The 71,586-nt window shown below is 43.2% G+C and overlaps 2 protein-coding genes across 2 annotated transcripts; one reads left to right on the forward strand and one right to left on the reverse strand.

The window, feature by feature from the left end:
• The first annotated feature begins 27,101 nt into the window (after nt 1-27,101).
• Nucleotides 27,102-28,532, forward strand: CHRM4 (cholinergic receptor muscarinic 4). Its single transcript, XM_054972361.1, has one exon. It carries the CDS (start codon nt 27,120-27,122, stop codon nt 28,530-28,532), a length of 1,413 nt encoding a protein of 470 aa, XP_054828336.1. The 5' UTR covers nt 27,102-27,119.
• Nucleotides 28,533-35,008: 6,476 nt separating this feature from the next.
• Nucleotides 35,009-58,246, reverse strand: MDK (midkine). The gene is made up of 5 exons (XM_054969863.1): nt 58,052-58,246; nt 41,250-41,329; nt 40,937-41,098; nt 38,902-39,063; nt 35,009-36,080 (listed from the first exon to the last, which is right to left on the reverse strand). Exons 2-5 carry the CDS (start codon nt 41,326-41,328, stop codon nt 36,055-36,057), a joined length of 429 nt encoding a protein of 142 aa, XP_054825838.1. The 5' UTR covers nt 41,329; nt 58,052-58,246; the 3' UTR covers nt 35,009-36,054.
• Nucleotides 58,247-71,586: the final 13,340 nt, after the last annotated feature.

Below are 71,586 nucleotides of genomic sequence, written 5' to 3' on the forward strand. Positions count from 1 at the left end.
ATTGCTCATTGCTTAACATTGAAGCAAAGCTAAGAAGGAATGGCAGAGTGCCAAAAGAACCTCCAGTCAGCATGCATTAAAACTGCGTAAGCCGTAACTCCACACGCAACCCAAAATTATCAAGTGATGCACCAAACTCTCCATGATTGCTATCTCCGCACAATCACTCTGAGGAGGGTCATACAATCCTTGTAATTGCATGGGGGAAACAGCACAGTTTGTGTACAGAAGAGAGACTAAATGTCCCAGGCAGTGCATCTGCATGATGGGTTAAATACATGGTAGTGCATGTGACGTGGAACTAGCTGGCGAAAGTTAAAATAGACAGCTTTGCTGCACTTGTCCCAGGGAACAGAGATACAAAATGAGGTTATCTTCTCAGAGGCTGTGTTGGATTATATGCAGAAGTAGCTAATTGGCACTATTAAATAGATTTACATTGATTAGGAGTTTATGTAGTACATTTTTATTCCACTCTGCTTTCAAGTGGCTTAGAGTGACATACATAGTTCTCCCCTCCTCCATGTTACCCTTCCAACAACCTTGTGGAGTGGGTTTAGCTGACAGAGTGGTGACCGGCCCAAGGTCACCCAGCAAAGCTCCCATGGCAGAATCTGGGGCCCCCAGATCCAAGTTCAATACTTGAACTGCTATATCTTGAATATAGAACTGTGGCTTGTATGAAAGGTCATTTTTAGTCAGAGCATCTGGAAGGTTTTGGTGCCCAGTAGCACTAGCCCTGATCCTGTGACAGTAATGTGATTGTAGAAGTATAAAGGCGTCTTCCTGCAGTATAGTGAGCAAGGGCAGCGGGATGTTCAGGTACCCCTTGAGGTACCAAAAAAAACCTTTGAAAAACTAGTTTGCTGCTGACTGAAATGAAATAGAAAGAATTAAAAGTTGTTGTGAACTTTTAATGTCATCCTATAGTTCTGAAAATGTATCATCTGCACAAGCTATTTGCTGTTTTTCTATTCTGCTAGGGAACAAGATAATTGGCCTTCAAAAGCTTGCATGGCATGACCTTGGAATTGGCCACAGAAGCTGGACAGATAAAAGATTCCCTCACTTATTTTCTACCATATGTTCAAAAAGAAACCTCAGCAGGTTTTCTCTTAGAAGCTGCACTTGGCCTGGAATTCAGCCACGTAAGATGGGCACATGTGACCTAACACATCCGTTTTAACATCCAGGAGGGCCCAAATATAAGTCAGACCCTGAGACATCAAGCAAAAGTCTTGATTGTATGATATTTCCCTGATGATATTTTTGAAGAGAAGATTATGTGCACGTGTATGGTGGCGAGAGTCAGAGTGTTTTCGTTGTTGGACAGAAAAAAACTGGGTTCAAATTCCCGCTTGGCCATGGGTGACTGTGAGCAAATCATCCATGCATACTTCCCAGAGATTCTCATGTACATCGCAGAGTCATTGTGGGGAAACAGTGGTGGAGGGTGGATGCTGCCCTGAGAATTTTGGAAGAAGGGTAGAATAGAAATGTAACCAAGGGAGCAAGCTCTCACAGTACATTTGCAATATAATGAGTCTCCATCAAGCATTTGGAGGCTCCAGCAAGATGGGAGTTCACCCGACACCTTCTCTAAGCTTGGCCCTGCTTTTGCACGCAATTTTATTGCTTTGTGGATGTTCCTCCCCAGATTCCTTGGGAATGATGGTGATACCAAACCCAAACCAGATACATTTATTTATTTATTTATTTATTTATTTATTTATTTATTTATTTATTTATTTATTTATTTATTTAATGTCATTTATGTTTTCATTATCGCCACATGGATTGTATTGAAATGGTCTGGGCAGTCACATAAAACACATCAGGACTGCTGGAAATCAACTGACTCCTTAAGCCAAACTGCCTTAGACACAAATGCACATAGTACCAATGTTTGGTCCCAGGTTCCCTTGGCTGTGCATTTATCTGTATCTGCATTTATATTCCACTTTCATCCCCAGTTGGGACTCAGTCAAATCGTTCTCCCCCCTCTATTTTCTCACAACAACAACAACCATGTGAGGCTAAGGCTAAGAGTTTGTGATGGACTCAGGGTCACTTAGAAAGCTCCTATGGTAGAAGTGAGGCTTTGAACCCAAATCTCCCAGGGCCCTAGTTCTTATGCCATATTGCCTCCCTGCATTCATGCAAGCAAGCATTATGAGTGTGAACCAGTAACCATGGGAGTTGACACTGAGCACATCAATCCCACAGCTCATGAGAGCTGCAAAAAGCACAACCAAGGACATGGGAATTGGATCTGTATCTGTGATTACCCATTTCACACATGGTATTTTTCACAAACAAAGAGGCAAGGTCAGGATAGCTCTATTGATGAGACATGTACAAATCAGGCTTTAGTTTACTTGAGTCCAGCTGAGGAAGAGTCCTGTGTGTTAACAGGATCACAGCTGTATCAGTATGATGCCATAGTCTTGGCAGTGACGTACTGATCAATTAGGCATAATAGTATCGACTGGTCACACCACTTATTGCTATCACAGCAAGCTAGCTATTGTATTAATTTTTTCTTATTTTCCAGAAACACGTTTGCCACCTAGTGGTCATTAGCATCTAATGCTAGTGAAAGGTTTCTCTCTCTAGGCAAGAAAATGACAAGCGGAAGCAGTTTCCTACAGAAACAGGATCCTGGAGAATCCAGGCACGTCCCAGGGTGTGGGACACATTGGGATAACTAAGGAAGTCCACCAGCCCTGTCTCTGTGCAAAATGGAGGCCCTGCCTTCAAAATTGTGACAGATTTCACAGCGGAGGGCAAGAGTTTTTCCTAGGTGCGAATTGCCAAAGGTCTTTCTTTAAGACCTTTTTGCAATGAAAAGGTATGAGTCTCTTTCAAGCAGCTTATTTTCAAAGGCTTACTTAGACCTTTAAGAAACCTTCTTTTATATCTGCTTCTGATGCAGAAGACTGAAAAAGGCAAAATTGAAAACATGCTGCTCTTGTTGCCAAAGCCAGAATAAGTAACGAAATCTGCGTAATGCCTTTTATTAGGGCCAACTGACATGAAACAAAACACTGTAGAAGCTTTTGAGCTCTTCAAAACTCTTCATCAGGCTAGAAGTTATATGAATTAAAACTTGAAGGAAGAAAACCTAGATTTTCCAAGATCTTAAGACCCTGTCATGCCAACCTTTGATGTCGGATGCATTGCTGGCAGATCCCAGTTTTATTGCTGTAGGTGTTAGATTACAGCGCTTGCATTCTGAGAAGAGGCAAACAAGGGAGGATCATCTCATTCGAAAACATAGTGTCCAATAAAGTCCAAATGTAATTTAAAAACCTAAGCAAGAAGCACAGTTCTCTTTTGTGCCGTTTTTGTTGACCCTAATAAAAGGTATTACATGGATTTCTCTTCTTATTCTCGATTGGTGTGGGCCAATATGGCTATTTACAAATGGTTGCCAGATGATGTCTCAGGTATCAGGGAGTAACAAGCAGATAGGTGCTTGGCTGCAAGTTAGACTGAAACTGAGAGCCAAGCTACAAGTGACTTTTTTCACGTGAAGAACACTTGATTGTTTTCGCAAGTTTTTCTGGGAACTGAAGTCCTAGTGTTCTTCCCCTCTCTGTTAGAATCACCGCCTGAAGAGCTAGAGAAAGCCGCCGGCAGCAGCAGCTTTTTCAAATCGTTCCTCCAGTCACAAGCCTGCTCTCAACGATCTTTGGGGGCGGGCAGCTGCAGCTTTCTCCCTGGGTGTCCTGCTCGGCTTCACCGACATGTCGGCTTTCTCCAGATCAGCTCCCCGGGAGCAAGATACCCAGGGAGAAAGTTGCAGCTGCCCACCCCCAAAGATCATTGAGAGCAGGCTTGTGACTGGAGGAACGATTTGAAAAAGCTGCTGCTGCTGCCACTGGCTTTCTCTGACTTTTCAGGCAGCAATTCTAACAGTGAGGGGAAGGACACTGGGACTTCAGTTCCCAGGAAAACTTGCAAAAATGATCAAGTGTTCTTCACGTGAAAAAAGTCACTTGTAGCTTGGCTCTGATACTGGTGGTGACTGTTACGGAGGGACAGGTTAGGGAGGGGCAAGGGAATAGGTCTGCCCAACACTCCCTGTTGACTGTCCCTTCTGGCTGCCTTGCTCATTTGGCCTCCTCTAGGGGCCAGGCCTATCCTTGTATTGGCCCAGTGTGGTGGAAAGCTCTGTCTGAGCATGCCCTGCAGCCCCCCACATAGCAGTCCTTCTGAAACCCTGTTCTCATTATTACAGTTTTGGGAGTCTAACCTTGTGACCTGAGAGACCATACTATCCATGATTCTTCTGATACATGCAGTTTCATTTTCTGTGAATAAGGCAACGTGCATATTTTCCAGTTTCGCTATACACAAACATGTACCCCCAGATATCTGGGTTTCTGCTCATGCAGACCAAAGCTAGAAAAAGCATATGGTGCCCTATTCATTCATTTAGACATTTATTTATTTGTAGCCCACCTTTCTCACTGAGACTCAAGGTGGATTACACAGTATAAGTCAAAGCAATCAATGAGATAAGCCATCTAATAAACTATGTAATAGGACTGGGATTACAGAAATCTGAAACAAAGCAGTTACCTGAACAATGTGTAAATATTTAACATGATATTAAATAAGCAGTAAATGGTATTACAGAGGTCGAAATACAATGCACTGAGAACAAGACAATAAATGCAGCAATAGATAGCACACACCATACACAGTAGTAAAGTCCTCAGACCGGTTCCCTTCCTTGAAATATCTCCTGAACCATTCTCTTGTAATACAGCCCTATCACCTTTATAGAAATGCCCTCCTGAAAAATTAAGTTTTCTGTAATGTGGGAGCCTTCCTGACTTCCTTGGGCAGATCATTCCACAAGGTGGTGTCCATTACAGAGAACACATAGTGTTAACCTGTTTGCATTTGGGTGCCAGGCTAAACCATTTCTGTCCAATCAGGCTTTTAGCTGAAATTTTATCCCATATCTGAGAAAGGTAGGTTTTTAAAAGATGTAGATAAATAAGATATACATTAAAAAAAATTAAGATATCCTATCCCTTAACCTCAAATTCCAGTCCCAAATATTTAGAATTATCACGGGATCCCACACCCCTTAAATTTGTCGTTCATTTTTAAATTGTTTTAAATCTGTTTCAAGCCTGCTCTCCCCATGAAAACCTCAATATATTTTAAGAGATCAGTTATACGCTGATAGAAAAATAACACTTTCCGAATTACTGCCTGCCTAGATAGCATTTGTCATATCTTCATACAAAACAAATAAATACATACATCGCTGAATTTACTTTCAGGATTTTCTATACCACATGAAAGCACAATTGATTTGCCTTTCAAATTCCTCTGGTATTAGAAGACTTCCTCTGGGACCCTCCATTTTTAGAGGCAGCAAACTTCTAAATACCAGGCTAGGAGGCTTTGTCCTCTGTTCCTTATTTGTTGGTTTTTATTTACTTATTTATTTATGTCATTTATAGTCCACCTTTCTCACTGAGACTCAGGTCAGATTACACAGTGTGAGTTAGTACAATCAGTAGCAAAGACATTTTGATATACATGTAATGGATATATACAGGCAATTTTGCAAGATTTAAAGAAAAAGAGAGAAAGAAAAGAGATTTAACAATGATGGAACAGAGCTGAAGCAAATTAAATGATTGATATATTAAATAACCAGGGATGCCAGACCCCCTGCGGGGGGTCTGCCTAGATCAGGCCCATTTTGGCATGGATCGGGCCTGTTTTGGGCCATTGCAGAGCACAGGACCGCTCTCGTGCTCCACAGCAGCTCAAAATGGGCCCGATCTGTGCCAAAATGGGCCCGATACGAGCCCAATTTGGGCCAAAACTGACGAGTTTGGGGCTGCTGCGGAGGGCAGGAGTGCTCCGCAGTGGCCCCAATCCGAGCCCCTGCAAAGCATGGGCGTGCTCCCAGGGGCCGCGTGCTGACGTCACTTCCCAAAAGTGATGTCATCATGTTTGCAGGACCACTGCATGCACACACCCACCACCACCACCAGAGGTAAGTGCCAGGAGCCAGTCCCTTGCCGGGAGGTTGAGAGTTCCTGGCAACCCTATAAACAACATAGGAACTACCCTGTAGGATCATACTTATAGCAATAGTGGTGAAGTCTGTGGTCCTTCCTTATCTGTTTACTGATGGATCTCTTGTGACCGCTTCCTTACAGTAGGACCACAGTAGAGCTCTTTGATCCTATGTTCCAAAGACATGTAAATCCCAAAGACATGTAAATCCCAGAGAAAGGACATGATTCGAATATCTCATACTTCACATTGCTGATTAAAAGGAGGCCAAGTCAGTCCCTAAGGTTGCCAGCTCCAAGTTGGGAAATTCCTGGAGATCTGGGGGGGTGAAACCTGGAGAAACCTGGAGAAAGTGTGGTTGGGAGATGGAAAGGACCTTGGTGTGGCATAATTCCATAGAGTCCACCCCCAAAAGTAGCCATTTTCTCCAGGTGAACTGATCTCTGTGGCCTGGAGACCAGTTGTAATTCCAGGAGATCCCCAGCCACTATCTGGAGGCTGGCAACCCTATTAGTCCCCCAGTGCCACAACCATCTATGGTAATGAAGAGTCATACTGAAGAGGAAATTTCTTCCCTTGTCTATCAAGCTATCATATCCTCTACATCGTACATGAATAGAAAATGGATCGTTATGAAACCTAGAGAAGGGAACAAAGGAGAATTCAGGCCCTCTTTGCTCAATAAAGCACCAACCCCATCAAGTCTCCTACACAGCCCCTTTCAGATGTAGGTCATGGGTTTAATATGCCTCTTGAATTTGCCTAATGTTTTTTTTAAAGCCATCGAAACCAGTGATCACCACCTCTTTTTGTGACTGCAAACTGTATAGTGCATTGTGTAAAGAAGTACTTTTGCCAGGCCTGAATCTATGGCCCATAAAATTCCACAGATTCTATGAAAGAGAAAGAAAAACCTAGCCCCACGCTATTCATCATAATTGTGTACACCTCCATCCAGTCTCCCACTTCCCTTTTTTCTAAACCCCAAAGCCCCACCCCACTTCAGCTTTTCCTCTTAGGGAAAGGTGCCTTACCATTTTGTTTGCTCTTCTCAGAACTGTTTCTTCCAGCTCTACAATAGCCGTTTTGAGAGGGGCTGGCTACAACTGTGCACACAGTATTCTAAAGGTAATTGCACTGTAGACTTATATAAATGTGTTTTACTAACTGACTCCAGTATACAGTTCCTATGAGTAAATGCTGGCACATGGCCAGGCACTCCTCCCTGTTCTCTCAAGGACTCCTCTCATGTGAGCCGTGCCATAAAACTTCACCAAAATATATCTCCTTGATCCCTCACAGAGACATTACATCTCCGTACTTATTGTGCCTGTCACAAACTGTTGCTTTAAAAACCAATGGAGTGTATTTCTTGTTCAGGTTATGGCTCCCAGTGTACATTCTGTCACATTTATTGACAGTGAAATCGAGTTTTCTTTGAATACGTTCCCCCCCCTCCCCCCACAGGATCTCTGCCCTGTTTTTCCTGGCAGAGAGAGGTGAGGAGTTGAATCAGTAGGTCTAAATATGGGACGCAATCTGTTGATTTGTATGGAGACCACAGAGTCTGTTTTTCTCTCTGCATCTAAAAAGGAAATAAATAATCCAATCAACTCTTTTTGCTGCCTGGGAAGGAGACAGCCTGCCAGCCTCACTCTTTCCAAGCTCTGCTCTTCCTCCAAAGGTCCTGATTTAATAAGCACAGATCAGAAGCTGATCTCTTCTGGGAGGAGATTACATTCATATGGCTTAGAGAAATTAATTGGTTCATCTAATTCATGTCATTCCCATATCTACATGTTTTTCCTACAGACTTATTAGTATTTGTCCTTTTCCTTCCCCTGAGGATTATTCTCCTTGGGCAGATGCTTCCACTTAGCCTGTCTCTGTATTTTCTGCACTTGCCGTCCCTATTTAGAGAATGCTTTTCAGATCTGTTTCAGCCATGCCTTTCCCAGGAAGTCGTCATCATCACGCACTTCAGCATAGCTACTTTTGCAGCCCAGAAGTGCTGAGGCACTTCCAAAAGAAAATAAAGGGGAAATCTGCATGGACTTCCTTCAAAGTACATGGCATCTAAATTAGCTAGTGACAATTCTGATAGCAGGCTAAAATATACATTTCATTTTTTAAAAAAGCATCAGCATCTAAGCATGAATGACACGGATACTTATACTCAGTGTTTTTAAAAAATAAAATACAATTCCTGGGATTCATATATGAAGTTGTGCCAACTTCCACCATTTCTCCCCTCAGGACTTAAGAGAGTCCCCCCCAAAAGTTGCCGGTGCTCGTCATTACCAGTGAGTACCAACAGAGGTACAAACAAAAAGCCCTGCTTATACTTATCTCTGATACAGGTATCCTAGATTAGATTTATATAACGCTTAGAAGGGATATGATTAATAGTTACTGATTTAGAGTCACAGAATCCTAGAATCCTAGAATTGGAAGGGGCCATACAGACCTTCTAGTCCAAGCCCTTGCCCAGTGCAGGAAAAGCCTGAAGCATCCCCGACAAGTATTCACCCGGATGCTCCTTAAAGACTTGAACCCCATCCACGTCCCTAGGCAGCCGATTCCCCTGCTGAGTTACTCTTGACGTGAAGAAGTTTTCCCTAACACCCAGGCAGCACCTTCCCTCCTGTAGTTTAAAACCACTGTTTCGAGTCTTATTTAGGTGGTATCCTAAAATGTACGGGGGCTTTGGGATTGAAATGGAAGGCTGAATATGAGAATTTTAATTTCATTCTCCACTTATTTGGTTGGGATTTTAAAAACTGTGCTAGGGTTATTGCTGGCATGATGTTACACCCGCACTGGGGCATAATTGGGGCTGGAGAGGCTTAGAATGCTGTCGAAGCCTGTCAAATTCTACATCACCGCCAGAATTACTCCAGCATGGCAGCAACATAGCTTGGCACACCAGCTGTAGGGCTTAGTCACCATCCCAAGCCCTCTAGAGATGAAGTTGGGATTGTGCTGTCAGTTCCCGTGCTTTGGATCTGAAGTTGCACCATTAAGTTAATGGTCATTTTGGCTTTGTAGCTGTATTGACGTGGTAGGATTGTTCATGCTGTGTTGAAACCCCTTGGAAGGTGGTGAGGGTACAGACAAACTGTTGGGGCTTATCTTCCAAGAGTATCAAGGCTAGGATCATAATGACAGAGAGGAGAGAAAGGAAAACATTATCTAAATCACAAGGCAAAAGAGAGAGAAATTGAGTTTGTGCCAGCTTGCTGGTCAAAGTGTGTCTGCAAGAGCATCTGCTGAAATCTCCAGAAGAGTGGCAGGGAATATATCTAATTGGCATCTAGGTTTATTACTCCCAATGGCTGTCATTCCCATGAACTTTTTCAAAATAACATTAAGTCAGATCTGCACATTCTCTTTGGCCCTCTTGTTGACATGGAGAAAGTGACAAGACAGACCAGACAGAAGAAAATGGGACAGAGATGCAAAATGGAAGGTGAATGACAGTGATAGGAAACAATGTGGGTCAGTAGAATGTCGGAAAACTGAGTCAAGGAGAAGGCTGAAGAGAGGGAAGAGCAAAGCTGACATGTTTGTGTTCTGTTTCTGCTCCCTGGAACTGTTACTTTTAGTATCTTTACTTGTGATTGTGTTAGCAGTGCAATAGGTGGACAGGCACAGACCCATAGCTTTGTGGAGCATATGGGGACAATGCTCTGCCAGAAATATATCATTCAGGATACAAGAGAAAACAGTCAGCAGTTTAAGTCCCAATTGCCTGGGACAGAATGGAGAAAGGGAAGCTGCAAGATGACTAGAAACAAGCCAGTTAACCACTTCCAGGCTAAATTTATTTTTCCTACTCTGCCACATAACCCTTTCTCCCTAGACTCATTGCTTTGGATCCAGCAAACTTGTTCACTTAATCTTACCTTACTTCTCCTCCTTAATGTAGCCTCAATCACATGACTTTTATTTATGCAGGTGATTCCTGTTTTTGGTGGTCAAAAGGGACCTCCTCCTTCCTTTTTCACCAGTGGGAAAACTTGCTGGATGCAACCCTTTGCTTCTTTCTTGTTTCTGTCCTCTTTCATGTCCACAGTGATAAGTGAGGGTATCAAGCAGAGAATTGGAGTGAGATTTGTATTATTTTGGGATTTCCTCTTCTGTTTGTAGTGGAGAATTCGATGAGGAGTAGATAGGGCAGAAGTTGAGAAAAGAACATCCAGTTTTACTCAGCTTATTTGCAAACCACCTTGCTGTAACCTGCCTGCAGAGGTAGATTGGCCGTTAAGGTCACTAAGAAATGGGCTATAGCCTGGGACTGCTCCATGTGAGACTAGAGACTCCCTTCCTCACCTGGTGCAGGGCTGTTCCATACAAAACAAGACTAGGGCTGCCAACAGACAGGAGAACAATGCTCTGCCCTTTTAACAGAGGCTTAGTATGGGGAAATGGGCAGGTAAAGCTTCTCATGGTATGGAGGTAAATAACATCATCCAGTAAATAACATCTCCTGTTAAGCCTCTATTAAATGGACAGGGCATCCCCCCCTCTCCCCGCTGGACAATTGGCAAGCTTAGATAATACTAGCCTCACCATGCTCAAGTCCATCCCACATAAGACGAGAGACTCCTCAACCTCACATGGTTACTTATTGGCATATAAAAAGCATTCTGCATATACTTAGAGGCATGCTGTTTCACAGAAGTGGCTTGCAATTAGTTATTAAAAACTGGTACCAGCATAAATGAGACTGGGCACTAGTTTTTCTCTTCTTGTCCTCTCTCACATCCCCTCCCTATTCCTAAAGAAAATTCCACTGTAAATAGAGGACTCTCCTCAATAATAGTATAAATCTAATTCAGATTTTCTGCCCATTGCTGGCACTAAAGAAAAAGCAAAAGAGGATGGAGACAAGGGATGAGGGAGTAGCTGTTATGGAAGAGCAAGAAGAGAATCCCCTTGGTCACAGTAAGGAGTGAACACTCAGATCCTTTTTTAAAAAAAAAAAAATTATTGGATGGGTTTACAGACATAAACATAAACATCATTATCATTTTCTACCCCATTGCATTTTCCCCATCCTTCCCCCCCTTTTCTAGTGACTCCCAGCAGTTTTCCATACCCAACTTAAGCTAAAGAATATATCATATAAATTCTTAAAGTCTATAATATATATCTATATTATACATATTAATCTAATCTATTTACTTATCCTAACTATCTATACTTAATATACTACTTATCTTAATTAAAAGTTTAAAAATTATATAAGTATATAATAAGTATATATACTAACTAAATAAAAAAAGATACATATATATGTAATATACTATTCCTTAGGTCTCTATTATCTATATTATAAATGGAATAAAATGAACTTGTCATGGTTAGGTCGTATTGCAGTAATCAAGATGAATGTTCTTCCAAGAATGATGTTTCTACTACAGACAATACCTGTTGTTAAGGATAGTAAACAATTTGAAAAGTGGCAGAGAATGATGTTAAATTTTGTTTGGGCTGGAAAGAAACCCAGAGTTAAAATGAAAGTACTTTATGATGCAAAAGAAAGAGGAGGCCTACAACTACCAAATTTTAAATTATATCATGACGCAGTATGTTTGGACTGGCTAAGGGAATGGTTGTCATTGAAGCATTTGAAGTTATTAGCATTGGAAGGATACAATAAATTATTTGGATGGCATGCATATCTATGGTATGACAAAGTAAAAGCAGACTCTATGTTTTTACATCATTATGTAAGAAGAAGCTTGTTTGGTGTATGGACTAAATACAAGAAATAGATGGAAAAGACTATACCAATGTGGATTATGCCTGCGGAAGTAGTAAATCCAAGAACAGAATATGCAGGGGAAGATTGGTTGTCATATAAAGAGATTCTTGAGATAAAGCAGAATAATTATTTGCTCAAAGGCAATGATGAATTGCCATTCCAATATGGATGGTTTCAATATATGCAGATAAAAGATCTGTATGAGAAAGACAAAAGGAAAAATGGCTTTAGATCACAAAACTCTGAGATTGAGAATTGCTTGCTTCAGGGGGGGGGGAGAAAATAATTTCTAAATATATATATATATATATATATATATATATATATATATATATATATATATATATATATATATATATATATATATATATATATATATATATATATATATATATATATATATATATAAGAAATGGTTTATATATATTGAAATGGTTTACAGAGGAGGAGGTTGTTAAAGTTCAGATGGTTAAATGGGCAATAAATTGTAATAGGGAAATTCAATAGAAGCTTGGGGAAAGGTATGGAAAAATGTAGTTAAAATTTCAGCATGTACCACGGTGCGTGAAAATGTTTATAAAATGATGTATAGATGGTATTTAACACCGAAGAAGTTGGCCAATGGTAATGATCAGATGTCTGATAAATGTTGGAAATGTAAACAGCATGAAGGTTCATTCTATCATATGTGGTGGACTTGTGACAAGGCAAAGCAGTTCTGGGGGGATATAGTAAAAGTTATGTCGGATATTTTACAAAGGAATATAAATAAAACCCCGGAATTGCTGTTATTATGCATGAACCTAGAGGATTTTGATAAAATGGACAGAGTTATGGTGTTTTATATGATTACGGTGGCCAGAATGTGTTATGCACAGTTGTGGAAGACTCAGGAGATACCATCTATGGAAGATTGGATTTTGAAAGTTTTGAATGTGGCAGAAATGGACAAGTTAACAAGGAAACTGAAAGAACAAGAAGAATTGGACTATACATCAAGCTGGGGAAAAATTAAGAAATATATGGAGAAAAAGTGGGACATGAAGGGGAAATTGTGGTCTTTGGATAATTAAAGGGGAGATAGAAACTTACTTAAGGTTAAAAGGGGGTATATCTTATTGTATCCTATTGGATTAGTATAGAGTTATAGTATTATAGTATTAAAAAGTTCAGAATAAGATAGTATATTCATATGGGAAAATATAAGAATGAATAATAAGGTTGTATAGGTTATAGGGAGTGTATACGATATTTCAGTGATGTAACACTCAGATCCTTATTGCAGCTCCACCTCATCCCTCCTTTGGGAGACAATGGAGTGAAAAGCTGTCTGCCTGTCTCCAAGTCTGTCTCAGAAGGAAAAATGCCTCAGGAAACTAAAGACTTATTTTTTTAAAAAAAGAATGCTGAAAATTCAGGGAAGGCACCCCTGAGGGCCTGCTTATGTTCGTCCTGGTACTTCCATTCCTCCTCCAAACCTTCTACTTCTCCTTGAAAAAAATCTAATTCTATAATCAAAAATATATATAATCAAAAATATATATTCCATTTTATAGAAAATGGAATTAAGTAGTAATAATATTAAAACCAGAACACTTACAGTGAGGAAGGCTTATCCAATAGCCACTTTATCAAAACAGCAGTACCCTTCAAAACAACTGAAATATGTCAGATGCTGCTATTCCTTCAGAACAGACACATAGAAATATACAATATCAAGTGGGGAACCCACAAGGACTTGCAGGTGGAAATCTCTCATTTCCCTTCTCCTCTTTCCTCTTTTCCTTCCCTGAAAAAAGCAAGCAGAGACTTGTGTGTCAAGGGGAAACTCTAGATGCAGAGGAGTTAGCCGTGTTAGTCTGTAGTAGCAAAATCAAAAAGAGTCCAGTAGCACCTTTAAGACTAACCAACTTTATTGTAGCATAAGCTTTCGAGAATCACAGTTCTCTTCATCAGATGCATGAAGGGCAAGAAGAAACTGGTCAGATATATAGGTGGGGAGGGGAGGGAGGAGTAGATGCAAACAGTAGCTTCTGATATGGAGATCAGTTTGCTCTGTTAAGGAAGTCAGTTACTTCTGATAATGAGATAACCATTCATAGTCTTTATTCAATCCCAGCCTGACTGAGTCAAATTTACATATGAATTCCAATTCAGCAGCTTCCTGTTGGATTTTTTTAAAAAAGATTTCTGTTGAACTAAGTCCTTGATGGAATGTCCCGGTAGATTGAAGTGTTCTCCCACTGGTTTTTGGATGTTGCCATTTTTAATGTCAGATTTGTGTCCATTTATTCTTTTGCACAGAGGTTGGCTGGTTTGTCCAATGTACAGAGCAGATGGACATTGTTGGCACATGAGGGAATATATCACATTGGAGGATGAGCAGTTGTAAGAGCCAGAGACAGTGTAGTTGACGCCATTGGGTCCTGTAATTGTATTTCCTGGGTAGATATAAGGGCAGAGCTGGCATCTGGGTCTGTTGCAGGGCCTGGTACCTGTGCAGGTGACTCTGCTAGCCAATTCATGATTGTAAGTGAGAAGTCATTTCAGGTTGGGGGGCTGTCTGTAGACAAGGAGATGTCTTCTACCCAGGGCTTCTGAGAGAGAGGCATCATTTTCCAGGATGGGTTGTAGATCACTGATGATACGTTGGATGGGTTTGAGCTGGAAACGCTGTATCTTACCAGAGTGGTGTGAAGCCAGCAGGACATCACAGAAGAACTTCGATGTGGGGAAGAATTCTGTCCCATTATAGTGCTGGCAGCCTGGTCCAAAATCAAGAGATTATTTTCTTTTCAGGCTTGGAAAGAGGGGAGGGGGCTTCAGGTGTATCAACTGACTGGTCAAGGGGGGGAATATTTCAGGATCCTGGGGAAAAGTTCCAAAAAGATGTGGGAGATATCTAGATGGGGAGCAAGGTGTTTGAGGCAATCTTGGTCTGATCAGAGGAGCAGAACTTTGGCAGGCAATTCCAAATAATCTAATCTGAGGTAAGGGAGCCTTGTCTTTGAAAAATGATAATAGAGTAGGTTATTATACCACTTGAAATAAAGGAATACCTCTTGGTAATGAATGTCTCTGATTTGAATTAATCTCTCTCTCTCCTCTGCACCTCACTTTTCCTTCAAGGATCTCAAACTGGTGCCTCCTTTTATTATAAAAACCTTGTTTCTGAGTCTGAGAGATAGTGACTTGCTTTAGGCCATTCAGTAGGAATTTGATTCCAGATCTCATTAACCCAAGTACAGTCTATCTAACATTCTTCTCACAAAATATGAAGTTTCTCCTTGGAATGCTTGTTTCTCTTACACTATTTTCCTTACTGATTTCACAGGGCCCAGTCTAGAATTGTGAAAGGTGATTTGGTTTAAATAGGATATGTGGGAAATGGCTATGGAGTTCCTTCTACCAGCATTCTTTTCCTTATGGTCTGTATCCTTTTCATCTCTATAAATTCCACCCCATCTAAGCTACATGGTTACTGCACTAAGTGGTGCTATGGCTTTGCTTCACTAGCTTCCCCCCCCCCCCCGGCAGACTGCCATGTAGAGTCAAGTTTATCCTTCATTGATTCTGATTATAATTGATGGGCCTTAGATGGCTTGAGGAGAGATGGCTACTGTCCCCAGCTGTGTGTTTCCCATAATGCTGAGATTGTTCTAGGACATTACAATGAAGCAGATTTGGTAGAGCCTCGTGAAAGTGGGATATTGACTGTTTGGAGACCAGGAATTCAATTGTTCTATTAAAAACTGCTATACCTTACAGGGGCCAGATGAAATAATTGGTACCTCCTCAAGGCTGAGAAGCTGACCTAGAAATAGCAGCCACTTCTAGGCAGTGAAGTGACACAGCCTGTCCCATAAATCAAGTGTGGTACAAGTGACAGATCTGAGGGGTTAGGGATTTCCATGAGAAACACACAGCTTGTCCATGTGCGGCAATAGGACACCTTGTTGCCTTTTGTGGCAGTGCCAGAGATCTGTAAACAAGGATTGCAAGCTCCAACGGCTTTAAAGGAGATTAATTGATAGGTGTTAGTTTTAATCAGGGCAACTCTAACTTAATTGAGTTAAGGAATAATGATACCATTGTTTTATTTTTATTTTTCACTCTGTTGGATCTGCAGTAGGAAATTACAATACAAATAAGGACTTTTCTCTTTTAGCAATTTGTTACTTTTTCTATATAAACCTGTACGTTATCTATCTCCCACTTCCTTCAGCATCTCAGCTAACTAGCTATTATTAAAGGTTACATAAACAAATTTAGGTTTAATTGATCAGTTGATCTGTGACCAGGCATATTCAGCTAAAAACTGGCTAACAGTGCAATCATATGCAGCACAACCTAAGCACAAAGACCACAGTGGACTTAGAAGAGCATAACTCTGCTTAGGGTGGCACCGCAAGTGTCTAAAATCATGGTCTCTAATCATCTCCCTGCATTAATGTATAGAGCAGCAGCATCTTTAATCTCATATCCTATGAGATTAAAATGCTCCCATAGTCTGCTTTTTTGGTATGAGTGAAAGATCTCTAAGACCAAGATCCAGGTCCAATATCACTTTAAAGACCAAGGAGTTGACTGACCTAAAGATTAGTGATATGCAAATGGCACTGTGAAATATTTCCTGGCCAAGAGGTAGGTCCAACTCAGAAGTACAGTGTGAGTAATATTCTCCATTCTAAGTTTAAACCAAGACATACATCAAAGACATGACATGTCTGGGGTTCTGAAATTTAGTGGGTGTATCAGAAAGTGAATAATGCTAGGAAAAGAGGAAGACCTAATAACAGATGGCTTGACTCAATAAAAGAAGCCACGTCCTTCAGTTTGCATGATCGGAGCAATTCTGTTAATGATAGGACATTTTGGAGGTCTTTCATTCATACGGTCACCATAGGTCGGAGTCGACTTGATGGCACATAGCACAACACACATCAGAATGGGTTGGTTGGGAATTCTCGAAGAAAATCTGGTCTATGTAAATAGACAAGAAACACAAGAGTTTGGGCCATAATAATTTCATATCCATGCCATGATGGCATTCTGTCATTTATCAGTGCAGGAGTCTATTGTCAAGTAATCCTTGACTGATGCTTTCATGACCTTTTATGGCAGGGAATTTGGGGCCAGATGAGCATCATTACATAGCATCTAAAGACTGGTTGTTAGCACCCTCTCCATTTCTTCCCATTATCTTGGATCCAAAGTTTTTCCCTTTTGAAACCAGTGGTTTCCAGTAAGCAGTAAATGGGACCATCTATGGATACGCACTCTAAATTAAAGGCACTCTAAAAATGGTATGAATGCTAAGTCAACAAAGACTTGAATTTATTTATTTCATTTGTTCATATAAATTTATTTATTTATTTATTTTGTTCATATTCTTTATACTCCACCTTTCTCACTGAGGCTCAAGGTGGATTGCACAGTGTAAGGCAATACAATCAACAGCAGGGACATTCAATGAACAATGTAACAGGGTATGTAAATGCAAAATCGGAAGAGATTTGAAAACAAGCAGAAATCTGATACAGAGCTGCAACAATGAGGAAACGAAGCATAATTAAACATGATGTGACAGGCTGCACTTGAAAGCAGGTTTTCTAAGTGCAGCAATAAGAGAGCTGGGAGGGATGGAAAGAGCTGTGGCTCCCTCCTTATGGAATGGCCTGCCTGATGATGATGATGACGATGATGACGATGACAACAACAATGACAACAACAACATTCGATTTATATACTGCCCTTCAGGACAACTTAATGCCCACTCACAGCAGTTTACAAAGCATGTCATTATTAACTCCACAACAAACACCCTGTGAGGTGGGTGGGGCTGAGAGAGCTCCAGAGAACTGTAACTAGCCCAAGGTCACCCAGCTGGCTACAAGTGGAGGTTAGGAGGGCTCCCACAGGTAGGAGGGATGTACTATAAGGAAATGGTTCAAAGAGATGCATTGGTAAAAGGATAGGGACTATAGATTTTGAGGGTAGATCTATGAAGATTGCATTACAGTAGTCTAGTCTCAATGTTACTGTGGCAAGGATCCAGGTGGCCAAATTGCCCATTTCAAGGTGGGGGGGGGCATCTTCAGGGCTAGAGTTAGTTGTAAGAAGGCATTTTTTGCAGCTGCATTAACTTGCTTCTCTAAAAGCAATGCTGGATCCAGTATAATCCCATGGATCTTAACATAGTCAGCAAGGGTTGACTGAACACCATCAAAAGTGGGGAACACCATGTCCTTCAAGATCTCTGCCTTCCCAACCAGCATCACTTCCATTTTGTCTGAGTTCAGTTTCAGTTTGTTCTCCTTCAGCCATTTGACTACAGCTGTCAGGCAGAGACTCAGTACCTCTATTGCATCACCAGAGGATTTGGATAGTGAGATATCAAGGTGGGTGTCATGTACATATTGATAACATCCAGTTCCAAAGCTACTAACAATTTCTCCTGAAGGCTTTACATAGATGTTGAATAGCATGGGGGATAAGATTGGATCCTCTGGAATCCCACAAGATAATGCCCACACTGAAGATAGCTGGTCTCCACCAGCCTGTTCCACAAGTAATGATTTAAACCAGGCCAAGGCACATCCCCTGATAGCTACTTCTGCCTCCAAATGCCTCAACAAGATCTACTTATAAAAGGCTGCAGGTAGATTCTGGAGGAGCAACAAAAATGCATGGCCTTTGTCTACATCCAGATAGAGGTCATCCATTAAAGCACCAGAGCAGTCTCCGTCCCATTGCACAACCTGAAACCAGACCGAAAGGATTGCAGAGCACAAGAAGACCTGGAGTTGGTCTGCTACTGCTCTCTCAATCACTTTGTCTAGGAAGGGCAGATTGGAGACTGGCTGAAAATTGGCCATGTCTTTTTTGTCTAAAGGTGGTTTTTAAAGTAGTGGATGAATAACCCCTCTTTGAGGGGTTAAAAGAAGATGTCTTGAGTTAGTGACTGATTTACAATAGCTATCAAGGGCTCATTCATGTGGTACTTCAATTATTTTAGTGGCCAAGTTGGGCAAGGATCAGTGTACAAGTAATGACCTTCACAGATGCCAGGTTCCTGTCAATATCCATCATTATAATGGGCTCAAAATGGGCCATAAGCAGACCAGATGATACATTAAGCATTTCTTCTGCCTCACCTGTATTGCAGCTGGTATCCAGATCAGAACGTATTTGTGCTATTTTATCAGCAAAAAGCTTTAAAAAGGTGTCAAATCTAATTGTCTGTTCCTGAGCCAATAAAGGTTCAGATTTAGGAGTCAAAGGGGTCTGCATCCAGTCTTTCATTTCTCTCCAGGTGAATCTGTGACCGCTTTTCATCATGAGCTTGTAGTCCTCAATATGGTAAGGCTTATAGGATGAGACAAGAAGGTTAGCAGAAACTGCTATGGGTATACTGGAGTCTTACGAATGTCAGATTTATGAATTTTCAGGAAAATAAACGGCAGCATGGGTCCCAAGTTTCCTAGGGGTAAAATGTAGATGACTGGGGAAGGCAATGGCAAACCACCCCGTAACAAAAAGTCTGCCAAGAAAATGTCATGATGCGACGTCCCCCCATGGGTCAGTAATGACTCGGTGCTTGTACAGGGGACTACCTTTATACCTAACGGGCAGCATGTAGCCCATGTCTTTTTTAGTGCTTTTCTTGTTCTATGTTGAGAATGCCCTAAAGATCAGATTATCCACCTTAGAAATGTGATCTTTGAGATAGTTAATATCATCACATTGGATGCGAGACTAAGCAAGAAGCCATTCATTCCATTACTTTATGAGTCTACATAGATTTAGCTAAACAGGTAGCAACACCACTGCTTTCTTAGTCCTGCTGGTCTGTTGCTCCAACAGGAAGTGGTCAGTGGTTTCATGGCACTTGCTCATGAGGTTCTAGGAAGTCAGTAATAAAGGAAGATGCTTTCAGAATTAGTGGATTTGGGGTATGTGTGTGCCCATTTAAATTGATTGCATCAATGTCATGGTGGCAAAGCTGGGTGTGCCATTAGTACACATTTGATGGAGAGTTATGGCCAATCCTAAAATTATACTCATCAAAGAGATAAGTATACTTTTTTACAAACACGTTTGTCACATTATACATTTTAGGAGCTTATAGTCTTAGTGAGGATATCTGCATCAGTGATATCATCTTTCTGGAAAATGCCAAGGATTGAGGTATAGAACAACAATGGAAGCAACGGAGTTTCTTCTTTTGACAAGAAGTGATGGTCCCTGTCTAACTGCCATACACATGTCATCACTGCACATCGGCACCTTGGGCTGAATATAGACAACCATTGGCTCAGTGACAGCTTATCATGCTGTGCATGTAGACTCTTGGTATTTGGTTGTCTGTACTGGCTGGCCAAAATGGAAAGAGAGAATCAAACCACTTGTTTGACACCCTGGATTTCTGTTCATAAATGTTTAAGATTTTCCACAGCAGTTGTAAGGACAATACAGATGTGCAGATGACACAAGTGCTTAGTTCTTTCTCAAGTTATCAACCACTATGGGCCTGCTGTGATGTTGGTCTGTACAACAGGAGTGCAAAACAGGAAACACAAGTCCTCAAGACCAGGACCTGAGGGGAATCTGCCTGGGGTCTTGGGGGCAGCCTGGATAGAGGAACAACAGCCAGTACAGCAGCCAGATTATCAAAAGTAGAGATGGGCATGAACAGCAAAACGAACAAAAACAAGCCATGAACAGCCCAATCTGCTGTTTGCGAACAAGCTGTTTGTGAGGCCCCATTCTAAATGAACAGGTGGTCGTTGCAAGCCTCGTTCATTGCTGTTCATCTTGCTGTTCGTAAAGCCAGACAGTCTGGCACCTGCAATCAATTCCCTTGGCAACTTAGGAAGGGATTGTCTGAACTCTGTCTGAACTCCTGCTGTTGCCCTGGAAACCACAAACTAAGCCCAATTTAGCTTGATAGGCAGGTCTTCCTTTCAAGTGTGGAGCTCCAAATTTGTTACAAGAGAGCAAGGGCCGGGGGGAGGGGGGCTCCCAGCTCTGGCTTTGCAGACAGTGGAGAGACAGTTGCTGTTAGTATTTTGATAGAGAGTGCATTGGAGCGTGAATTTCCTTTGTGTGTAGTTGGATAGGGATCTACCCCTTCAGGTTCCAGGGCTGCTGCCAGGCTCTGGGCCAAGCTATTTATTATTGGTACCTTTCCTGCTGCCTGCTCAGGTAGGGTTTCTGGGAGTGGTGCAGTAGGGATCTTGACCAAACTTGGATGATGGCTGGAGGAGAGCCTGCTGGCCCCCATGAACATCCAACCATGAACATGTTCGTGAACAGGCCATGCTTGTAAGTATTCGTGAGTCCCTGTTCATGGATGGCAATGAACAACAAACATCATGTTTGTGGGTTTTTTTCTGTTTGTGCCCATCTCTAATCAAAACTGACTGTTGCCCTGCCCCTGATGAGGAGGTTTGTCTAGGCTTACCAGGTCAGGGGAAACTAGCTGCCTAAGTAGAATGTGTCACCCTGGAGCACATCATAGTCTTGGGAGCTTTTTATATTGCAGCCTTGGATAGTTTATTACAATGGGCAGCAGACCAGAGAGCTACAGGGTCCAAGCTCTGGTAGCTCTTGATTTAGCCAAGAAAACAAAATGTAATGACTACCCCAGGAGGAATATTGTTCAGGATTATTATCTCAGACAGCTGTATAAAGTTTGGCCTATGACCATGCTGATCATGAGACAGAGCATGGAGTACGTATGATGGGAACTATCTCTTGGCACCATCAAGGTGATGCCACAGGGAGGCAGGGAGGGGGGGGTCATAATAAACATATACCTAGGAAACTGTCTTGCCTACCTTTACCTATGCTTAGCTAACAAAAGATCAGGCCAATATGCAGTTCCCAATGCAAATTACTCTTGGTTAGAATTTACAACTCAGACAGAATGTAAGGTTTATAAGGAAGTGGTTCACCACCTTTGCAGATATTATAATCCGCCAGTGAGTAAATATGTCTTCCTCCAGGCATAGCCAGAATGTGGGTTGAAGACAGCAAGTGATGGTATCAGCAAATGATCCACTTCCTCATAAATCTTTTGGTATCTTATGCCTGCGAGAAAGAAGTATGAATGATTCTGAGGCAAAAGGGAATAGGAGTAGAGTAGAAAGCCTCAGCTGCTACTCTATAAAAAGACCCCAAATGGAGATTTCAAGAACCGCCTCCTTTATTGCAGTGTCAGTTCAAGATGCCCTTCTCTTTCTTTCAGTTGCTGCTGTAGCAATTTGCAGTGTAGCCAAGGGAAAGAGAACATCTAACTCTCTAAAGTAATTCAGGCCTCCAAAAGCTGGATCTCAGGAGTGCTGCACTTCACTAAGAAGGTAGCTAGTTATTTCATACAGAGTAAATGAAGGTAGTCTGGAGTACAGATAGATTTCCTTGACCTTTCCCATGCAGGTTCAATCATCAGGATTGCCAAGTGGCCTGGAGAAAACTGACCTGTCCCTTTAACAGAAGCTTTATATGAGGAAATGGGCAGCTGAAGTTTTTCATGGCATGGAGGTAAATAACATCACCTGTTAAATAACAGCCCTTGAAGCCTCTTTGAAAGGGATGGGACAGGATATTTTCTGCAGGCCATTTACCAAACCAGATGAAGGTTTACCTGCATCTGATGAAGAGAACTGTGGTTCTTGAAAGCTTATGTTACAATAAAGTTGGTTAGTCTTAAAGGTGCTACTGTACTCTTTACTATTTGCCAACTCTATCAATCATATCTTCACTTCAATGTTACCTCCTTTTCTCTCTTCATTTGATAGCTCCAGGATCCTCCATTGCCCCTTTCCCTTTACTGGCTCACCTACTCAATTACATCTCAGTTGTTTCAAGGCACCTCTGATACAACTTGACATCTGTGATTGTTCTTTTGTTTTTGCCAGGGCTTATTTGCTTTTTGTTGATGCACAATATGCAGATGTTCAACAGGTAATGTTATTCAACAAGTAATTCACTGCATCTCTATCCTGAGACAGCTTCTCCTGTTGAATTTTTGTCATGTAGCTGTTAAAGGCAAAACTTTCCACCTTCTTCTAGAAGTCTGATCAGAAAGCCTTCACCGGATAGTTCTCTTTGCAGAAACAGACTTGTGTTTTTAGGAAGGCAACCCATAGATTGCAAATGGATTTTAAAAAAAAGAATCTTAAATCAGAATTGTAATTAAAGCTATAATCCTAAACATACTTATTTCTATGTAAATGTAAATTGAAATTTCTATGTAAATCTTATTGAAATTCATGTACCTTGCTTCAGAAACACCATGAACCATAGAGGTGTTTCTGCTTGGGAAGGTTTAATACATGAGACAGAACTTGCTCCCCAGGATCTGCTTTGCTCAGATTTTAAGCCCCTACTCCCATGTTGCTTTGCTAGCTGGCAATGGTACTGGAGAAACTATGTCTTTCCTAATAATAGCACTTTAACAACTCCTACATTAGAAAATAAAGCCCTAAAACGGCAAGATGTGAAAAATCTGTCCTCAAGAATAAGCATGAATATTCAGACTGAGCCCCAAACTCATGAGGGCTAGGAACTTCCTTTTTAAAAAAATCATTTTCAAAGTGTATATAACTACTGATACTAAGCAACAAGGATTAGGACGGCAGGAAACAACTAAATGAGAACAGCACAGGAGGACCTTCCCTTTTAAGAAAATACACATAAATTCCTCTATAAAGCTCATATTCCTGATTTCTACTATTTGTTTTCTAAACCAGACATAACAGATAGCAAGCACAGTCCACCGCCATCCTTCAAAGAGCTGGAGAAAGAGTTCAAAGGGCTCTGCAGAAGCAGATGAGACTCTTGCAGAGGTTCTAGAGTCAGATTTCAACAGCACAATAATAGGGACGTCCAGCAGAGGGCAGGCTCCCCTAAGCAAGCCCCTGAAGCGTGCCTAGGCTGAGAGGTCCGCTTCCTGGGCCCTTTCCCCGGCAGAACCTTGGTGGTTTTCCCTGGAGCTTTGAGCATCTGCATGTTCTCATAAATAACTGAAAACAAAACTGAGAGCTACTCCAGAGGTTGCTTCAGTCTATCACACAAACTGCTGCCACAAATAGCTTCTGCAGAAAGTGCTGCAGAGATTTGGGGACAGCAATAGTACAGCAAAAAATTCAGACATTTGTGAAGGGTAACAGTTGCCTGGGCAAATGTAGGGGCTTAAAGAGACACAGCTGTTCTGGCTGAACTGACAGTCCCCGGTGGGATGAAAAAGATGGAAGCTTATCTAGTTTGCTTCTGAACATAAACATTTTCTGCCTTTACTTATTGCTGGATTTGGGAGACTGAAGAGGACAAGTTTCAGTGGGAAATGGAAGTGCCTGGCACTGTTCACAAATGACTGGACCTCATTATTTTTATATGCAGGAAGCAAGAATCAGTATGGCATAATGGTTAGAGTTAGGAGCCCCATGGCACAGAGTGGTAAGTTGTAGTACTGCAGCCCAAGCTCTGCTCTGAGTTCAATCCTGGCAGAAGCCAGGTTCAGGTAGCCAGCTCAAGGTGGACTCAGCTTTCCATCCTTCTGAGGTCAGTAAAATGTGTACCGTTTCCTGGGGGTAAAGTATAGATGACTGGGGAAGGCAATGGCAAACCACCCCATAACAAAAAGTCTGCCAAGAAAATGTTGTGATACAACATCCCCCCATGGGCCAGGAAATGACTCAGAGTATGGGACTGGGATCTGGGAAACATGGTTCAGGTCCCCACTTGCCATGAAGCTCACTGGCTATTCTCAAGCCAGTGATGCTTTTCCAGAGTACTACCTCACAGGGTTGTTGTGAGAATAAACTAGAGGATGGGGGGGGAATCTTGTATGCTGCCTTAAGAGTTGCAGGCTATGTTTCCCTGGTGCTTTGGTGTATCATGTGAGCACTTGTTAGGGCTACTTCATACAACCAACAGATGAATTACTTGGACTGCAGTATGCTAGATCGGGGATCACATGACTTACTTCTTCCCCATGAATACAGTTCCCTGCATATGGAAAAATTGCATACCGGGGTGAAAGTTAGCACTCTTTTCTCTGGTAGCTGGGTTTCTATATGCAAGGAGTTTTATTACTGGGAAGATTGTCCCCAGTCAGCAATGCTACAGTCCTGGAATAGTTGCCCTACCTTGTTGGCTGCTTGTATGATCTAGGCCATAGTTGGAGAGTCCCACCTTCTGCTTCCTGAATGGTGCCTGTATGTTTCCTCCCCTGGATGGTGGCCTAAGGGTGAGGTCTACCCTTTCTGCTGCCACCAGACATGGAGTGTATTTGGACCAAGAAAATATTCAAGGGCGCCACCTTTTGCCTCATTCAGGACCCTGGACAGTAGTCAACATTGACTTAGCCTGAGATGGAAGACCAACACCTTCCTTGCTCTCCCATGGCAACTGAATTGTGAGTTTCTCTGACATATGCTGAGAACATAAAAAGAAAATGTAGCAACAACTGATTCCAAATAAAAGCAATGATTTGTTTGCATTTTTTTTAAATATGGAAAAGATGATGAGGTTAGCATAAGTGCAGATCTAATTAGAAGTAAAATAGAACTCAGACAAAATCTACAAAGACAAAAAAAAACCCAGAGGCATAAATAAACCAGTTAACTGGACGCATTCCCCAGCAATCTAAGATACCACCGATTCAGTCCTCCTCACTCCTCCAATGGTGGACAGGAACAGAACAAAGGGGGTCTTTTTTTATATAAAAACTGGTGGTCATCAACCCAATGTCTGAATTGCCACAGAAAACTGGGACTGATAGCCCACACCTGTTCAGGTGGTGGATTCATGGGCCAATTATGAGGTGTGGAAGAAGCTGTTCACAGGTTGTTTTGCTAGCTGGTATAGTTATTGCATACAACTGGATGTGTCAGATTTTGAAGCATCTTCGTCTCTTTTCCATGGATGTGATATCTTCCTCCCATACTGTGTTTTCCAGCCAGCTGGCAGCACCCTGGAGTTTTGGCCACAAAGACAAACCAGTCCATCTTAGTTACAAAGAAAGGTGTAACTGGCCTATCAGCACATCACTGGGCAGACAGCAATGGAGAGTGCATGTGTGATTCAGTTTGTGAAAACAGCCTGAGATGCAGAGTTAATCCCCCATCCTGCACCGCGGCCTCAGTCTGACCAGGCTAGATTATCTTCCCAAATCCTGCTGCTTGTGTCTGCAGAGGTGAGGTTACAACCAAAGACAGGGCTGTTTCAGTGGTGGCACGTCACATTCGGTTTTTGTTTTGTCTTCCCCCTTCTGTACCATGGATGGACTGCTGTTACTACTTCTGATTTTAAATACAGTTTTAAATTTGGATTTTAGTTCTGCTTTTTAAATTTTAGGATCCATTACTGGTTTCAATGTCTTTTGCTGCTTGGTATTCTGATTTTTTTTATTGCTTTATGTTTTGCATACTGCATTTTTATTTTTGTTTTATTGTGATTTCTTGTTGCTAGCCTAGGAACCAGTTCTCTGGTTGAAGGGTGGGAATATAAATGTTTTTAATAAACTAACAAACAGATTATGGAAATTACATGAATGGCATGACATTGAAAATGCAAAAAAGTTGCAACTTTCCATCTCAAGCAGACTTAGCTCTTACTGCTGAATCATGGAACAACCGTAGAGTCAATTTGCTCCACGTGGCACACACACAACAATCCAGTGGAGGGGCTTGTTCTGCACAAAAACAGGAGTGGTTGCTTCATGCCATCTAATCCGTTTGATAGCTACTGAATGTTCACAGCATAAAATTCATCTCAAGGATTTAAAATGTGTCCTTTAAGCACATCCTCATATGTCAGTATGATGTTATATTAAATAAAGTGGGTAAGAATTGCTGGGTTCAATCAGTCATGATCGTTGGTTGTGAGAAGGCCTAGCCTACTTGTAGGATTCTCAGCCTAGCCTACTTGTAGGATTCTAGTGAAGACAAACTGGAGGAAGTACTAAGTACATCACCCTGACCTGTCTACAGAAAAAAGAAATGTGATGAAGCACAATTTGGTGATGTATCAGATCCCCTCAAAAAAACATTTCTGCCAAAATCAAAGATGACTTATAAGGAGAAAGTGCCTAGAAACGTATCCCATTGTAATGCTGGTTTATGGGAAGCTGCACAAAGGGAATGTATTTGTGAATGAACTTCATCTCTACAGTGCAGTGTTAATTCTTGAGCACTGCGAATGATATATTTTCTCCCATTTCCTCTTTCCCCTCTCCTTTTCTGCAGGCTCTACATGTAATCTCACTTCTGAGATATTGCTGATAAAGATGGACAACCTCACCAACGGCAACACCACTGAGAATGTCACTACCAAGTATAAGACTGTGGAAATGGTATTCATCGCCACAGTGACTGGATCACTTAGCCTTGTCACTGTGGTAGGGAATATCTTGGTCATGCTGTCCATCAAGGTGAACCGCCAACTCCAGACTGTTAACAACTACTTCCTCTTTAGCTTGGCTTGTGCTGACCTGATCATTGGTGTCTTCTCCATGAATCTCTATACGGTATACATTATCAAGGGTTATTGGCCACTTGGAGCAGTAGTGTGTGACCTATGGCTGGCTTTAGACTACGTGGTGAGTAATGCCTCTGTCATGAATTTACTCATCATCAGCTTTGACCGCTACTTCTGTGTAACCAAGCCACTAACTTACCCAGCTAGAAGGACCACCAAAATGGCAGGGCTGATGATTGCTGTTGCTTGGATATTATCCTTTCTCCTTTGGGCCCCTGCCATTTTGTTTTGGCAGTTCATTGTTGGAAAGAGGACAGTTGAAGAAGGTTATTGTTACATCCAGTTCCTCTCCAACCCCGCTGTGACTTTTGGCACAGCCATTGCAGCTTTTTACCTCCCTGTGGTCATCATGACCGTGCTGTACATCCATATCTCACTGGCAAGCCGGAGCCGTGTGAGAAGACACAAGCCTGAGAGTAAGAAGGAGAAGAGGTCCAAGCCAATCAGTTTTCTGAAGAGCCCTCTGGTCAAGCAGAATAACAACAACTCTCCCAAAAAATCAGTGGAGGTGAAGGAGGAAGTGAAAAATGGGAAAGTGGAGGAGCAACCCTTACAGCCATCAGAGACTACTGGGCATCAAGAAGAGAAAGAGACCTCCAATGAATCCAGCACAGTAAGCATCACCCAGACCAACAAGGAGAAGCAGGCACTGGACATTTCTACAGCTGATCAAGGGCAGAGCCCTGCCCACCCACGTGTTAACCCAGCATCCAAGTGGTCCAAAATTAAGATTGTCACTAAGCAAACTGGCACTGAATGCATCACTGCCATTGAGATTGTTGCAGACAAAGAAGCCAGTTCCACCCCAATTACCTTGTCAAACAGCCGTCCAGCCAACGTTGCCAGGAAATTTGCCAGCATTGCCAGGAGTCAAGTGAGGAAGAAGCGCCAAATGGCAGCCCGAGAGAAGAAAGTCACCAGAACCATCTTTGCTATCTTGCTAGCCTTTATCCTGACATGGACACCATACAACGTGATGGTCCTCATTAATACCTTCTGTGATTACTGTGTCCCTGGAACAGTCTGGTCCATTGGGTACTGGTTGTGCTACGTCAACAGTACTATCAACCCAGCTTGCTATGCTCTTTGCAATGCCACATTCAAAAAAACATTTAAGCATCTTCTCATGTGTCAGTACAGGAACATTGGCACAGCAAGATAGTTTGGAATTGAGGTACTGCTTGGCAGATCTGTTGTGGAGACTTATTCTTTTGTTCCCCAGTCAGACAAATGTACTGTTGTAACTGTACAACAGTTCTAGAAGGAGTTCTTCATTCAGTGCAAAATTAAAAGAGGTGCAGCACAGCACCTTTTAATCATTCTTGGCCTGCAAACCTTTGCTAATCAAGAAATATCCCTTCTACATACATGAGTCTGCCTGTGCTTCTCCAGAAAAGGAAGGAGAAGGAAAGTTAGGCACTGGACACTCCAAGAAGGTGGACAGATACTATCAGTCCTACTCAGTTGGTTGAACATGTGCTAATCTCTGGATAAACCCTACAAAATTCCCTGCTGTTGGTTATGCCAGTGTGTTAGACGGGCAATCTCTATACAAGAAAATAGGATGTGCCTGACACTTCCTCTTTTCCCTGGATGCCTTGCTGGCGTTGCTTGTGTGTGTGAATGTGTGCATGAGTGAGTGAATGTGGAGGTTCAGGAGTGCTAATTAATTCATAAACAATGGATATGAAGACCCAAAGGGACTGTCTCAGCACCAGTTTCCAAGCAGCTGGAATCTATACGGGACACAGAACAGGTGAACATCCAATGTATAAACATGTATTTTATATACTGCAGTACTTTATCCAACTGAGTTTCCACTATCCTGGGTGAAAGGGATAGCTTCCCCTCAGGAACTTATTCTGTAACCAGAAGAACCTGTTTTCTTAGATGATTTTGCCTTGATTTCTCATAGCAGGCAGTTGGACCAGTTGGACAGTTGTACAGAAAGACTAATTTCCAGGTTAAAGGTATGACATGTAATGTCATTCTGAAAACAAAAGATATAAATATCACACACACAGGGAGAGTAAGCACTACAATGTTTTTGACAACATGCCCAGGGAAATGTTTCTAGAAAGATATTTGCCTCGACTTCAAGAGCAATTACTCTGAAGGTGGCCAGAAATATTCATGACAGTGCAAAATTCCTGCACTGAGGAATCTCTCAAAGGGGTGCAATCTCGTCGGCATGACAAGAATTCTCCTTAAGTTGTTTTTTTAAAATGCATCATGCCATATGTCCTCATAGCTCCAAATATTGCATAAGGAATAATTTGTTTACTTATTGGATTTCTAACAGCAAGGGCTGGGGGAGGGGAATGAGAGATTTGCCCCATCTTTGCTGCTCCAAGTGCCTGATGGCGCGTCACGCGGATGGCCACTGAGCTTTGTAAATGACCATTACCTTCTGCCGAGTCAGTGTTGTCATGGGGTCTTCTGCATGTGGACTCCAGTGTAAGTGTACAGCATAAATCCCAGAATATTCATGTACAACCAAGGTCCAAGCCAATTCAACTCAACTGTTGCTCAGTTTCTCCAGATGCTACCAGCACCTCCCAGCTTTTTTAGGTACAGCGGTACAAATCCATCAATGGACTGGCATAGACTGGGCTGGTGCAAGGTGGCACCGGTGTGCACGTCTTCGTCTCATGGTGAATGATTCTGGGTTTGAGAGATGCAACTGGTGGAGGGCCGCTGCTTCATTCTGCTGGGGAGGCAGCCATGCTGACACTGCCTTTAGAATAATTTGCATAATGTTGCCCAAAATGCCTTGCAGGTTTTTTTTACTTGTTACAACTACAATTACAATGGGACCCACTTAAACCAATAAAGTAAATGAGCTAAATGAGCGAGGCCTTTTGGTCATTATTCAGCCGATTGCAGATGCCTTCCTCTTACATCAACCCTTTGCAATTATTTTAGGAATATGGTGGTTTAATCTAACATCTAAAACTTTTGTATAGCTTTGAGTCTGATGCGAAACCTGAGCTGCCTTAGCATCCAATGATTATAATTCAAGACGTTTTGAATTAAGGATAGAAAATAGAATGAGCATAAACACTGCTGCACTTCTGACATGCTGCAGAATAAAGCAATATGCAAAATAAATTCATGGCAGGTAGGTCAAGGAAGAGGTACTGGTTGAAGGATATTTACTCAGATATGATGGATATTTATTTCAGGGTTCTGCTCCAGTTAAGCAAAATTCTGATTTTGGCTGGCCTCTGAGCAGTGTAATGAAAACTGGTATTAATCTTGTATTTGGCATTTTGCCACATAATGACAACTGCCTTCTGGCTCAGCCAATTAATTTTGTTTCCTGGTGACCTCGACAGATGAAGTAAACAAGGCAATAATAAAGCCCCAAAGTTTTTGTGCAGTAACCTGAAGACCAGAAGACACATTAGACATACATTTTAAAAGCACACACTATAGATAATGTAAAGTATGAAATCAACAAACAATGTGTTTGCAGGCGACTGTATCATACAGTACGCTTGTCCTGCAACTACAGGCATTTGCTGCTGAGCAATGAATAAAGTGGTTTCTCTGAGCAAACTTGGGCTGCTGCAAGAATGAAACTCTTACTTGACAGAAGCAAGGAGATCATGCCATATACAAAAAAGCCAGTGTGATATGCTTAGACTATTGGACTATGATTGCAGGGGTGCAAATGTGACACACTTATGAAAAATTCCAAACGCCACGTCTCACTGTCACATATCCCTGTCTAAACTATGTTCCCATTTACTCACGCCTCACACTATGTATGCAAGCAGACTGTGACTTTCTAGACGTGACACCAAGAAGATAAATGAGGCTGCAATGCAGCAAGAATGAACAATTAGGAGGGCTTATTGCATAGGCGCCCCAGTGATGAGATCATAGGAAAGGATTTAATAATATGGATTGTATTGTAGACAGAGAACATGTATGGAAAGTTCCTAGCACTGAGGGGGTTCAAAGCCAGTGTAGTTTACTTATTCTCTTTTACTGTGTTAATATAGCACAACCATTGGTTTTTATAAGATGATACTAATGCAAAATGAAATGTGTGAAGCTAGTTGAACCATTCATCTATCAAGGTCAGTAATTGTATATGACTGGCAGCAGCTCTCTAGGATCTTAGGTCTTTTATATTACCTACTATCTGGTGCATTTTAATTGAAGGTGCCAGCTGAACCTTCTGCATGCAAAGCAGATGCTCTACCACTGAGCCACCTCCCCACGATGAACTAATATGGTGAATTTGCCCAAGTGGGGTATGTGTGGCCCAAACAAACCTTGAACTAGCAACCATTGTGAACGGCAGGCTCAGGCTGCTCATAACCTTTTGTTTCACTGGAGACCATGAAGCTGTTTATATTAATTGCGGGCAGAACACTTTGCAAGACTGGCCCAGCATGCTGTGCTTGGTCATCTCCTGGAATCAGGAGGCTCCCTAGGCAAAAGGAAACGGATGTCTTGTTTTAACCAGTTAAAGAAACTGGGCTGGCTGATGGCCCCATCTTCTTCCTTTGCTTCAGGAGCAATGTTTTGTTGGGTGCTTTGCTTGTGACACTGCTTTAAGGTAGCAAAGGCCTCAAACAGCTATTCTGGTAACAGAGAGTTCTGCAGATCAAACACACAAAATTCAGCTAGCTGGGGTTGCCCTGCGGGCCTCATATTTGACATGTCTCTCTTAGCCCTTGAGTCTGCTTCCAATCATCCTGCAGCATTTCTAGTCCTCCTGAGCTGGCCTGGGAGCAATTATGCTGTATTAACTGAGAAATTTTAGGGAGCAAGAGAGTCTAGAGCAAGGATATTGCTCCTACAAGGGGAGTGGTGCAGTGGAGAGGAAGGAGGGACAGGTGAAGTATCATGCAGCTATCCCTGCAGAAATACAAAGGTCTCTTCTGGCAATAGATACTGGGCAGCATACGTGCACTCACAACCACATGGAGGCCACTATGCTGGCCTCAGCAAAATCTCCAGCTAAACCTACCCCAGCTGCTTTAGCTGAGGGGTGAGACTTGGGATTGACAGCTGAGATTCTCAAACTAGGTCACTTGACCTTTGTGGAGGAGGGGGAGCCTAATGAAGGCAGAGATGCAAAGGCAGAAGTCTGAAGAAACTGAACACCTTGTCTTTGCAGAATGCCCCTTGTGATAGAGAGGACCATAGCCACAGTAAATTGAAGGGGAGGCTGTGAGCCGGAGAAAAGCTGAGCCAATTGTAGCCACAATCTGTTTGGAAGTTCTTTTGAGTTTCCCCCCTTGCAACAAATGTGCAAAAGCACATGGGTACCTATTCATTTCAATGGCCCTTGTGTTGGAGACACCCTCAAAGATTGTGTTGAGCTCAAGTTCAAACATGTGACGGGTGTATTCAGTAGCCAGAATACCATATCATGTCTAAATGGTATCATTCAAGGAAGGTGGCCAAAAGCAAGAGATTTATAGTAGACCACTGACTATTTATTGGCAATGAAGAATAACATTTTGAGTGCCTATCAGGTGCTTTTTTTGCGTGCCAAAACAGCTGCAGAAAACAATGTGATGAGGTATCAGTCTATAGTTACTAGCTTCATTTAAGGCAATATATTGCATTTTATTGGTGTTTTTAAACATGAATTACTTTATGCATCTATTACAGTTTTTATATTTATATTCCAGTGCTTCTGTGAGGGAAAAGTAGGTGGCATATTTTAGAAATTGTGTAATTATACAAGATGGGAAATGCTTCATTAAGTATTTGTTACCTCAGTATTCTCTCTGAATCACAACAGATAGTATCTCACTGTGATTCCTCCTGCAATAGCTGTTCAGGCTGGAACAAATATTAGGGTTTTTTTTTTGAGAATCCATAAAATCCATTAAATTCCAATGTTTTATATGGGAGTCCCCATTTCCCCCCAGACTTGACTTGTGGGGATTCCATTTCACAAAAAAACACTATTTCAGTGCCTTCTTGTCCATGTATGGACTGACAAAGATTGACTCAAGGCTACCATCCTTCAAAATAGTCCCTTGTCTCTGCACTTCCTGTTCAGTTAGCGTTCCAGAGCCCTACATCCTTGAATAGACTCTTAATCAGTTCCAGGGGAGGTTTTAATGACCACTTTTCTCATTTGCTGCAAAGCAATTTCTTGTTAATTTTATTTCATCATTAAATTGCAGTTGTAAAATCACCAAAATTAATCGAAAAAAACTATTTCTTGTTGATTTTTATATGATAATTGCACAGATGTTAAATATGTTAAAATAATGAGCAATCACCTTGCAGTCAAAGATAAAGGCAGATAAAAGTACACACACACACACGGAACTGGTTAAGAATCCATTCAGGATTGTTGAGCAATTAAATATGAAGAAACAGCAGCTGTATGCTGCTAGGAAAGTAGGATCTTTGGTGAATGGGACTCTTTCAAGTTGACATAATTCTCGGATCTTCTCTGTAGAGGCAGTTATTACCAAATGTTTACAAGAACATATTAACTGTGGGAGCACTGTTGCAATTCTATTTGTAGCTTATTACAGAAAAGGAATACAAAAACATGGTAATGTGGAAGCAGTCCTGGCTCTGCCTTAGTGAGCCCTTCTGCATGGCTAGCCTTTTCAGAAGTGTCTTCAGGCAGCTTATGGGAAGCAAATTATTCCAGCTACCTTGTGGTAGAAACTAATTCTACAACCCATTACAATTCTATTTTAGAGAAGGGGCTGCAACTAACACAGCCCCTGATACCTTAGCCCCCATTTTGTCCTTTTCTTGGCCTGAGCAAGAGATCCTCTACCTGAGGAGACAAAAGAATCTCAAAGGTAAGTTCCACACAAGACATTTTCACTGTCAGGCCAGTTGACTCAGATATATGGAGCTTGAGAACATTTTATTCCAGTACTTTTGGTAGCCAAAACTTATATTTATGCTCAGCTCATGAGGTTATTTCAAATACCCCCATGTCTACTGTATCTCACTCCAGTGTCCCAAAACATACACTAGAGAAATCTGAATGGAAAGTATGCTCTCTGCCCTCCCATCAATGTCCCTCAGCTTTCTTTTAGTCTCATACCAAGGGTTGTCAGTTTTGAAGGGCTGATCCCCTTTCCTTTCCCTCACCTATAAATTCTTTCACTCCCACAGTAACACTGGATCCAGTGAACCTCAACCATCATAGCAATAGCTGTCACCCTCCTACAGCGAGTACCAGGGCCCGTTAAGGCCAGGCAGGCGGTGGCCTCAGGCGCGGGGTGCCGGAGGGAGCGCTGGAGGAGGCGCGGGGGGGGGGAGCGCACACCACAGAGCTGCAGCCTCCTATCCCTCCCGCCCCGCACTGCTGCCGCCGCCAGCACACGCCCCCAGCCAGGCACAGCCGCAGCGGGCAGGCATCTGCGGCGGGACAGGCAACCGAGCAGGAGAGCTCAGAGGCCACCTGCGCACCGTCAGAGCTGCCCGCCACAGCGATCGGGCCGGTGGCGGCGCATGTGCTCCCATGACGTCATGTGTGACATCATCACGCAGGCACGCACACGCAGGGGGGGGCACCCAGCTGGCCAGCCATGAGCGCCAAAAACTCTTGCGCCACCCCTGGCGAGTACTCCTGTAGGTGAACCTATAGCCTTTGAAGCACCTGCCACAGAAATGGGACACGAAAGAGGGTTATTTTTGTAAAAACATTTTTATTGGAAAAGGGGGGGGATGTAAAAAGCAGAGAGGGCTTCCCCAGCACCAATAAAGTAGGGAAAGGCCGCAGCGTCCCAGCAAAAATAAAGATAAGAAGGGACAGAAAGAATGAGGACATAATGACTGGAAGAAAAAACAATGCTCATTAACTCTGGAGAAGATTCCTGGATGTGGAAGGGGACGGAAGGCACGTTCTGCTGACAAAAGACAAATCAAACATGGCTTACAGAGGATCTCTCTCCCTCTCCATCTCCCTCTCCCTCTCCCTCTCACACACACACACACACTCCCCCCTCCCCAAATGGGGAGCCTTCAACAGCATGTGATACCAACACACACACACACACACTGGAGAGAGAGCAAGGAAAAAGGAACCACACACATGCACTCACACAAAGCACTATGGGTAGCAGGCACAGATTTAGCTCCCTGTAAATCTGAGGGGACCAAAATGAAAGAAGCCAAAATCTTCCTACTGCACCTTAGTAAGGAGGCAGAGCAGATTTGGGGCTCTGCAACCCCCTCCTCCCCACTGAAATTCCATGAAGCTGTCCCCTTGACTAGCTTAATTTGTCTGTGGCAAGGCAAAATTGCATGGGAAAGTTGGCATCATTGCCAAGCTTGCAAGAGATGTGGCAAAAGGCTACTTGGCTTTGATAAAGGATCCTAAATGGGAATCCACAGCCTAGCTCAGCCCAACCCATCTCAACATGCATCCTACTGAATTTTGGAGTGGGGGGCCAGAGCAAAGAACACTGGGGTGCATATGCATATACAAGAGGGAGAAGGAAGCAGTTAAAGGGGAATGCAAACAGCACCTCCTTCAGGACAGGCTTGCTCTCTACAAAACTAGTGTTTAGAAATGGTATCTCGATTAAGGTCAAAGCTGTGGAGGAAGAACAGCAGTGGGATTTGGCAAAGCATCGCCGAGCTGGGAGGGACCACGCTGCAGCTCTGAGTGGTGTGTGTCCAAGTGGATCCAGGCATCATGCTCTGACGATGGTGGGGTTGTGTCCATCATTCTAGTCTTTCCCCTTTCCTTTCCTGGCTGTTGGAAACAATAATGGAAGACAAATGTTAGTGTGATCTATGGAGGCACCCATAGTTGAAGGGCCAATGCCAGCCTGACACCCGCCGGTAGTCAAACACACCAGCTGACCTTGAGTCTCTTGACTCACAGGTTAGATGTATTAGCATATAAACCAACTACCATAAGCAAATCCAGACAGGGACAGGCTGGAATATTATTCTTGTTGCTTTTTCATTTTGCCCTGCTTAAACATAGTACCTGCCTTTCAGGTGAAACCGATATTTGCTGACAGACCACCTGCTTCTTCCCACATATGCCATTTTAAGTGTGTTAGAAACACACATGAAACTGCCTTATACCAAGTCAGGACACAGGCCTATCCAGGTCAGTGCTGTCTACTCCAACCGGCAGCAGCACTCCAGGGCTTCAGGGACAGGACTTTCACACCAACTGCAGTCTGACCCTATTAACTGGAGAGGCTGAGGACTGAAACTGGGACCTTCGGCAGGCGGGGGGGGGGAGCATTTGATCTGCCACTGAGCCATGGCCCCTTCCCAAACCAAGCAGACCTTGGTTATACTGTGCAACACTCACTGGGATTTTGACTGCTCTTCTAAGTCCATTGAACACCTTGGACTTTATACAGTTGTAAACTTAAAAAAAAACCCAGATTAACGGATAACTTTAATAACAATATTACATTAATCTCTCTTTTTTAAAAGAAAAAAAGGATGATCTTGAATCTGAAATAGATCTTTGTTCCCTGTATACACCCCTACTTAGCAAGCAGAAGATCTCAGTTCTATTCTCTGGCATCTGCAGTTAAAGGACTGCAGATAGCAGATGTTAGCAAAGATCTTTCTTGGCCTGAGGTCCTGGACAGCTACTGCCAGTCAGTGAACATAATACTGAACTATAAGGACCAATGCTCAGATTTAGCATAAGGCAGTATTTTATGTTCATTCTGATCCTCACAATTTTCAGATTTACTCACATGTGTAAGAATGCAAGATCTCAACAGGGACCTGCTACCATCTTACTTCCCCTCTGCCAGTCCAGACAGAGGGAAGGGGCTTGAGTTATTCTGATGGGGATTTGGCCATGTTGGACTCTTTTTATTTTTATTTATCATGCCATTGTCTGGCTTCCGTGGTCTGTAATCATGCCATTGTCTGGCTTCCATTTGAGCCAACTTTATTTTATTCTTGTAAAAACCTATGACAATGTGTAAGTATAAACAAATATTCTAAGTTAATGAGACTTCTCTCATTCTCCATACCCTATTGTGTTGTTGGTATATAAAGCAACTTTCACTACACTTTCCCAATGATTACTTTTATGAAATATATGCAAATATCTGAAACGAGTTGTCTCTTACAACTAGCATCAAGAATGACTGGGGCCCCAAGAAGATAGAATTAAAATTCAACAAGACCTGAATACTCTGGAGAAGTGGGCAGCTGTGAATAGGATGCAATTCAACAAAGACAAGGGCACAGTATTACATGTGGGCCACAAAAATGGGAAGAACAAATACTGGATGGGGGATACCCTTCTGGGCAGTAGTATATGTGAAAGGGATCTTGGGGTAAGAGTGGACTGTAAACTAAATATGAGCAGTCAGTGTGATGTGGTGGCAAAAAAGGCTAATTCAATCTTGGGTTGTATCAAAGGGGCCATAGCATCGAAATTGCAGGTCATAGCCCCTCTCTATACTGCCTTGGTCAGGCCACACCTGGAGTATTGTGTGCAGTTCTGGAGGCCTCACTTCAAAAAGGATGTGGACAAAATCAAGAGGGTGCAGAGGAGAGCGACGAGGATGATCAGGGGTCTGGAGACTGAGCCCTATGAGGTAAGGCTGAGGGCCTTGGGAATGTTTAGTTTGGAGAAGAAGAGGTTGAGGGGGGACATGATTGCTCTCTTTAAGTATTTGAAAGGTTGTCATTTGGAGGAGGGCAAAGAGCTGTTCCAGTTGGCAGCAGAGGGTAGGACCCAAAGCAATGGGCTTAAATTACATGCACAAAGGTACCGGCTGGATATTAGGAAAAACTTTTTCACGGTCAAAGTAGTTCAAAAGTGGAATCAGCTGCCTAGGGAGGTGGTGAGCTCCCCCTCACTGGCAGTTTTCAAGAAGAGGCTGGATCGATACTTGTCAGAGATGCTTTAGGCTGATCCTGCACTGGGCAGGTGGTTGGACTAGATGGTCTGTATGGCCCCTTCCAACTCTATGATTCATTAGGAACCATGTTCAAGGAGGCTCAGAGTGATACAGTGATACTACATAGCAGAAAAAGTCAAAGATGAGAGGAAAACTCCTGGATCTATCTATCTAAAGGCAGCAACATTAGGCATAAAAGAGAACCAAGTAGGAATTTATTCAGAGCGTCATTTTTGAGGATCAATCATGAGCAGATAACTGCACATGCAAACCACTTGGGAAAGGCAGAAACTCACACAAATTGTGGTTCCTCTTTCAAGAACTGACCCTCCCCCTAAAAGCTGTAATTTTTCCTGTTCAAAGGAAGAGAAACTATGATCTTATTTGAGTTACATTGTTTGTGTGTCAGGGAATAGTGGTAAGAATGACTATCATAGCATTTGACCTCAGTTTTGCTCAAGTTATCCAGACTTAGATGATGCATAGAGCTCTACTAGCTCAACACTGACCTCAGACAAAGGCATTCCTGAAAAACTGCAAATGCAACCTTTTATCAAGCCCACTATGATAATCCTTTTAACTTTCAAATACCCTCAGACAAACAATTATATCACAAGGAGAGATATAAAATAAAAAGTTATCAAAGGAAAAAATATACTTCCTCCAAGAACTGGAACTGACCTTTGGATTTTGATTTGGCCTTAGGAGAGCAAGGCTTAGTCACTTGAATAGTATCCTGACACTCGGCATTGTACAGAGCCTTTTTCAGAGTCCCTGAACGGGCCTTCAGGCCTGTTGCAGCATCACAGCCACCCCAGCTCTCAAACTTGTACTTGCAGTCAGCTAGGAGAGAAGGTAAATGTTGTTAGATCTGCCTGGCACCCACAAGTAACTGTGATCCACAGAAGAAACCTAAGATGATGAACAACATTGATGCCACCATACTGCTCTGAATGATGCCACCCGTCTCTGGTTAGCAGGTCCATTATGTTGGGTATGATTTATACAATCTCATGTAACCAGAACCTGCCAATTCATTTTGCCATAGAGCATTTTTGTAAATCACTGAGGAACCAGGTTCGTTGTGGTTTATGGGCCTAACTGTTTGAAAAGACTGGCATCTTCCAAGACATGTACTTATATACCATGATCAGATGAATTCTACTTATTCCCAAGCAAACCCAGAGGTTGAGGGCACCCAGTGAAGTAGATAGGCAATAGGTACAGGACAGACAAAAGGAAATCCTTCTTTATTCAATGAGTAATTAAATAGAGGAATTCCCTGCCAGTGGACATAGTGAGTTAGATGGATTAATGGATGATAGATCCACCAGTGGCTACTAGTCATGGTGATGGAAAGGAGTAAACACCTGAATACCAGGGGGAGGAGGCAACATCAGGAGGAGGCCTTGGCCTCTAGGACTGGTTTGTTGGCCCTCCAGAGGAACTGACTGGCCACTGTGTGAAACAGAATACAGGACTCTTTATTATGTTAATAAATAGTAACACAGACAGAGAAACATCAATATGACCAAGAGGTGGCAGTAGCAGCACCAGATTGGCAAGGAGAGGGATAGACAACGGGGATGGGTGGCTACTGGCTTAAATCTTGAGTTCAACCTACTATCAGCCCCTTTCAGGAAACAGGCTCTCTTCTGTATTCTTGTATCTTCATTAAGTCCACTGTCCTCTGTCTTGCAGAGTAACACTTATACTGCCTAGGAGCCCAGAGCCAGGAATTTGACTTACCGCCAGGCAATTCAGCTTCCCAGCAGAAAGTAAGCAGTGTGAAAGCTACTCTGGTTATGGTAGAATTGTGAGTGGGACAAACTCTGTCCCAATCACCCTCATCCTCATCTTGCCCCCTCCAATTTAGCTCTAAAACCCTCTCCCAGCACCGCCCCCCCAGCCTCCAATAAGCCCAGTTAGTATCACTGATGAGAAACAACAACAAAAAAAATATTAAAGATGCTTTGTCGAAGGCTTTCACGGCCGGAGAACGATGGTTGTTGTGGGTTTTCCGGGCTGTATTGCCGTGGTCTTGGCATTGTAGTTCCTGACGTTTCGCCAGCAGCTGTGGCTGGCATCTTCAGAGGTGTAGCACCAAAAGACTGAGAGATCTCTGTCTTTTGGTGCTACACCTCTGAAGATGCCAGCCACAGCTGCTGGCGAAACGTCAGGAACTACAATGCCAAGACCACGGCAATACAGCCCGGAAAACCCACAACAACCATTAAAGATGCTTATTTAACAGGAGGTATGAGCACAGTTTTCTGACAAAGTTTTGCTTTTTATAGGCATAGTCTAAGACCACAACAGATAATAGAAACCACAGACACATATCTTGTTAAAAAGTCCAGTTCCTACCAGGATATGCTTTTATTTAATATGGAAGTGTTGGAACAAGCAGATTACCAAATGCAAATACACTGTAAGCAAGGGAAACAAGTGTTCCAAAATTAGCGATAAATTTACAGTACACGTATATGACATACAACTGCCAACACACTATTAGCATATGACCATTGTAGACCATGAACCATAAATTCTCTGTGTATTATATGCTGTCAAGTCGCTTCTGACTTACAGTGACCCTATGAATTAATGACCTCCATAAAGTCCTGTCATTTGGTAAACTGCTCCACTAGCACACCCTAGGCCAATGCGTAATTCCCTAAACCTCGTAATTTTCCCTCAGAAGGAGATGCACACTCACCTCCAAATTCCTTCTTCCAGTTGCAGGGGATTTTGCACTTGAGTTTCTTGGTCTCCTCATTACACGTTCCCTCACGGTAGCCCACACCACAGTCTTTGCTGTTGGGGACACAGGGACCCCAGCGCCATTCCTCACAATCAGAGCCATTTTTCTTCACCTTGTCTGTAAGTGGGAGCAGGTAGTCGTTAGAGGAGTTCTCTTCCCTTCTCCTTCCAAAAAGCACTAAAAATAGTCTCCATCCCACCTTCAGGCAACTCCAAAGAACAACAGATTGAATCTCTTTTCCCTGGGCAACCAGAAGTCTTCTACTCACCTTTTTTATTCTTGCCAGCTTCAGAAGATACAGCCAGAAGAATCAGCACCAAGAAGAGAAAGAATCCACGGACCTGCATTCTGTGCAAAAAAAATTTATTTATTATTTTTTTAAAAAAGGGGGGGTCATCTCAGGATTCAAATTCCTTCAGGCAAGAGCGAAAAGGAGTACCACACATGGAAGCAACCCAGGTGGCAAAAGGGGTCCTTCACGTTCAGAGGCAAGAAATCCCCGAATACCACTGCCAGGAGGAAGCATCAGGAGAAGGCCTTGGCCTCCATGCCCTGTTGCTTGCCCTCCAGAGTGATTGGTGGGCCAGTGTGCGAAGCAGGATGCCGAACTAAACTGACCACTGGCTGTATCCAGTAGGACTCTTTATATTCTTAAACAGGAGGCTGGAGTCAATTTAAATTTAGAAGCATCAATAAACTAACAACATTTCTACTGACCTTGTTCCTGTGCCTTTAATAGCAACATGGCATGCAGAAACTAAGCAGGCAACCATCTCCATGCCAGAAGAAAGCTTATTGTGATAAATGCCTACTAACAGGCCTTGGTTAAAGATACAGAAACAAGGCCAGAGAAACAAGATGGCAATCCTTTTTAGGAAAATCTCTTTTGAAGTCAGAGTTCACAACAATTCAGATTATTTACATAGCTGTAGCCTTTCTACATTCAGCAAGAGGCCCCATTACACATTAGAATCCACTGTAGCAAGACATTATTTGTATATTCTGCTGAATCAGCACTGCACATGAATGCATCCTTCCTCTCTCTCTCTCTCTCTCTCTCTCTCTCTCTGGCTGAGTCCAATTACCACTGCCTTTCACATCATCCAGTTCTTTCTTTACCACCTTTCTTTCCAGTTCTTTCTTTACCACCTAAATTCTAGACGACAAAGTGCAATCTTTAGATTTGCATAATTTGTGAAATGACTCATACAAATGGGTAAGTTGTGTTCCCTCCCTCCATTTAGGAGCAGTAGCTACTGCTACTAACTTCTAAAGCTCTTCTCAAGGTTCAAAAATTCTAGTGTCTCTCACTGTCCTCAAACACCCTGAGAGGCAGGTTGTTTTTACTTTCTACTCCAATTGTGGCCACTTGGCAAGCTTCGTTAGACCTATCATTTCTGTACTGGCCTGGTAAACTAGCTCTCCTCTCATGAGTTACCAATTCAAATAATGGGCTCATAGCTCCTCCCCCACACCTAGCCATCCCTAGAGCATCAGGCAAAAACTGAACAGGATTCTGACCTCCCCATTTCAAAACATGGGCCATACGCTCTCTTTTTCTCCCTGCCCATTCCCAGATTCTAACCCCGGGGCAACCAAGTGGAAATTGGGTAAAGCAAACTTGCCAGTGGGATTTATGCTGCTCCTGCTTTTGGATAGCCAGAGGGCTTCTGCCTGCTGGCAACAGTGAGGCCCTGCTCCCCATTCCTCTCAAACGCTTCCACAGTCCCCCCCTCCCATCCATCCCCTCATTTCCCAATGCTTCTTTTATCTAGCGCTCAGCAGGCTACCTCACCGATGCCAAAATTCCCCAAGGTTGGGGGGATCTCAGCTGCCATGGAACCTTAATCCAGTTCAAAAAGAATCCAGGGTGGGAAAAGAAACCCTGACAGGCACAGTTTTCAAGAACTAAAACAGAAGATTAAAAATAAAAGCCTTGCACAATTGGATCTCATGTGGAGCTTTAGAAGGCAGGCTGCTCCCCCTGCCGGCTCTCTTAATGTCAGCCTATTACCATATCCCTACAAAGGAGCTGTGGAAACAAGGCTCTGTGTATACATGCATGTGAGCGTCACAAAGAAGGGGACTGCAGGTGTAGAAAGAGATGAAACAGAGAAATGTGTGCATGGTGGTTTTCTGCATGTACACTTGGTTGTGTGTGTGTGTGTGTGTGTCCACAGCCACATATGGTGTATAAGATGTACATCTGAAATGCCCCAGTTATCACCAGGGCGAGCATACAACAGCCTCTGCTTTCTGAAGGACTATTGATCTCTGTGGAATCAGACTGTGGAAAAACCTGCAGTTCACTTCATGCAATTAATTATTTTAACAAAGCATAGGACTGATCTTCAAGTAAAGAATATTGAATTGAAGGAAAGGATGTAACCCATATTCTTACTGTTTCTCCAACAGAATTACTCTGTCTCCTGCTGCAGCACAGTGGTTAAGTGGTTTGGCTGCGAATCAGCACTCTACTGGTTCAAATCCCACTACTGCCATGAGCTCAGTAGCTGGCCTTGGGTAAGCCACTCCTCTCAGCCCAGCTCCCCAGCAGTATTGTGGGGATAATAATAACACTAACTTGTTCACCACTCTGGGTGAGGCTCTAATCTGTCTAGAAAAGCAGTATATAAGTGCAGTTATTATTATTTAACAGATAGAAATTAACGACCATGTTCTCCTTCATTCAACAGGGCATGATGTAATCCTTATAAGCCAGAAGAATCTAGCAGCAAGATGAGCAGAATAATCAAAAATAAAGGAAATGAATAGGTAAAGTACTCTGAGGCTTCAGGAAATTTGCAGAATTTGCCTGAGGAAGACAAGAAATTTGCAGAATAGAAAACAAAGTCCTTTAGTTGCCAACAGTGGAAAAGAGCAAGAGTCCAGTAGCGCCTATAAGATTAACAAAATTAGTGGTACGGTATGAGCTTTCATGAGCCACTGCTCATTTCTTCAGACACCACAGCTCACTTCTTCAGGATTTGCTAATGCATTCCAAAATACTATTCTCTCTTACATATGCAAGGTTTTGTACTGGCATCGATGGCACATGACAATAATAAACTACAGATACTGTAGTACCACCAGAGGGAGCTATATCGTTTGGTACAGGAATGCACCATCAGCCTCGAGGTTAAATTTCAGCTTTTATCAAGTTAATTACTGTAACTTTGAAGAACTGGGCTAGTCAGCTACCAGTGATTCAGTGGCAGTTATACAGTCCCAGAATGGCCACAGCAAACTTCATCAAGAGGGTGCAATAAAAAACCAGTTAGGAATACTACAGAATTTTCTACTTTATGCACAGTATTTTCATTATATGTCCCACGATTTTTTTAACAGAAAAGTTATGCTATGGAGAGCTAAGGCTATGTACTTCTGCGCTAAAATATCAACATTCTACAACCCAGATGAATTGTTTTCTTCATTTTGCATGAATCATCCTGTTTTTCTAGTCAGGGGAGAGGCAAAACATGAAGCAGGACACTGAAGTTTTGTCCTTTGACCCCTGAAAATCTTTCCTAGGCTTTTTCTGGCTTCTTAAATTTCATTAATCATTGCCTTAGGAGTCTTAAGGACAGAAACAAGTTTTAAAATGAAATTCTCCAGAGTTTCAATTCTGATAAGATTCTAAGCTTGCACAGTGCTTTTGTGGAATCTACACTATTTATCTCTACCGAGTGACTCTCTGAAAACACTCCAGGATGAAGCTGGAGCTGGGTCCAGGGCACAAAACCAGAATTCTTTTGGCAAAGCTTTAGGGTGGAAGAATGGAGTAAGGGTTGGGATGTCCTTCTGGATGCTTTTTCAGGAAGCACTGTGTTTTTTTCAAGCACACTAACAATTCTGTGGCTCTGTGCTATGGAAGATCTAACCAGCATATGCTTTCCTTTATATTGATTTGTAGGCTACTTAGACTCCTTCTTCCTATGCCGCAGGCCCCCTCCCCCACAACACAAGGCAGGGGGATGCAGCCCCCACATGGTGCCTTGGGGTGAACAGAGCTTGATGGTGCATCACAGGGGGCATTGGTGGAAAAGTCCTTTTGCTTCCGTTCTACTCTCAAGGCAGCTCATACAGGGGCTGATTCCATCACAGAATCGGATGAAACATGCTCTGCTTGGTGCAGGGGAAAGAAATGTCCAGAAGAGCTGAGGAAAGAAAACTTGGGTCAGCAATTCTGCCCCCTCCCCCCATGTACCCCCGGGCACCCACTGCCGAGAGCAGCTCTGTTCATTATTCAGGCTCCAGTGGGCTCACCTTTTGTGTGTCTGTTGCTGTGAAGCTGCTGGATTCACTCTGAATTGAACTGTCACAGAGAATTACACAGCCTGGATGGCTGAAGGCAAAGCCCAAGGGATGAGAGCCACATCCCTCCCCCTTTCAGCTGGGAACTATCCTCTGGGGAGCAGAGTATCTGCCAGGGTGCAGCCCAAGATTCTTTCCACCAAACTCTCCTGCAGGGACAGAACTCTGCCCAGATTCAAATTCTGCTGTGACTGCTGTGTCTGAGATAGTCTTGCCAGTTGTACAGGTTAAGGCAATTTAGATATTAACCACCCACCGAAAACCTGCAGCTAGTATTGAAAAAAGGCTTTTAGATAGCTAGAAGTTAAGCCAAAGGCTATCCCATGCTTCCATCTCCTTATGAACAGGGTGGACTTTTGGGCACATGGGTGGTTCCAAAGCACTTTCCCATCATTAAAGATAGGAAAAGATTAACAGCATAAGGAAAACATTCAGCTTGCCATTGCCCTCCTCCCAGCCTTTACCACCTTTTACCTGGCCAGTGGGGGGGGAGGTGTGGGAGAAGGGGAAGCATGCTCCTGCATGTTTTGGAGCATCTGCATGTGCCCTGCATTGTTCCAGGAATTATGTCATTCCTGGTGCGACATGAAAGTAATTGGTCACACCGGGGGTTGATTGAGTAAAAATCAGTCCCCAGTTTAGTGTTTGGGGCCGATTTTTATTCAATTGGCCCCTGGCACAACCTATTACTTCCGTGTCGTACCAGCAATGTCCTCATTCAGGATACAGGATGCTGTAGAACACATGCTCACAAGGTAAGTGACCTCCCATCCCCTGGTCTGCCCCCCCCGGTACCTAGCAATCCTAAAAGATATAGATGAACTGGGTGATGAGCCTGGCTCATTGTAGCATGGGGTGGGGGTGGGGAATTCAAGTCAGGACCAGCGTGCCTAAATCAGCATACTGTTTGCTGCTTTTGTGTCGTTAGGTTGCCTGCCCAATCACCTGCAGTGCAGCAGCACCATGCAATGTGATTTCTCTCCTCACACCTTTCCAAGCACTGAAAAAGTCATAGGGGGCTGTTCTGGCACTTGAAAAGGCAAGGGGGGAAAGCAAGATTGTATAGTGCCACCATGCTGTAAGTCACGCCCTAGCGGCAAATTTTAAACAGCGAAATTTTCTCTAAAATGGCTTCAGTGGCCACAAGTTGGACCTGTGGCTTCTGTAATATGGAGTTTGGTCCCTAAGGTTTATTCTAGGCAAGGTAGACATCACAGGGATATTTCTATTTTCAAGACACATAGAAGTTTATTTTAAAAACTTACCAGATACATCTATCTCAAGAATTCTGTGATTGTTTCCTCATGCTCAAGGTAATGAAAACATTTGCATTACACTACCAGGGAAGATGTTTTCAAGGATCCGCTGGCCACAGAGTTCTGATTCCAAACCATCTGAAAGATGAGGGACTACCCAGCTACAGCTGTTCTTTCAAAGAACTGAGTTCTGCAGCTGCCTTTGGAAAGCGTGCAGTGACTTATAGGATCACTTCTCCAGAGCTCTGGGGAAAGTCCCCCCCTCAATTAAAATCATTTAGAACAAACAATGCAATTAACATTTGCAACCATCAACACTTGTAGAAAGTACTCTTGTTAGACATCACATCCACTCTGCTGAAGAACTCAAAAATCTGCACGTTGTTCCATTTTTTGGGGGGGGTTGGGATTACATAGGTATTTGTTTTGGATTTTTCATTGGACCAATGAGACTTTCTGGCACATCAGGCATGTGCTGGTGGGGTCAACTCAGCTTCTCATTCTCTTCCTCGGTAAGCGACATAAGAAGCATGTACACATAAGGATCCAGGGATCAGAAAAGGATAGATCAGACGATGATGTGTCATGCTGTCAAGAGGTAGGAAAGAATAATCTAAATAAAAAAGCAAAGTTGATGTTTAAATACCTCAGTATTGAAAGCAAACATCAAACTGAATTCCATGTTACTTTCTCCATAATGTTTTTAAAAAGCAAAGCAGTCTTGGCATGCTGACCTATGAGGGTATGTGCACTGGTGATTTTGAACTGAACACCTGCTGAAGGGGCAGACAACTCCCTACCTTGCCTTCTGCTATTCATACTGGAAGTCTGCCAAGATTATTTTTGCTTTTAAAAAAAAGAAAAGTAAAACAGAGCTCAGTTCAATGCTTAGTTTGACCCATAGGTCTGTCCACCAGCATTGCCCACTATAACTAGTTTCTTCCTTGGCCTTGGTTTTATCATCCCTAATATCACAGGACTTTGGGTGATAGAAATTCTACTGTCTAGTAAGAGTCCAAGTTCCTCTGGCCTGAGCTGTTACGGTTTAGTTGTATTTGGCCTTCTGGAGTTCCAACTATATTTTTCTTCTCATGCAATAGATCACCTTATATCCTCTCCTCTAACCACTTCAAAATTCTGTGAAAAACTGCTGCCCTTGCTTTTTTTGCTTGCTGTCCTCTGTTGTCTGTGTTGGCCTGTTGCTATGTCTGTTGAAAATACAATAAATTTTTTGGTAGTAGAATATTGTTCTGGTCTTATTGCATTATGAACCAACTCAAGGAACATGTTTAGCATACATATTTGGTGGGAAATAAAATGGTGGGGGTGAAAAAAAGAATTACAATGCAAGATAAACTCTCCAACATCCCAAGAGATGGTAGACTGTGGAATGAATACTACCTGATATGGCAACAAAGTTAACCATAGCTATAGCTAGAAACAGGAGAATTTACTCACCTTATTGCAGAAGCCATTTTCGAAAGTAAACAGAACGGCTGTCTGCAAGTAGAGATGGGCACGAACCACAAAAAAAGAACCATGAGGTTCACGAACCAGGAACCACGAACTGGGCAAGTTTACAAACCAGCTTGTGGTTCGTGGGGTTTAAATGCCCCTTTCTGGCCACTTAGCAGCAGCAGGGAAAGGAGCATTTGACAGTTTAAAGGACCCTTTCCTGCCTTGCAATTGGCAGGTCTCTTTAAACTATCAGCTGGCAGACGGCGGGGGGGGGATCCCCCCTCACCGTCTGCCAGCTGATAGTTTAAAGGGACCAGCTACTTGCAAGCTGAAGGGCCCTTTAAACCGCCCAAACCCCAGCCCCCACCCCAGCCCCACACTTACCTTGCCCTGCGGCCCCGCAGCATCCTCCCCCTACTCCCACAAGGGGTGGGAAGGCCGTTTTTGGCCTCTTTTGTTGTTGCGTGGGCCCGCAGGGCAGTGGAGGAGACAGAAAATGGCCTTCTCTCCCCTCAAATGGCTGCAGTGGTGGCCATTTGAGGGGCAGGGAGGCTGCCCCTTGCTGCCTGCCAGCTGATAGATTAAAGGGACCAGCCGCTTGCAAGCCACAGGAAAAGTTTATATGGCCATTTCCCGGGGAAATGGCCATTTAAACTGCCCCTTTACGACCCAAACAAACCAGTAGACCAGTTCGTGGAAACAAGCTACCATGAACTGGCCTGGTTCATGTGTTTTTTTGGGTCATAATTCGATTCGTGCCCATCTCTATCTGCAAGTTCCCATATAAAAGCTGTGATGAGACATGTTATGGACAAGGTTAATGAGGGGACCTAATTATGACCCACTGGCAACTGAAGCACAGCACTAAGAACTAAAGCATTTTACTTAGTGAACCACAATATAGCCTGCTGTTGTGGGTGAGGAGGGGCTGTTCACTGGCTACATTTAAGAAGGCATGTAAGGCAATTTTACTCCAGAGAGCATTTGCCTAATCAGGTTTGGCTGTGCTCATTTCCACTCCTGTATTCATTGATCCCATCTTGCTTCAAATCTTGAGTATGTTTCAGCTTGTACTTTAATCTGTGTTTTAATCTTCTTAACTGGACTACTATAATCTTTGTCTTTGAACTGACTACTATCTTTGCAACCTGTCCACTGCATTGTTCACAGTCTGAGGAGGTAAGGTGGGATAGAAAGGTTTTAAATAAATTAATGAAATAACATTGATGTGTTACTAAAGTCCTACACTCATAACTGAGCACAAAGCAAAAGATCTAGGTATCCAGTCATCATGGGTCACTCCTGCACAGCTTTCTATGTTGTTTTGTTATGTATGAAGCATCCCTTAGACTTCATTCAGTCAAAACAACAAATCATGGTTTGTCACAGTGCTATCCAATGCAGAGTCACTCCAGTCTGACCCTTTCAAATCAATGAGCTTATAGTCTTGACTTGCTGCGAACAACTGTACTGCAGGCCTTGCAAGTCAGGCTCATATTTTCACTCCATCCTCTTCCTTCACTGGCCTCCTATACTGAAGACTTCCTGGTTCACAACAAACCACTGTTTTTGTTACATCTAAATAACAAACTGCCTTGTTTCTTGCCTATCATCTAGGATTCCAAACCAGATTTCAAACATTGTACAGGTAAGCACTGTTTTGCGCTGTTATTCAAATATTCTAAAGTTAGAGATAAGGCCATTGTGAACCCATCTGAAATGGAGAGGAGAGAAAAACTGGCAAAGAGAGGGCCACACCCGCCCCCATCACCTGAAATTAGAATCTACTGCTTCAAATTTCAGAAAGCCCACAACAGGCATAATCAGATCTGGAGCTCCTCCTTAGATTTTGTCCCAATGAAAATTAACTTTAAAAATACAAAAATAATATTCACGTATTTAGAGGCAAGGGTTTTTTCCCCCTCCCTCATGTTTTCCTATTGTTCTTTTTTGCAAAATACAGTTATCTTTCTTTAACTCCCCAGGTTTCAAAGCTGCACAAGGGAAAAGAATGAGAAAGAAAAAAGCCACAGAAAATAGAATACAGTGAATAACTCCAAATGAAAAAAAATATTGGGATGAATTGAACATTTAGAAATTCCTTTTCCCTTCCTTGCAAAGCTAAGATGCTTTTGTTAAGCAATTCTCCCTGGGTCCCCAATGACTCATTCTACTCTCCTGTCACATTTAACTTTTAACATATATCTCATTGCTGCTTCCTCTTTGCCTTGCTGACAGCACATACTGAGCTGTAGCTGAAAGTTTAGACATACTTTGGCAAAAGTTGGGATTGCCAAGGATTTGTCTAACCCTGGACCACATCCATGGAAAACCTCTGGTTGATACTGGAACAAGACTGTAGGTGCCAAACACAATAATGAGGAACCCTACAGTTGCTCTGACCCGTATTCTTTGCCAAGCAAGATCTGCTCCAGGTATCCTTCCTAAGCCAGTTTATTTGCACAGGGTGCTCCTCCCCATGAGATTAGTCATTCTACATGCAACAAGCTCCTTTCACTGGGCTAACACAAGACTCTAAAGATACAGTCCTAGGCACACTTTTTAGGAATATCTTATTCGACCCAATGGGATTTACTCTTGAGTAAACAGCCATAGGACTCGGCTACAAGTATTGAAGAACAGCAGTTAGCAATTAATATCCTAGAAGTCCTCTGAATCCATATGCAGGCCTGAGATTGATGGGGGAAGACTCCCCCCAAATATGTGGATCACACTCCAGCAACTCCCCCCTCCCTCCTTTGGAATTTTAGAGCTTTTAGGAAACAAGATGCCTTTATGTTGCTTCTCCAGAGACTTTAGGAAAGAATGGGAGGAAGAGACAGAATGCTCAAACTTATTACTGATCCTACATAGCTAGTGAGGAAACCATAGACTTTTCCAGAAATTTTTAAATCTCTCTCAAAATAGGTGAAAGTTCCTACAATTGTTGCCTTCCCATAAATCAAGCTGTTCTAGATTATCCTGGAAGCTCTCATATATTCTAAGATATTAGAGCTGGTCACCCAAATTTCTCAGGCGGCCTTCTGGAACAGCCGGCCCCTGCCTGATACTAGGATGCTAGGCACTGGTTGAACTGAATAGGATGGGGCCCTCCCTATCAGAGCATCCATCCCAAACAATCTTCTTCTTAATGTATTTTCAGTGACGGTTTGGGTGTTGGCCTGAGTCAAACTATTGTTATGCTGCTTATATTTTAAATATTTATACTGTGATAATTCATTGTGATTTTAAATCGTGAAATGTAAAATTTTAAAGTCTATGAATGTAATCCTCCCTGAGCCTGCCGGTGCGGGGAGGGTGGAATAGAAATTGAAAATAAATAAATAAATAAATAAATAATAAATACCAGCTCACAATGTAAGATGTCAAGCAAAACCTAATTTTGTTGCTATACAGACATGGTTACAGCAGGGTATATAGGGCTAGAAAGCCACCACAAGCAATACATGACCAAAGAAAGCTCTCAAGCCCTCCTAGAGAGTTCCCCCCATTACCTAGACTGGATTACTGAGGCTTGATCTAAATGTGTTGCTGGCAGACCTTACCCCATGCACTTTTGTATAAACCCAGAGTCTTATTTGAAGCAGGAGTGTGTGAAATACTAGCATGCCAGAGCAACACCTGCAAAGACTGGGAGCCTCTGGTGTACTAATGTTCTATACACAGATGTTAAGGGTCTGGTTTAAATGAGATGCTGAACAAATGCAATACTGGATGGGTAAATTAATCTGTCCTGCAAGTAGTATGCTTAAATCAGTCCTGATTCCCTTCAGGAAAGAACCAATATCCCTAAATCCCAGTCCAAAATGTGACCCACTATATTATACACTGAACCTCATATATATATGTATTCCCTCACCTTTTTGGTACATCAATTCACTTTTTCGAGGAGCAGACAAATCTAGATCATGTGCCAAGATTCCGTTATCCATGTGAAAAAGAAGGAGTTATCATGTGACAGCTGCCACTGAGGAGGCACTATTCTCTTACGACATTAGCACATCAGCTAACAATTCGAGGAAGGTGTGAATAATTAAAGAAAAAGGTCAACCACTGCACACTAATGGCCACAGGATATCGAACAGAAAACCATCATGTTGATACGTGTAGAGCTAGGAGTGAAGGTGGGTCTGAACTGACAGGTACAGAATATTGTCAGTAAGATTATAGTACTAACAGAAAATTATGGGAATTCTATCAGACATGCCACTAATTTTCTCCACTATGTGGAACTCATCTTTACCTTCTTCTCTGCATGCAAGGAAATTTCAAAAGCAAAGAATACCCCAGAAGCCATAGTGTACAAAATGAGGGATGCAGGTCACTAATATTTTGAATAAGGGGCAAAAGCCAAGAGCAAGATTCCGGTCCAATAGCACCATAGACAAACTAGATTTCCAGGGTTTGAACCTTTGAAGGTCAGAGTTCCCTTCGTCAGACATCTACAAGATGTCCCTTATATGGGAAACATGAATTGTGCAGGTTCTCCTATCCCGCTTCTATTTTGGAGCAGCTGCTTGGATCCTCTACAAGGAGAGGGACTGCTTGCCCTCCCCCATTCCTTTCTTACCTGCTTTCCTTCTTTTGGCTCTCTTACTCCCATCCTTGGCCCTGCCTCTCTCCCCATACATAAAGGGCTTGAAAAACTGGTCACCTCCTCTCACTTTCTCCCTGTCACTAGCAAATTTTTGGACCCAAATACTGCCTCAATATTGTGCGCTGTTGTTCCACTCACTCCTCCTTCCCTGCTGCCTTCTCTCAGGCTCTTTCTTGCCATACTTCAGAGCGGCCTTTCATGACTGCTCTCTATTCTCAGATTTCTCCCTCACCCATAGTTGTTGTTTCCAGGAAATATGGTGGTTTGGTTACACTTCACATAGATTAAAATGGACATAAGGCTGCATATTCATGGCATCTACCATGGCTGACTCAGCTCTGCAGCACTGAACTAGAAAAGGTACCTCCAGGAAGAGGCATCAAATATGGCCAAGCATGCTCCATAACTTACAGTTTATTTATTTATTTCATGTATACCTTACCTTTTTGTCAATGGGGACAGACCCAAAGAAGCTTTTATTGTTTTCCTCTTCTTCATTTTATCCTCACAACAACTCTGTGAGGTAGGTTAGGCTGAGAGTGTTTGGTTGGCTTCCATGACAGAGTGGAGATTTGAACCTCGGTCTCCCAGATCCTAGCCTGCCACTCTAAACACAACCCTAAACACACTGTTCTAAGCCCATTGACTTTAGTGGAAGTAGAAAGGTGTTGCTCTGTTAGATTGTACTTTACAGAACAACCCTATTCAGGTCTACTCAGAAGCAAGACACATTTTATTCAATGGGGCTTACTCCCCAGAAAGTATTCTTAGGACTGCAGTTTTACAGTGCAATGCTAACAAGACTTTTCTGGAAGTAAGCCTGCTGAAGGCACCTAAGTAGGATTCTAAGTAGACTTGCTTATGACTGCTGTCTTTGTCATTCTTTCGGGGTGTGCAGTGTTGCCTGCATCCCTTTTGCTAGCACCTGGTCTGATCTGTAGGCTAGCAGCAATTAGCAGATGCCCTGGCACGATCCTTAAGTCACTTGCCAGGGGCATTGATCCAGCATGCCTGACACTTACAAAAATCAAACTTCTCTACCTGCAGGTACAAAAGGGACTACCACACTTCTTGACAGAGAGTGGGGAAAAAAAGACATATTCTTGCTAAGCTGACATTTCCACTAGTGGAGCCAATGCAAGAGGAGCGTAATGTCAAATGGTGACAAGGAGAGGTTCTCTGAGTTAGCAGAGAATGGCCTCCCCAAGGAGGTATACCTGGCCCTCTCACTTTCAATCTTTAGGAGGCAGTTGAAGACAATTTAGGATGACATTTAACTGATTTAGTTTTTCTATTTATTGGCAGTCCTAAATTGGTGGTCTGACATGGCATAGAGGAATGGCATTCTAGGATCCAGTTCAAATTCTGCTTCTACCATGGAAGCTTCCTGGGTGATCTTGGGACCGCTACAAACTTTCAGCCTGGTCTATTTCACAGAGTTGTTGTGAAGAAGTGGAGGAGGGGAAAACGATGCTCTAAGCTACTTTGAGTTCCTAACATGGGAGAAAAGCAGGATACAAATAAATAAATGCAAAATAAAGTCAACTATGATCTTTGATTTATTGTATGGTTGTTGATTTATTTATATTGTAAGCCACCTTGAGTGCCAAAAGGTAGCAAGGCAGCTAATAAACATTTTAAATAAATAAATATGGGGCAGAGAAGTAAGTTTTTAGGTGGAATAGTTTTATTATACGTTATTCATAACTAATTTTAGGACACAGCTAAAGTTGGACAAGCAGACCTAAGTGCGGATTGCAGACTGGACTAAAGGACAGTTCGGCAGGTAGGGAACTGGTTAGAGGACTGCACCCAGAGAGTGGCGGTCAATGGCGTTTCATCAGATTGGAGGGAGGTGTCCACTGGGGTGCTGCAGGGCTCAGTTTTGGGCCCGGTACTTCTCAATATTTTTAACAATGATCTGGATGATGGGGTAAACGGGCTACTCATTAAATTTGCTGATGATACCAAATTGGGAGGAGTGGCAAACACCCAAGAACATAAAGTTAAAATTCAACAAGACCTGAATACTCTGGAGAAGTGGGCGGTTGTGAACAGGATGCAATTCAACATAGATAATTGCACAGTATTACATCTGGGATGCAAAAATGTGAAGTACAAATACTGGATGGGGGATACACTTCTGGGTAGCAGTGTATGCAAAAGAAATCTTGGGGTAAGAGTGGACCGTAAACTAAATATGAGCAGTCAGTGGGATGTGGTGGCAAAAAAGGCCAATTCAATCTTGGGTTGTATCAAAGGGGCCATAGCATCAAAATCGCAGGAGGTCATAGCCCCTGTCTATACTGCCTTGGTCAGGCCACACCTGGAGTATTGTGTGCAGTTCTGGAGGCCAAAAAGGATGTGGACAAAATCGAGAGGGTGCAGAGGAGAGCAATGAGGATGATCAGGGGTCTGGAGACTGAGCCCTACGAGGAAAGGCTGGGAATGTTTAGTTTGGTGAAGAGGAGATTGAGGGGGGACATGACTGCTCTCTTTAAATATTTGAAAGGCTGTCATTTGGAGGAGGGCAAGGAGCTGTTCCAGTTAGCAGCCGAGGGTAGGACCCGAAGCAATGGGCTTAAATTACATGCAGAAAGGTACCAGCTGGACATTAGGAAAAACTTTTTCATGGTCAGAGTAGTTCAAAAGTGGAATCAGCTGCCTAGGGAGGTGGTGAGTTCCCCTTCCCTGGCAGTTTTCAAGAAGAGGCTGGATGATGTTTTAGGCTCATCCTGCATTGGGCAGGGGGTTGGACTAGAAGGTCTGTATGGCCCCTTCCAACTCTGTGATTCTGTGAAGTGCTGACACTTCCTCTGGCCTGTGAAAACATGGGAATACTGCCCTGACAGTATGCAAGAAAAAACACTTGTCTGACGGAGGACTCGCCAATAAAGATTACCATTACCAAGAACAGCTTCTTCTGCCCAAAACATACCCCAAGACTTCCTGCATTGCATTGCAGAAGCAAGCCCCATCTCTCCAAATTCATAGCTTGAGGGAGGAGCATGGACAGAATGATCTTTCAGTTTGAAATGAGCACATTTCAGGGTTGCAGAAGTAAATGCGTTTACTGAAGATAGGACCTAATGGGTCTATCTCACACCCTCCTGTACCTACTGCAATCATTTCCAGTTTGTAATGAAAAGTTTCAAAAATCTGGAGGGGTGGGAAGAGAGACAGCGAACCAGAAAAAAATGCTTCACAACATGAATAATGCAAGCAATGTTCATAAATCAAATGGAGGAGAGGATGGAAGCTGCTCTGGGTCCCCAGCAAGGAGAAAGGCAGGAAACAAATGAAATAAGTAAACAGACAAACCTACGCCAATTCATCAGAAACATTCAACCCAATCCAGTGGAAGAACCTGTGCTCTCCAGTTTCAGAATTCAGCAGGATTATTTTAAAAATGCACAATTGTATAGACTCTGGCCATAGCCCAAGACTCCTAATTGAAGGAAGGAAGGGAATTACCTCAATACCTACTTGTTGCCAAAAGCTTTCAGACTTTGGGTGCGGAGACCACTGCAGAGTAGGAGTAGCAGTAGAGGGTGTTCTCTCTACAGGATTGTTAATGTATCACAGGGCTACAAAAAACCCAGGCCTGAATGAACTGGGGTCAAGACTGGGTAGAAAAACAGGCTGAACTCTGGGAAAGGCCCTTGTTAAGAAGAACTGTTAACTGCAAAATTAGATAAAAGAGGGTTATAAAGACCCACCAACGGCTTCCCCTCTCATAAGAATGCACAATATTTTTTTGTTTGCACGTATAGTGAGACGAGCTGTCCTAGTTTCACGGGGACGCTTCCTTCCTGGAAGCAGTCATGGGGAGAAATAACTCCCTTCTCTCATTCTTCTTCAGGCTGGACCAGAGCCAAGCGTGCAGGGGCATTTGAATAGAGGTGCTCAGCTTAGAGTGAAGCTCCTCCGTTTGCATTATGCATACTCTCAAGTTCCAAATGCCTGACTCTGTCCTTCGGTTCCCCAGCTAAACGCAGCATGCTCCAAGCAACAGGAGAGCCAAAGGAAGCAGCCCTTGGAGCACTCTCTCAGCCACAACGGGAGAAACAGCCACCTCTCATTATCCTTTCCTCTCTACTTACAAAGCATGCCTTGGGCTGGGATCAATGCAAACCCCACTCCTCTGCACCCGGAGGCTGAAAGGGTGGTGAAAGGGAGCTGTACACCCAAGGACTGAGAAAGAGCACCACCTCCTCCTTTCTGGCAGCATTCGCCCAAATAACCCCAGATGAGAGGGTGGCAAAAGCAGAAGTCATCCAGGCGCACCACATTACAGGGGGAGGACAAATTAGAACATAGTTTGGTTTTTTCAAAAAACACTCAAGGTATACGCTCATTCTCAAATAACATTAAGTCAATGCTCTTTGTAACTTAGTTGCAAACTGAGTAGGAGCATTTCCCCCTCAACATTTTCAACACATGCATAGGGGGGTCTGTGTTAGTGGATGTGAAAAACAAACAGTTTGCAAGAGTGTACGTGTTCACACGTGCATATATGCCTTCAAAAACATAAATGTGGTCCCCCCAGCAGTTTACAGGTGGGGACACAGGAGACTCAGCAGCAACTCAGAGGTGCAGCAGGCTCCGAGAAAGGGATCCCCAGTTCTACCCGTTTCTCATTACTTTGTGCTGTACCAGCTTTGCAGGCAGAACTGGATTAAGCAGAGGCATGCCAGTTACCTGGAGTGTGCCAGGATGCCCAGTTGTGCAGCACCTTGGGACAGATTCCCAAAATCTCCCGTCCAAGTTCCTTTTTCCTGGGACACTTTAGCAGGCACAAAGCTGTTCAAAGGCTGCAATATGAATCCAGTCCCTCCCTCCTCTTTAAATGCTGCAGGGGCCTTTAGAAGAGGCACTCTGCCACCCTCCTATCTACAGGACTAGGGAAAGTCAGGAGAAAGAGACCGGTCTCTCAGATAGGGCGCAGCTCCTGCCAAGAAGGGAGCGTGTGCCACAATCGGAGCGCCGCCTTTACCACTTTCCTCGAGAGCCGGAGAGGGGAGACCTCCACAGGAAAGCCCCCTTCCTCCAAGTCGAGAGGTCAGGCTACTCTTCGGAGCCCTCTCCACCCCCACCCCCTGCCTCCGGTCCAGAGATCGCCCGACGCCGAAGCGAAGGGAGTCCCGGGAAGGATGTTCTGCAGGGGCACAGCAGCTGCGATCCGCCAGGAGAGCAGCTTGAGGGGCCGCTGGCAAGGCGAAGACCATCCCTTAAAATGCACCCCGGTGTCTCCCTCGCCTTGGCGCGGGGCTCCTTTCCGCCCAAGAGGACAAAGGCACGCGGAAAAGGGCTCCGAGTTGCCCCCTCCCCACGGCTGGCAGGTCCCCGCGGAGCGCCCTCGCCCAAGCCAGGCACCGCTTGCCGCCTGCGGGCGATGGCCAAGTTTCGCGCCCAACGACTTGCCTGGATCGATACTGAGGGAGCACTGACCGCCGCCTGGCTGCGCGTCCTGGCGAAGGCTGCTCCTTCTGCCGCCGGCTCCGCTGCCTGCCCTACTATTTGGCTCCTTATCTCCCTCTCCCTTCCCTTTGTGTCCTCAGAACTAGTTTCAGCTGGTCACATGTGGACACAACCTTGCTCTGCGCGGCGGCGGCGGCGGCGGCAGCGGCGGCCTCTGACGTCACGCCCAGCTGGCAACAAAAGGTAGTCCTGGGAGCCCAAACTTTCTTCTCACTCGGCTCCTCCCTCCCTCGTGCAGCCGCAGACAAAAGCCACCCGACCTGAGGGGGCAAGCTCATACTGGTCCCTGGTTGCAGAGGAGCCCCAACGTTGGCTCGGCCCCAGTTCCCGCCCCACTAACCCCACTTTCATGGAAATACAAGGTTTCCATGGATCTGGAGACTGCCCTCTAAGCCTTTTCCTTCTCTTGCTCACATGTCTGAGCTGATTTAATCCCCCAGATGTGGAACATCAATTTGCCTGTGTTGCAGGCTGCAAAAAGCCACCTCCATTATTAAGAAATGCTTAAGCAAGACTTTTACACTATGCCCTCTTATCAGAGCCATCCCCTGCTCTGCTTAATTTTTTTTAAAGCATTCCCTCTGAGAAAGAGTTTTGGGTAACTGGAAAATTGCCCTTGTCCTTGCCACTGATTGTACTAATCTCACACTATGTAATCTACCTTGAGTCTTAGTGAGAAAGGCAGAATATAAATGACATTAAATAAATAAATAAATAAATAAATAAATAAATAATAAAGGTATCGATGGCTGTTGTGGGTTTTCCGGGCTGTATTGCCGTGGTCTTGGCATTGTAGTTCCTCACGTTTCGCCAGCAGCTGTGGCTGGCATCTTCAGAGGTGTAGCACCAAAAGACAGATAATAAAGGTATCCTTTCAGTGAATGCCACTGATTCTTAAGAACATATCTGGGTTAGTATGATCAAGCCATTTGCTGGAGTGACACTTGAAATGATGTTTTGTGCCTTTTAGATTCAAATTCAAAAATATACTTGGTTAAAATACTGTACAGCAACTTCCTCAATTTTTTATTCGTGTGTGGCAGTGGTGAAAAAGGCCAACTCCATGCTATGGATTATTGGGAGAAGTTGTGAAAACTGAAAGCCAGTTTGGTGTAGTGGTTAAAAGTGTGGGACTCTAATCTGGAGAACCAGGTTTGATTCCTCACTCTTCTGCTTGAAGCCAGCTGGGTGACCTTGGGTCAGTCACAGCTTCTAGCAGCTCTCTCAGCCCCACCCACCTCACAGGGTGATAGTTGTGGGGATAATAACAACATACTTTGTAAACCGCTCTGAGTGGGTGTTAAGTCATCCTGAAGGGTGATATATAAATTGAATAGATGCAGAGGAGTTAGCCGTGTTAGTCTGTGGTAGCAAAATCAAAAAGAGTACAGTAGCAACTTTAAGACTACAATAAAATTGGTTAGTCTTAAAGGTGCTACCGTACTCTTTTTGATATAAATTGAATGTTATTATTAGGGTTGCCAGGTCCTTTGAGTCCCCCAGCGGGGGACTGGGAGCCTGGCACTTACCCTCTGATGTTTTCCTCACGCTCCTGGCGTGCATGATTATGGGAGTGATGTCATCATGCAGGGTCAAAGGGCGCCCCGGGGTCTTGTTTGGTGCACAGGGGCCACAGCAGCGAGAGTGGGTGGCGGCGGCAAGAGCAGCCTGCTCTTGCCACTGCTGCCCACTCTCGCAGTGCAGGGGTGCGCCCCTGCCTGGGGACATGCCACACTGCCCAGGGAGGGGGCACCCCAGCAAGCACCCCCACCGCTGCACTGTTTTGGTTCATGTACCTTAAACAAGATATCGCAGAACTGAAAAAGATGTCAAAGAGGTCAACCAAGAGAATTAAGGGCTTGGAGTGCCTCTTTGTGTGAAGAGTCTGGAGCTTTTCAGTTTAGACAAAAGGCAACTAGGGTTGTTGGAGGGGAATGACACAACAGAGACTTATAAAATTAAGTACCAGGTAGAGAAAGTGAATAAAGAAAAATTTTCCTCCTCTGCCGTAAGGAGGCACCTAAATAAGTCAGGGTCACTCTAAATGTTACTTCTTTCATGAGTTCTCCACAGAGCCAGCCCAGGCTCATGCAGACACACAGCGGCTCTGGGGAATGGTTTGCATTTAAAAAAAAGAAAGCCCAAATGGAATTGGAAAACTGCCACTGGGGGAGGGAGAGCTCCTATCTTTCTCCCAAGTTCTCCCCCGCCTGTGCAAAAAGAGTGGGGGAAGTTTCCCATTTCATCTGCTCCACGTAGAGGTATTTTGTGCATGTGTGGCAGCAGAAACTGAAAAACTCTCAGTAGGGCACCCAAGGGGTAGGGATGACCCCCATATTGCTGTTGCTTTGAAGACATGATATAATTTCTGGAGTGAACACATAAGTCACATTGTGCAGTCAATATGATGCTCTAGAGCAGTGATGGTGAACCTATGGCATGCGTGCCACAGCTGGCACGCAGAGCCCTCTCTCTGGGCACGTGAGCCAAGTCGTCAATTGCTAGGTCCAGGGCTCATTTGGAGGGGGAACGCCTAGAACGGCGTTCCAGTAGCTCTGAGCAGAGATCACATGGGTTTTGGCCCTGCCCACGTGATTCCTCAAGGCTGTCTCCCTGCTGCCCGTCTCTTTAGCAGCAGGAAGCGGAGGCAGCAGCAAGGCTGCTGGGGCTGGCTTTCTAAAGAAGAGTAAGCTGCTTTGATTTAACTTGCTTTATTTTCAGTCGTGGCTCTTGAATGAGTGAGAGAGAGAGGGAGAGAGAGAGAGTGCTTGCAAGCAGGGCTGCTGGTCTAAAGAAGGGCAAACTGCTTTGATTTAACTTGCTTTACTTTCATTTGTGGCTCCTGAGTGAGTGAGTGAGAGAGAGAGAGAGAGAGAGAGAGAGAGAGAGAGAGAGAGAGAGAGAGAGAGAGATGTTAATTAATTGGGATAATGGTAAAAGTTGTTTTTTCTTAAGTAAAACCTCAGTATTCAGGTTTAATTGCAGTGCTGGCACTTTGATATAAGTTGGTTTTGTGTTGCAGTTTGGGCACTCGGGCTCAAAAAGGTTCGCCATCACTGTTCTAGAGTTTCCAGTGCATACTATAACATTGCATCAATGGTGTGGCATCATTTTCAGGTTCATCTCAGAAACAGCATTCCAAAACCTCACCCCCCCCCCCCGTCTCCTGCCAGGTGCCAGTCACTGGCTAGCAACCCTAAGTTATGGCTATTAGCATAGTTGGCTTTTAGACAGATTTGTGGAGAATAAGTTCATCGGTTCTAGTTACAATGATTATCAACAGGGCTTTTTTTCAGCGCGAACACAGTGGAACGGAGTTCCGGCACCTCTTGAAAATGGTCACATGGGAATGGAGACAGTTCCAATGCAGCACAGAACATTGTTATTTTACATGACAGCAGCAGCAGGACTTTTATATGCGCAGAAATGGAAGACACAAGAAATACCAACTGTAGAAGACTGGATTTACAAATTGCTGTACATGGCAGAAATGGACAAAATGACAAGGAAACTTAAAGATCTTGACCTAGGGCAATATATTGTTGATTGGGGGAAACTGAAACAATTTCTGGAAAAAAAATGGGATGTAAAAGGAGAACTGTGGCAGTTTGAAAATTTTTAAAGAATAGTGTTGTAATGACAAGAGAGAAGGGATCTTACCATTTAGGGGGAATGTAATTATAATCTAAGCTTATATAATGTTTAAGGGGATTTTACATTGAATATATGGGATAATGAGAAGGGGTAAACAGATATCTCGATGAGGTATACTATACATGATATATGACATAAAACAACGGGTTAGTAGATCAGACTCTATATATAATATGATATGTGGCTGTGTTGTGTGGTGATGTGTGCTGTACTACATTGGTGGCATAGCATACAACATATATATAATATATTACTGTGATATATACTATATTGATAGTGTATTTGATGGAGTATATGTTGAAAAGAAAAGAAATAGAATAAGTTTAAAGTAAGAGATAGGGTGATCTTTGTTATATATTATATCATATTAGTATGTTATATTGAGTTGAGATATACTATATTGATAGTAGGTTTGATAGAGGTTATGTATAAATAAGAATGTGCTTAGAATAAGAGATATTGAATTAGTGTTGGTAGGGAAATATAAATGAAATAGATTTAAGTAATAAGAAGGGTTAGGGGTTGGAAAGCTGTTGGAAGTCAATAGGGAGGGGGGAGGAAAAGGGCGGGAGTTAGAGCAGGGGGCAAAATGGGATTATTTGTGTCAAATTTGCAAAATTTTCTTTGTTTTACCACTCACTAATAAAAAATTTTATTAAAAAAAAAAGAAAATGGTCACATGGCCGGTGGCCCCGCCCCTGATTGCCAGACAGAGGGGAGTTTAGATTGCCCTCTGCGCTGCTGTGGCGCGGAAGGCAATCTAAACTCCGCTCTGTCTGGAAATCAGGGGGCGGGGCCACCGGCCATGTGACCATTTTCACTAAGAGCGATTTAAACTTTAAAAAACTCCCCCTTTGTTCCAGATGACCCAAAGTGACATCATTGTGCGGTCCTGAGTTCCACCACCTCTTTTCCCAGAAAAAAAGCCCTGATTATCAAAGATTGTCATCCACCCTCAACTTGATGTATCCACTAAGAGTTTTGTGTCTTTGCTTTTTAATACTAGTGGTCTAGTGATTAGAGTGTTGAACTTGGACTGCAGGCACTCGGGTTCACATCTCTGCTTGCCAGTGATCCCGGCCCAGTCACTATTTCTCCCATCTACCTCTCTGGGTTGTTCTGAGCAAAAATGGGTGACATGTAAACTGCCTCCAACTTGAAGGATGGAATAAAAATGCACCAAATAAACGAATGTCTTAGTTGAGCCAATAATTTAATTGTTTTTCAAATAGCACTAGTCTACTTCTACCACAAGAAACACTCAAGATAGAAGAGTATTTTCCTATTACTAGATAATATAAACATATAAATATTACAGTTGCCACATTTTCTCTGCTTTATAGGGCACCATTGAGTTCAGGGTAGTGTCAGAGACATATTCAAATAATTGCAGCTCTTTAGGGCCTGAGAAAAAGTTCTGTGGAACTTGAAACGTAGCTCATTTCTCTGAGTGTTGTAATTGGTCCTACTTCAAATAGTGCTATTGTTCTTGGCCAGCACTTCCCTTTTTCTTCCACCTCCTATATTGCTTCTCATATGCTGCAATGGTAAACTCATTGGTAGCAGTAAATCTTCAGAAAGGGTCTTTCTGCAATCCAGATGGGCGTGCTGGGGCTAGCTCTGACTGAGCTGCCAGTAAAGCGTGGATGCACATGTCATACCTAAGGAATCAGTTTGTGGTGAGGAATGAGGCCATTTTTTCCGCCATCCCTTCTAGAAAGTTGTTGCCGAGTGGGCTAAAGTGGCCTGAGTTTATGAGCTGCTTCAGCACCAGAAATTTCTTGCCAAACCATCCTCACTTTTAATTTACATATTGCTGACAGTAACTTGACTTCAGCTCAGTTATTGCCTAATGCAAGTTAAAATGCATGCAGTTTCATGCACAAGCCATGTCTGCAGAAGCACACAGAAGCCATGAAGAGTGTTATACATGACGTTTCGGGGGACACAATTCCAAGTAGCATATTGTTTTACATGTGTTCTTTCCCTGTTTGTTCCTCCAGTGTTTGAGAAATCAGCAAACTTTCTCCTCAAGTCATTCAGCACTTTCAGATTTGCATAAGATGAGCCTCTCTGTAATATTTCTCTGGAGTACAAAGCATGGGGAAGATTGAATGCCGCTCTAAAGAGCAAACTTAACTTTCAAAGAACAGCTTGAGAAAAGCAACCTTTAATGTACAAACATAAGCTCAACACTCTTTGTCAGTCTCTATAGAATGTGGAGTAAAGAGTGCCTTTAAGTCATAGCTGATTTATGGCAACCCCTGGTGGAGTTTTCATGGTAAGATGCTAACAGAGGTGATTTGCCATTGCCTGCCTCCACAGCCGTGGTCTTCATTGGAGGTCTCCCATCCAATTACTAACCAAGGCTGACCCTGCTTAGCTTCTGAGATCTGGGCTGCCTAAGGGGTGTAAACATGACAAAATTCAAATTCTGCATTCATAATGAATCGTACCAACTAGGCAAACATGATGTATTGTCGAAGGCTTTCACGGCCGGAGAACGATGGTTGTTGTGGGTTTTCCGGGCTGTATTGCCGTGGTCTTGGCATTGTAGTTCCTGACGTTTCGCCAGCAGCTGTGGCTGGCATCTTCAGAGGCGTAGCACCAAAAGACAGAGATCTCTCAGTGTCACAGTGTGGAAAAGATGTTGGCAGGTCATTTATATCTACTCAGGAGGGGTTGGGTTGAGCTGAGTCATCCTGTAAGAGTTTCCCAGGGTGTGGAATGCTAATGGAGGGAGGCTTCACTGTATCCTGAGGAGGTTCTTTTGCATATGGATTGGTGCTTGATGTGCTAATCTTCTCTGCAGGGCTATTGTCGGGTATAGAGTGTTTTGTTGGCCTGGTGTTTTTCAGAACTGGAAACCATGCTCTGTTCATTCTTAAGGTTTCTTCTTTCCTGTTGAAGTTTTGCTTATGCTTGTGAATTTCAATGGCTTCCCTGTGCAGTCTGACAAAGTAGTTGGAAGTGTTGTCCAGTATTTTGGTGTCCTGGAATAAGATACTGTGCCCTGTTTGAGTTAGGCTATGTTCAGCCACTGCTGATTTTTCAGGCTGCTGGCAAAACGTCAGGAACTACAATGCCAAGACCATGGCAATACAGCCCGGAAAACCCACAACAACCATAGGCAAACATGGTTTATTTGTGGCAATAATCTTCTAATTTCCTAAGGAACTCTTTTTGTGTGTATGTGTGTGTGGATTTCCTTATTGAAGAACCCTCAGGAAGATATCATCAAACCCCAATGGCTCTCCGTCTCTGCATATGAGGTGCCTCAGTTCCTGAGGATCTTCTACATTACACTTTATTTTGTCCCATGTATGCAGAGGTTAGAGCTAAATTTCTTGTTAACTTGTTAGTGGGGCATAACTTTACCTCTGATATTGACAAATTAGGTTTTTTGTTATCTGATACTGATTCATTTGTCACTAGCAGAGTATCCCTGTTTGCCTTAGCTGCAAAAAAGATTAGAGCCAAGATTGTTTCCTCAGAAACCTAACTTTTCTCATAACTATCTGGTATTTATTAAGGTCCCATTTTAATTGTATTCTATTTTTATTATTTTAATAACTGTATTCTATGCTTGTAAGATAGATTTCTATTTTTACTGTTCTTAACTTTGTATTGTGACGGCATTTGGCCATACACAATTAAACCTACTACTACTACTACTACTACTACTACTACTACTACTACTACTACTTATTGAAGAACCCCTGCATATATAGTTTCAGGGGCTCTGGGTTTTGTTGTCTGGTGGACTCTTTACACAGGAGAATATGGCTAGGTCTGTTGGATCAAGACATTACCCTCCAAGATATTGGGAGCAAAATTGCATCTTGCAGGAGTGGATCATGGAACTGCATGTGAGGTTCCCAGTTACAAGTTTTCCTCATAATGCTAATGGAATATTTACTGGGAGGATCAGCAGATGTGAAGGTAATTGACCCTGTGCCACCCACCATTTATCTACGGCAAATGCACTTCAGTTGCAAATGCTGTCCTTGCATTTGTGTTAACTTGGAGTTGCTAGTATGACATGTAGTTCTGCCCAGGGGTGGTGCCAGGTTTTCTGGCGTCCGAGGCTGCCCCTACGTGTGCGCACAGAGTGCGCGTGTGCCTCAGACAGCGTGATGACATCACTGCATGTGACATCACACAGCAAGCTGGCCCCATTGGTGCGGCGAGCGGCTGGGACAGTGCGCGGAGGCTGCCTGCACTCCCAGTCGGGTGTGGCGAGTGGCTGGGGAGGTGCACGTGCGTCCTCCCAGCCCTCCTGCTCCATTGTTCTGCATGCCACCCCAGACGCCAGCCGCACCTGGCCCGCGGCTGCTGTGCCCGGGCGGGGGTGTATGTTGGCAGCGGCAGGAGCGGCGTGGGGCAGGAGGGCTGGCAGGCTGCAGCTGCTGCGGGCCAGGCATGGCAGGCAGCCGGGGCAGCATGCAAGCGGCTTCCCATCCTGCCAGCGCTGCCACCACTAGCTCCGCAGCGCGTGCTCCCGCCCCTGGCGCCCCCTCCGGCACCCCCTCTGGCGCCTCAGCACTTGAGGCAGGGCCTGGACCTGCCTCAATGGGCGCACTGGCCCTGGTTCTGCCTGCTGTTCCTTAGCAGCTATACAGATAGGAGTTTCAGGTAGTGCTACTTCTGTGCCTGAGGCAACTGTGGATCAGTGTGAGTTAAGCCCACTCATTCAGTTTTCTCCCGCCCATGCAGGGCTGTCACAGTGAAAAAGTCTTTTTAAGGAATACTTCTGTTTGCTTGCTAACTGTTACCATGCAGACCTGCTCTTAGTCTTTCACATTTATTTTAACTACAAATCTATTTTGGTATTTCTGAGAGTATATACGTGGGTACATAGTTCCAATTCAGAACTTGTAGCAATATAATTTACTATAAATGTGTCTGTTATCAAAAATCCTGCTTCTGGCCATTGGATTGGATTCATTATGGCCTAGGAGTAAATTGCTTTATAAAACTTCATTCCTATCTACTGACCCAGAGCTTCACAGATTATCCTTTCAAGTTCTGGCCTTTGAGTAGATATTATACCCTTTTTTCCAGACATTCCTTCCATTATTAATCCTGCACGCTGCACTTTTCAGGATTCCATATATACTTAAAACATCTCTCTTGGGCTGGATAATTATGTTCTAAGCTCCGTAATTTCTGCTTAAAATTTTGCTTAATGGAGCAGTGGCAAAAAGAACCTCGGCTTAGCTTCATCTTCAACAAGGTTCACAAGCGGGTGGGTGCTGAGAAGCAACTGAGCAAATGCTTATGCACCACAATACAGTCATTCTGAGTTGATCAGCTGGGACAGAAAGGGCAGTATATAGAGGGGTGTGTGCATTTGAGTATGTCTGAATGTACATCACCATCTATACTATACCCCAATGGTTCTGGATAATGACTAGAACTAGACTGGGGTGAAAGTTCATATAATGATTAGAATTAGACTGGAAAGTTATTCTGGCAGGCAATGAAGATGCCATTGTAGCAGGGCAACCCAGTTGTCTTGGTAACAGGAATATGTTCCCTTTGCCCTGCAGCAGCAACAGACTGGGGAAGAAGAGCTATAAATGGGCATTAAGGCACATACAAAAGTCTAGAAGGTAGGGTGGTTTTTTTCCTATAAACATTTCCATGCCCCTTGAAATAATAGCAATTTTTGCAGCAAAACTCATACCTCACAAAATTTTAGTGCAGTATGAATATGTAGCCAGTTCAGTAAGTCGTGGCTGAGCCTCATCACACCAAAAGGGACGCGTACACAGATGAACACATATGATGTAAAGGGATACGACCATGCATCCTTGGCGGACCAGGGCAGGAAATAGATTCCAAACAAATGGCACTCTTAAAACATATTTTACCACAGATCAGCACCCTCCTTACTATTTGGCAGGATATTTTGACTAGGGGGTGGGAGAGAGCACGCGCCTGAGAGTACATGCACAGCCTGGGTTAGGGTTGTTATTTGTATGGGCTCCTAGGGCTGAAACTATCTCTAAACAATATAGGTGAAGAGGATAGACTTTGGAGCACAACAGTTTTGTTCTCCCTCTCCAATAGTTTGTGCTGTCGTCTTCTCCAAATTGAAGGGAACTTAGGTCTCTCTAGATACGCAGGTTTTTAAAGAGTTGAGTGGGTTCCCCAGGCCCAACTCAGGTTTCCACAGCTATACAGCAATTAAAAAGTAAATAGCTGTTAAAAAATGAAGGAGAGCCCAAACGACCTCAGAATGTCTCTGCTGGGGGAGGAGAGGCTCCTCCCTCCGCCCTCAAGCTGTTGGAATAATAGCATGGGGGAAGCCCACCCCTTTTTACTATTCCACGTGCACAGAATATTCCATGTGGAGCAGAAAAAAACCCCCTTCCCTCCCCCACTGTTTTGATACAGGGAAACATCTTGGGGGGGGGGAGGAAGGACCCCCCCTGCTCCCCCACCCCACAGAGGCATTCTGAGGCTGTTTGTGTTCTCCTTTATTTTTTTAACAGCCATTCCCCAAAGCTGTTGAGTAGCTATAGGGAATTTGAGTTGGGTCTGGGCAACCCAGTCCACGTCTTTTAAAGCCTGCATGTCTAGTTTAGCTCTTAGACTTTCAACTTATCAGAAGATGAAGGGGACTGTCCACCCTATTTTCTTCACCTATGCCAAGGAAGGCGTTAAAATCACATAATGTGATAAGCGGGGAGGGAAATAGCTGCTGGTTTCCTACAGGATTGGCCAAATGGTTTGAGTCTTTGCAAAAGCTTAATGTCTGGTGCTATTGTGTAACAGAAGGGACAGCCATGGATGAATAAGAGTCTCAGAACATGGAAGCAACTGGCTCTGAAGACAAGGCAAAGCTGCAGACCTGTGGAAATTTTACTCCAAGAAAAAAAAGAGGTTGAAAACATAGGACCAATTTCCTGTAATGGTTTGATGACACCACTATGATGGAAAGGTTCACATGAAAGACTACACATTGCATATTTGTTCAGTTTTAAAGATCTGTCAATACACACTGTTAACCTAGTGTAAAATAACTGTCCAATATAGATATATATTTATGGCAAGTTTTGCTTGAGTAACACGTGGTGCTGGCAGGAGATACATCTAGACTGCTGCACATAGATGTACTTAGCACATGAAAGCTTGTCGTACTTTTAATTTGCTTGGCTGTCTGTTACCTTCATCTCTCTATGATTCATACTCAGTTTAGTATTAACCGCCTTACCTCAGCTTCAATTCAAACCTTAGAAATCCTCCTGGCATAATTCCATGATCTCCTGAAGGCTGTGGGTAGCCTTAGAAATGCAAAACCATTTTTGGAGGCTGATATAATTCTCCCAAGAGGGCGGTGGCTACAGACCTAGGAGAACAATAGCAGTCTGGCTAGAATCTGTCCCCCCCCCCGTCCCCCCCCAATTTGATTTCCATGGTGAACAGATATCTCAATGGCTTCTTAAAGCCTTCTGAAGAGAAACCAAGACCTGCTCCATTGGAAGCACAGATGCAATGGATCTGTCATGTAAACATGTGCTGTGGAGTCACAGCTACCTAATACATGTCCACAAATATTTAGGGACAAACATTTTCCCCAGACTTACAGCTTGGTTCTTGAGTAGGCAGGGGTGGGACATATTACACAAACTATGCCTACAGCCCTAGTATTACTTTTTGTGTTTGTTGATATTAACCGAAGGCTGAAGAGAACACACAAAACTTGCTTATGTACATTAAGATAAAGATTGCTCTGTAGTGAGGCTGTTGCAGTCACATCATGTAGATTTTTAGATGACAGCAACTTTTCATCCTGCCTGCAACCTGATGTGCACACATCATACCTGCTCAAGAGGCGATGCAATCCAGTTCTTGGACTCTCACAAGATTTCTTTTTGTGATAAATTCGCCCTCCGTTTTTAGCTTCCCATTACCAAACTGGGGGCTGAGTTCTTCCAGTAGAATGCACTCTCACAAATTTTAGGACAACCTATTTGGCATGTATAACTCAACATAATATTTTTTTAAAAGAGCAGGGGCAAAAAAGAGGTAAGGAGGGCTGTCTCCTTCAGCCTGCAAGTGGCAGCAGTGGTAGGCCCTGCCACCTCAGGCAGCAAAACACCTTGAATCACCATGTCAGGGGAGGTCTTGAGGGGAACGAGGAAGACAGAGGCTCAACTAAAACAAGAATTTGACATCTTCCTGGTCTTGAAACTGGAGAGCAGAAACATTACAGAAACCCAATCACTGGAGTTATGCAGTGAATAAGGACTTCAATCCATTCTTTCCAACAGTAAATCAGCATTGTGTATTTACCCCTCATAGATACTGTTTGAAGATGATTCTTAAGAAACAAGTTTTTAGGCATATGTCATAATAAAGGCTAAATGTGTATATTAAAAAAATTAAAATTCAGGTTTTTCATTTTTTTAATTTAGTAAACTTACATCCTGCCTTTCTATTCAGAAAAACACACAAGACAGAATGTACATCACTTTCTTTAAATGCAGATATTTGTTGTGAAATAGTAATTTTTCCTATGGGAATTTGAATTAATCTTAGACACTGGTACAAATCTCAAAGTTTCATCAGAGGTAACCTTCAGAATACTTACTTGTGGTATTTTAGAATGCTATCCTCTACTTACAGAGATGAACACTGAGAGAGAGGAAATGATATATTCCCTCAAATATGAGTCAGCATGCTAAGCTAGGAACAGAATTACAAGCAGGCCCTGGCCTTAACTTCAAACCACATATCCTTTTAGGAGATAGGGCCAACAAGTTTATTGGTATGATGATGTGGATGCCAAAATGTTCTTTTGAAGAGCTCCAAAATAAACATTGCTGATTAAATATTCCAAATGAGCAAATCTGCTATTACAAATGAAGAGGAAAGTCTGATTCATAAGCATTCAAACTTACTATCCTGTGCCAGAATAAAATGGATATTCTAACCGTCAGGGAGTCCTGGCTCAATATGTCAGACATAAAGCTGAACACCTCAGCTAAACAAAGACTTCGCTGATTTTTGCTAGACCACAGGTTTCACAGCTGCAATCCTATGCACATTTGTAAGTACTACTGAAATAAATGGGCCTTCTGAGTACAGATTGAACTGTGTAGTATTCAAGTATTTGTCTCAAGGAGTGCTTCTTGAAGGGCCACTTCTTCCCGCATCAGAGAGAGTCTGTGCATGTGTGCGTGTGTGTCAAGGAATATCTCAGCAGTTCCTTCTTGCTGTCCCTTTATGCAGATCTACTAGAATTACAACTGTGTGGTCAAGGGCCTTTATGGCAGAGGCACATATTCTATGGAACGATAATTTCTGTAGAGTTCAGGAAGGCATCTTTGTAAGGCCTATAGACGAAAAGGCCTTTAAAGGTTTTTATGGTACTGGAATATGAGTGTTTAATTGTAAACTGCTTGGGGTCTCTTCGTAGAAAAAAATGGTAAAAGTGTTTAATAAATAAAATAAGCGTGGGAAAGAGGCAGGGGGAAGAGATGTTGGGAAATCTGAAAAGAAAATTTAAAAGATGGAATTTGAAGTTTTGATCCCATACCGGTATGGTGTTACATAACACATTTTAAATTGGTCAGACACCTCATGCAAGAAGTATAACAATACTGAAATTAGAGTAGATCTTTTATGATTTATTACTAGGCAGAGCTTCTGCAATCTATTTTTTATGTACCAGTCAAGCAACTGAAGGATGAAAGATGTATGTGGGGAAGGATATGCATTCTTGGATACAGGGTTTATTAGAGCAAAAAAAGGTTAGCTATCTCTGGTCCAAACATCGGTTCATTTCTAGTTTTAACATTTATACCTGACTG

This window comes from Eublepharis macularius, chromosome 2 (genome assembly GCF_028583425.1).
Source record: "Eublepharis macularius isolate TG4126 chromosome 2, MPM_Emac_v1.0, whole genome shotgun sequence".
NCBI lineage: Eukaryota > Metazoa > Chordata > Lepidosauria > Squamata > Eublepharidae > Eublepharis > Eublepharis macularius.

What these genes read in the sequence shown, in the direction of transcription:
- MDK (XM_054969863.1), bottom strand. Translation starts at nt 41,328, where the DNA reads ATGCAGGTCCGTGGATTCTTTCTCTTCTTGGTGCTGATTCTTCTGGCT. An exon ending in AGCTGGCAAGAATAAAAAAG is followed by an intron (nt 41,099 to 41,249) that starts GTGAGTAGAAGA and finishes TCCCACTTACAG; the next exon opens with ACAAGGTGAAGAAAAATGGC. An exon ending in CTGGAAGAAGGAATTTGGAG is followed by an intron (nt 39,064 to 40,936) that starts GTGAGTGTGCAT and finishes CTTCTCTCCTAG; the next exon opens with CTGACTGCAAGTACAAGTTT.
- CHRM4 (XM_054972361.1), top strand. Translation starts at nt 27,120, where the DNA reads ATGGACAACCTCACCAACGGCAACACCACTGAGAATGTCACTACCAAG.